The 72,089-nt window shown below is 41.2% G+C and overlaps 1 long non-coding RNA gene and 1 pseudogene across 1 annotated transcript; one reads left to right on the plus strand and one right to left on the minus strand.

Moving 5' to 3' along the window:
• Positions 1 to 25,592: 25,592 nt before the first annotated feature.
• On the minus strand, positions 25,593 to 30,774 carry LOC131277209 (uncharacterized). The gene is made up of 4 exons (XR_011647923.1): positions 30,703 to 30,774; positions 30,220 to 30,292; positions 29,751 to 29,875; positions 25,593 to 26,381 (listed from the first exon to the last, which is right to left on the minus strand). It is a non-coding gene; the product is annotated as an uncharacterized lncRNA (long non-coding RNA).
• Positions 30,775 to 43,447: 12,673 nt separating this feature from the next.
• LOC139438155 (uncharacterized) lies at positions 43,448 to 46,927 on the plus strand (annotated as a pseudogene).
• Positions 46,928 to 72,089: the final 25,162 nt, after the last annotated feature.

Consider the following 72,089-nt stretch of genomic DNA (forward strand, 5'->3'; position numbering starts at 1 on the left):
CAAGATTCAGACATATTCCATCCCCACAGAGATCTCCCTCAGGCTGCCCTTCAGAGTTCACTGCCTCCCTCCACTCCACCTTACTTGACTTGGACACCACTAATCCATTCTGTCTCTGTAATTTTGACACTTCCAAAATGTTATGTAAGGGGACTTATGCAGGAGGTAAACATTTGATTTATTTTCATGCAGCATTATGACTTTGAGGTTCACCCAAATTGTGACATGCAGTAAGAGTTCTCCCACCGCCCACACACACACTGAGTAGTACAGATGCACCACAGTCTATTGAAACATTCACTTGTCCTTCAACATTTTTGGTTGTTTCCACAGTCTGGCTGTTACGAATAAAGCTACCCTGAAGAACAGTGCCCACGTTGTGTACGCTTGTCCAGGGACATGCGCAGGTAGGGGATTGCTAGGTCATAGGGTAGTATGATCACGTGGTTTGATAGGAAACATTGAATTATTTTCCAGAATGGCTGCACATTATCCATTCCTACTAGCAATCTATGAGCAATCCAGTTTTCCTATATCCGTGACAGATTCAGTAGTGTCACTATGTTTTATTTTCACCATTCTCATATGTGTGCACTAAGATGTCTTTTTGTGCTTTGGGTTTCATTTCCCAGTGGCTCATTGTGCTGACCATCCTTTCTTGTACTACTAGAATATCCTCTTTGCAGAAATCTCTCTTCATGTCTTTTGCCAATTTGGTTCATTTCTTCCTAGCTGAATCTTTTTATTTTTTTATTTCTCACCCCCTTCCCCCCCCACTCCACCCCAGTTGTCTGCTTTCTGTGTCCATTCCCTGTGTATGTTCTTCTGTGTCTGCCTGGATTCTTATCAGTGGCACTGGGAATCTGTGTCTCTTTTTGTTGCGTCATCTTGCTGCATCAGCTCTCTGTGTATGCAGTGCCACCCACTTCTTTTCACATGGGGCAGCTCTCCTTGAGGGGCACACTCCTTGTGCGTGGGGCTTCCCTATGTGGGGGACACCCCTGTGTGGCACTGCACTCCTTGTGCACATCAGCACTGCACATGGGCCAGCTCACCACGTGGTTCAGGAAGCCCTGGACTGAACCCTAGACCTCCCTTGTGGCAGGCAGATGCTCTATCAGTTGAGCCATATTCACTTCCCCCAGTTGAATCTTGAGAGTTTTATAAAAGTCCTTTCTCCTGGAGAAGTACAGCCCCACCTAGCATGATCACCAGTGCACCCGTCATCAATGACTGGCAACCACCCAAAGGTTTATCAATAGGGGAATGCGTTCATAAATTTTATCGTATTTATAAATGATATCTTAGAACAGCTGTAGTGAGCCAGGTCTGTATAACGTGGCTAAATCTCGAAACCATAGTGTTAATGAATAAAGGACATGCAGTTATGATGATATTTACATGTAATATTTAAACACACTGCAAGATACTCTTGTTTAGGATATATACTTTTGTAGTTAAAGTATGAGATCAAAGATAGGAAAAATAAACACCAACCTCAGAGCAGAGGTTGCCTCTATGACAGGATAGAACTGAATTGGATAAGACCTTCAACTCTACTAGTAAATGCTTATTTCTTAAAGCAAATCTGAAGTCAAGATGGCAAAATGAACATGTATCAAATTGGGGTAGCGATCAAATTGGGGTGACATTTTTCTCAGTATATTTTGTATATGTGAAATCTTTTATAATTCAAAGACAGTTAAAACACCCTAAATGAACAATTTAAATTGGCTAAGCAAGTTGGAATGTATAAGTCGACACAATGTTTAAAAATCTTGTTAGCAAACGACATTTAGAGATATGAGGAAAATGCTCAGAAATGTTTGGCATGAGAGGAGAGATTAGAAAACACTTGTATGGGGGACATTTTGTTTAAAAATGTGTAGCTTCTTTCCATCACACATCTCTGAAACTGAAGATAAACACCAACTGCCTAATCTTGGCTCTGAACAGTGTTTTCTTCTACCTACCAATTATTACAATGGCTATGTAGTCATTTTCACTAGAAAGATAATCTAATGAAAAATATGCTTACGCAGGTAACGTGGCAAAAGAAACTGAGCAATTAACAGCAATGTTCTTTTTGAGACAAAATACTCTTTTTGCAACTATTTGTGCTCATGCTGCCACCTCGTGGAAGAAGAGAAGAATGCTACGTGAGCGGAGACCAGGAGTTGACACAATGCGGATGTGCACTTTAACGGATCGACAAAGGGAAGATTTATCAGGTTTATGATTAAACATCAATGAGTACTCATTACAGAAAATTTAGGGAATCCATAAAAGGCCCCATAGGCAATTCTGAAGTGCCCCACGCTGAACTAAGATTGAGGAAAACTGGGCTGATACTTCACTGTTAAAGTTACATTTGTGTTAGTTTGAGAGTTTGTCCTTCCTTTCCTAGGTCACAAAGCTTTACTAACATAGGAGGCACATCCTAACTTGTGCAGTTCAGTGGTGTTTAGTTTATTCACAGAGTTTGTGCAACCAGCACCACAGTCATTTCAGTGTATTCTCATCATGCCCCAAAGAAGCCCGGGATCCTGCCCCCAGCCCCTGGCCCCCTCTGACCTGCTTTCTGTCTTTGTTTTTGTTTTTTTGTTTTTTAATTTTATTACTTTTTTAGCATATTTTTTATTGTCTTTTAAAAAAAGATGCATAGACCACCAAAATGTTACCTTAAAAAGCCTAAGAGGTTCCCATATGTCCCACTCCCCCCATCCCCCACCCCCCACTCCTCCATCAACACCCTCTTTCTTCATCGTGGCACATTCACTGCATTTGGTGAGTACATTTTGGAGCACAGATGCAGCACATGAATTATAGTTTACATTGTAGAGTGTAAACAACAATGCTTTCTGTCATTCTATATATGCCTCCTCTGGACACTTCTTAGGAATGGATTCATACAGTACACCACCTTCGAGGACTGGCTTCTGTCATGCAGCAGAATGTTTCCGAGGTTCATCCAGGTCACAGCATGTGTCAGGATTTCAGACCTTGTTATGGCAGAACAACACTCCATGGTGTGGACAGACCACCCTCTGTCCATCCCATCAACCATCCATGGACATTTGGGTTGTTTCTACTTTTTGCCTCTTACAAACTGAGGTGCTCAGAAACTTCAAGTGCACGATTTTATATGGATCCGAGGTTTTCATTCCTCTTGAGTGGGGAGATACCTGGGAGTGGATTTGCTGGGCCACGTGGTGGCACGCTCCCCACCCCTACCCCAACTAGGCTGTCCTCACCCTCAGTCCTGCTGGGTCAGGAGCAGGGGGTCACAAGGTGTAAGGATTAAGAAACTACTGCCTACCACAAGATCTTGAAGATGGTTTCTTACATTTTCTTCTAGGAGTTTTATGGTTGTAGTTTTTATATTTAGGTTCTTGATCCATTTTGAGTTAATTTTTGTATAAGGTGTGAGATAGGGGTCTTCTTTCTTTCTTTTGGATATGGCTATCCACTTATCCCAGCACTATTTGGTGAAGAGACTGTTCTGGCCCAGCTGGGCGGACTTTACAGCCTTGTCAAAATCACTGGAATGTAGACAAGAGGGTCAATTTTTGAGTTCTCGATTCAGTTCCATTGATGAACCTGTCTGTCCTTATGCCAGTACCATGATGTTTTTAGCACTGTAGCTAAGTAATATGCTTTCAAGTCAGGAACTGAGAATCCTCCAACTTCGTTCTTCTTTTTGAAGATATTTTTGCCTATTGGGGGTCCCTTACACTTCCAAATAAATTTGATTATTGGCTTTTTGATTTCTGAAATAAGGCTATTGAGATTTTTATTGGGATTACATTGATTCTCTGAATCAGTTTGGGTAGAATTGACATCTTAACGATATTTAGTCTTCCGATCCATGAGCACAGAATGTCATTCCATTTATTTAAGTTCTTTTGTTTCCTTTAGCAATGTTTGTACTTTTCTGAATAAAAGTCCTTTATGTCCTTGGCTAAGTTTACTCCTAAATATTTGATTGTTTTAGTCGCTATTATAAATGGAATTAATTTTTCTGATTTCCTTCTCAGATTGCATATCTATAATGGACAGTATCACTGGTGATTTCTGCGTATTAACCTTGTATCCTGCCCCTATGCTGAATTCGTCCATTCTGGTAGTTTTGTTGTGGATTTTTCAGGGTTTTCTAAATATAGGATCCTGACATCAGTGAATAGGGACAGTTTTACTTCTTCCTTTCCAATTTGGGTGATTTTATTTCTTTATCTAGCATAATTGCTCTAGCCAGAAGTCCTAGCACAACATGGACTAATAATGGTGACAGTAGGCATCCTTGTCTTGTTCCTGATCCCAGCGGGAAAGCTTTCAGTCTCTCACCATTGTGTACAGTGCGAGCTGTAGATTTTTCATGTATGCGCTTTACCATATTGATAACACTTCCTTGTATTTCTATTTTTTTGTCAAGAAAGGGTGCTGTATTTTGTCAAATGCCTTTTCTGCATCAATTGAGAGGATCATGTGATTTTTCTTCTTCGATTTATCAATGTGTTTTATTACAATAATTGATTTTCTTGTGTTAAACCACCCTAGCATAATTGAGATAAAACCCACTTGATCGTGGTGCTTTTGGATTTGCTTTGCAAGTATTTTGTTGAGGACTTTTGCATCTATGTTCATTAGATATATTGGTCTGTAATTTTCTTTTTTCTTAGTATCTTTATCTGGTTTTTGTATTAGGGTGATGTTGGCTTCACAGAATGAGTTTGGTAGCATTCTTTCCTGTTCAATTTTTTGGATGAGCTTGAGCAAGAGCAGTATTAGTTCATCTGGTAGAATGGTAGAATTCACCTGTGAAGCATCTGGTCCTGGGCTTTTCATCTTGGGGAGGTTTTGAGGACTGTTTCAGTCTCTTCACTTGTGATTAGTTTGCTGAGGTCATCTATTCCTTCTAAAGTCAGTGAAGGTGGTTCATGTGTTTCTAGGAGTTTGCCCATCTTGTCCATGTTTTCTAGACTTTTGGCATACGGTTGTTTATTGTATCCTCTTATGATGTCTCTTATTTCTACTGCGTGTGTGCCATGTCTTCCCTCTCTTCTGATTTTATTTATACGTGTTTCCTCTCTTTTTTCTTTCTCAGTGTAGCTAAGGGTTCATCGATACTGTTGCTCTTCTCAAAGAACCAACTTTTGGTTTTGTTGCTTCTCTCTATTGTTTTTTGTCTATTTCATTTATTTCTCTTCTGACCTTTACTATTTCTTTCCTTCAGCTTGATTTGGGATTAGTTTTCTGCTCTTTTCTAGTTCTTCCAGGTGTGCAGTTAGTTCATCAATTTTAGCTCTTTCTTCTTTTTTAATGTAAGTATTGAGGGCTATACATTTCCCTATCAGCACTGTCTTTGCGGTGTCCCATAGGTTTGGATATGTCGTGTTCTTATTTTCATTTTTCTTAGATATTTGCTGAATTCTCTTGCAATTTCTTTTTGACCCACTGATTGTTTAAGAGTGTGTTGTTTAATCTCCATACGTTCATGGATTTTCCCTTTTTCCATCCATTATTGATATCCAGCTTTATTCCATTACAACAGAGAAAGTGTTTTGTATTATTTCAATCTTTTAAAATTTATTGAGACTAGTCTTGTGACCCAACATATGGTCTATCCTGGAGAAGGATCCATGAGCACTTGAAAAGAATGTATATCCTGCTGTTTTGGGGAGCAATGCTCTATAGATGTTGGGTAGGACTAGTTCATTTATCATATTATTCAAGCTCTCTTTTTCTTTATTTAACCTTTGTCCAGATGTACTATCCAATATTGAGAATGGTGTGGGGATTAGTTCCATCACCTGGGCAAGGGCATGGTTAAATGATTTATTAAAGCTCACCTGTTCTTGCTTCAGAGCATAAATAGCTCTGTCCTTGCTTATCTCTGCAGAAGTGAGCTCTTTTTGCTTGAAGTTTGAAAATGGCTACGGCTTCCACTTACCCTTTCTGCTGCTAGATAGGATATGAGCTAAGGGCAAGATTTTTTGTTCCAAGACTAAACATCCTTGAGAAATTTAACTTTAACAATCACCCTTGGCCGAATCCAAAATTACATGATATGTAAGCAAGAGAAAAAGCGGATGGAGCCCTCCCAGCATTTGAGTTTTGGTATGTGAATCTTTCATTCCCGCGGCAATTGGCACCCCACCTGGGGCAGCTGATTTTCCCCCTAGCTGAGGAGGGCCCCAGGAACGTGTCTGTGTATTGAGATTGGTCCAGACCACGCATCCTGCACAGACAGGACACAAGGTGCTCTGAGAGAGGGCAGCTGACTGCAGACGCTAGTATAACATGGGAAATATATTATGAGAGAAATAGGAGATCTATCTCCTCACTTCACAACAACTATTGAAAGAAGCTAAATGTAAAGAGAAAGAGGAAAGTATAGCATTGCTTCAAACAGTACAGATATTTTGTCAGTATGTCCCCAATGAGGGAACCTTGGATTTTGAATTATGGGATCTCAAGACCTAGAATTATGAGACAAATTGTAAAATTTATGTTTCCGATGGTGTGTTATAATTGTTTTTGTGTTTCTCTGTCTCTTCAATCTCAGTGTGTATTTTAATACCTCCAGATGGGAACATGAATTAATAAATAAAAATTCCTAAAAGATCTTGTGATGATTCAGCTATTCTGTCAACTGGGCCAGGTAATAGTGCCCAGTTGTTTAGTCAAGCAAGCACTGGGCTAACTGTAATACAAGGGCATTTTTTGGACTTTAGTCACCATTGACTTTACTGCAGTGGTAAATCATAAATAGCTGGTTATAATTATATCAGTCAGGGAGATTGCCATAAGCAATGAGCAATGCTTAACCCAATCAAATGAATGCCTTAAAAAGGGAAGTGATTCCAGCATTGAGAATTTCCCAGCTGGTCTTGGACAGCCAACATCTTCCAGAACTTATCAAGAACCTTCACTGGACTTTCATTGCAACTCTTGGTTTCAGGGTGCCAGCAGAAACTGGACTTGTGCATCCCATGGTTGCAGGAGAGACTCTTACAGAATCGTATACTATTGACAGGTATCTCTTCTTGATTCTGTTTCTCTAGAGAACCCTGAGTAATACAGCTCGGTACCGGGAGTGGTACTTGAGGAACAGAGTCTTAAACATGGGATGTCTGAGGTGGTTCTGGGCATTATGCTATTGTCTTTCTACTCTAATTGGACTCAAGAGTACTGATGACTCCCTTTCCAATAAGGAAGAGGCTGCTAAAAGTCCATGGCGTGAGTTGGCAATCGAGATACACAAAATAGCATCACTGGATTCCCCAACTTCCACCCTTATCAGAAGCAAGGATCTGGGTGAGAGTGTTTTCGAAACCTTAACAGAGTTTTGAGGAGGCAAATGGTATAATGATGATGGCTGCCTCCTCCTAGATACTCTGGATACTTTTACAAAAGACAGAGAGGACTTAAAGGCTTCAAATTTGAAACTTAAACACCGAATGGATGAATCAAAATTTTCTATGCGTGCTCTGAAAGAAAAATCTTGTCTCTTGTAGCTACAGGCTCAAAATATCTAAGAAACAAACCCAGACTCTCATTGTCTGAGTAGCAGATTTGCAAAGAAAACGAAAATCTCAATCCCGCAGGGTTTCTGCAGTTAAATTGAAGGCGTTGTTTGGAAAAGAGTGGAAATCAGAGAATTGGGATGAAGACATATGGGATGGTGATGATATTGATGGAGACATTGGAACCCTGAATTCTGCTGAGACTTTACCACATAAGCCTGCCATGGCCTGCCCTGTCCAGGCCACAGCTTGTCAACCTTGTATCATCCAGCCTCCAGCCTGCCCCAGGGAGTCTGAAACAGCCTCCAGGCCTGAGATGGGTACCAGCCAAACTGAAGCTTGCCTTGCTGAGCCTCTGTTGTACCCCAGGGAGTCTGGACCTCCTCCCAGCCCTGAGGCACATACCAGCCACACACCCACATACACTGCTGAGCCTCCAGTCTGCTCTGAGGAAACTGCCTTCCAAACCCTGTCTGAAGAGATTAATTCTGTCTCACCAGAAGAAAATGCAAGGGAATGCCCTGAGGTCAGCAGCTTGCAAGGCTTTTCTAATCCTTCTCCTTACACACCCCCACCAACTCTCTTGTTTTCAAGACCTATTACTAGACTGAAATCACAACAAGCCCCAAAAGGTGAAATACAAAGTGTGACCCAGAAGGAAGTAAGGTATACTCAGAAAGAGCTGCATGAGTTTCCAACTTATATAGACAGAAATCATGGGAATATGTGTGGGAATGGACACTAAGGGGATGGGATAATGGTGGAAGGAACATAAAGTTGGATCAGTCTGAGTTTATTGGTATGGGCCCACTAAGCAGAAATTCTGGATTCAACCCTGCAGCTCAAGGGTTCGAAAGGGCTCTGTTTGTGTGGGTGGCTGATTGAAATATGGGCCAAAGGATGGCCTAGCATGTCTGAGGTTAGGATGCCTGATTTGCCCAGGTACACAGTAGAGGAGGGAATTCAAAGGTTTAGGGAGATTGCAATGCTAGAATGTATTTACCCTTTGAGAGCTGCCGGCCCACCCCAGGAATGACCAGAGGACACACCTTTAACCAGTACTATAAGGAATAAATTTGTAAGACTAACTCCATCTTCCCTGAAGAGCTTTGTGGTTGCTCTTCTCTGTAGTCCAGTTACTACTGTAGGGAGGGCTGTGATGGAATTAGAATCCTTAAACATTATGGGAATGATTGGATGTTGGTGTGGAAAAGTCAAGTATCTGCAGTTAATCGCCAAACTCAAGGTGGGCTTGGCTACCGCAATGAAAGGCAGATCAAAAAAGCACTCAAAATACTCATGGTGATGACTAATATATCATGGGTACCTAGCAGTGAAATAGGCAGGTAGTCTACTAAATTTCTCTGGGTCTGTATAAACAGAAGAGTTCTAGGTCAAGTGAATGAAACCCTAACTCAAATTACAGTTGCAGAGAGCCACAGCCCCTTAATCAATTCCCAGGCTTGAGACAGTTTACAGACCCAGAGCCCCTTGAAAGAGGAGGAGGCCAGGCCTCCTTGGGGAAGGATCCTGTTAAACTGCCCAAAATGTATACTGTTACTCTTCCTCCCACCTTCCCCCAAGGAGATCTTCAGACTTTTACCAGAGTAACTGTGCATTTGGGAAAAGGAAATAATCAGACATTTGGGGGATTATTAGACACTGTCTCAGAAGTGACATTAATTCCAGGAGACCCAAAATGTCACTGCAGTCCAACAGTCAGAATAGGGGCTTATAGAGGTCAGGTGATTAATGGAGTTTTAGCTCAGGTCTGTCTCAAGGTTTGTCCAGTGGGACCCCGGAACCATTCTGTGGTTATTCCCCAGTTCCAGAATGCATAATTGGAATAGACATACTGAGTAACTGGCAGAACCGCCACATTGGATCCCATCCCTGACTTGTGGAGTGAGGGTTATTACGGTTGGAAAGGCCAAGTGGAAGCCACAAGAACTGACCCTACCTAGTAAAATAGTAAACCAAAAGCAATACCGGATTCCTGGAGGGATTGCAGAAATTAGTGCCACCATCAAGGATTTGAAGGATGCAGGGGTGGTGATTCCCACCACATCCCCATTCAGCTCTCCTACTTGGCCTGTACAATAAACAGGTGGATCTTGGAGGATGACAGTAGTTTATCGTAAACTTAACCAGGTGGTGACTCCAATTGCAGCTGCTGTCCCAGATGTGGTGTCATTGCTTGAGCACATCAACATGTCCCCTGGTACCTGGTATGCAGGTGTTGATTGGGCCAATGTTTTTTCTCAATTGCTATTAGTAAGGACCACCAGAAACAGTTAGCTTTCAGCTGGCAAGGCCAGCAGTATACCTTTACACTCCTGCTTCAGGGCTACATCAACTCTCCAGCCTTATGTCATAATATTGTCCACAGAGATCGCGATCATTTCTGCCTCCCAGAAGACATCACACTGGTCCATTACACTGATAACATGTTGATAGGACCTAGTGAGCAAGAAGTAGTAAAGACTCTAGACTTATTAGTAAGGCATTTTCGTGAGAGAGGATGGGAGCTAAATCTACTCAAAGTACAAGGCCCTTCCACCTCAGTAAATATAGGTGTCCCGTGGTGTGTGTCATGTCGAGATATCCCTTCTAAATGAAGGATAAGCTATTGTATCTGACCCCTCCTATGACCAAAAAAGAGGCACAACACTTAGTTGGTCTCTTTGGATTTTGGAGACAACACATTCCTCATTTGGGTGTGCTACTCTGGCCCATTTACCAGGTGGCCAGTAAAGCTGCTAGTTTTCATTGGGGACCAGAACAAGAAGAGGCTCTGCGTCAGGCCCAGGCTGCTGTGCAAGCTACACTACCACTAGGACCATATGATCCGGCGGATCCAATGGTGCCAAAAGTTTCAGTGGCAAATAGAGATGCTGGCTGAAGCCTTTGGCAAGCCCCTATAGGAGAGTAACAATGCAGACCCTAAGGAGTTTGGAGCAAAGCCCTGCCATCCTCTGCAGATAACCACTCCCCTTTTGAGAAACAACTTTTGGCTACTACTGGGCCTTTGTAGAGATTAAACACTTAACCATGAGCCATCAAGTTACCATGAGACCTGAGTTGCCTATCATGAGTTGGGTATCGTCTGACCCACCAAACCATAAAGGTGGGCGTGCACAGCAGCACTCCATTAGAAAGTGGAAGTCGTATATATGAGACAGGGCTCAAATGGGTCCTGAAGGCACAAGTAAGTTACATGAGGAAGTAGCCCAAATGCCCATTGTCACCACCCCTGCCATGTTACCTTCTCTTTCCCGGCCCACAGCTTTGGCCTCTTGGGGAGTCCCTTACAATCAGTTGACTGAGGAAGAGAAAACTCGGGCCAGGTTTACAGATGTTACTGCATGATATGCAGGTACCACCCAAAAGTGGACAGCTGCAGCACTGCAGCCCCTTTCTGGGACATCCCTGAAGGACAGTGGTGAGGGCAAATCCTCCCAGTGGGCAGAATTTCGAGCAGTGCACCTGGTTGTTCATTTTGCTTGGAAGAAGAAACGGCCAGAGGTGCATTTTTTCACTGTTTCATGGGCTGTTGCCAATGATTTGTTTGGATGGTCGGGGACTTGGAAGGAACATGTGTGGAAAATTGGTGACAGAGAGGTCTGGGGAAGAGGTATGTGGATTGACCTTTTCCAGTGGGCAAAAAACATGAAAATTTTTGTGTCGCATGTGAAAGCTCACCAGAGGGTAACTTCAGCAGAGGAAGATTTTAATAAATGGGTAAGATGACCCGCTCTGTGGCTAATGCTCAGCCTCTTTCCCCAGCCGCTTCTGTCATTGCCCAGTGGGCTCATGAACAAAGTGGCCCTGGAGTTGGGAGGAGGTTATGCATGGGCTCAGCAACACGCACTTCTCCTTACCAAGGCTGACGTGGCTACAGCACTGCTGAGTGCCCAATCTGCCAGCAGCAGAGACCCACACTCAGCCCCCAATACGACACCATTCGTCGAAGTGACCAGCCTGCTCCCTGGTGGCAGGTTGACTACATTGGGCCACTTCCACCATGGAAAGGGCAACGATTTGTTTTAACTGGAATAGACACATACTCTGGATATGGGTTTGCATTTCCTGCATGCAGTGCTTCTTCCAAAACTACTATCAGTGGACTTACCGAATGTCTTATCTTCTACCATGGCATTCCAAACAGCATTGCTTCCAATCAAGGAACCCATTTCACAGCAAATGATGTGCAGGAATGGGCACATGCCCATGGAATTCACTGGTCTTACTATGTCCCCATCACCCTGAAGCAGCTGGATTGATAGAATGGTGGAATGGCCTTTTGAAGACTCCATTATGGTGCCAACTAGGTGGCCATACCTTGCAGGACTGGGGCAATGTTCTCCAGGAGGCTGTGTATGCTTTAAATTGGCATCCACTATAGGGTGCTGTTTTTCCCACAACCAGGATCTTGGGGTCCAGGAATCAAGGGGTGGAAATGGCAGTGACACCACTCACTATTTCCCCTAGTGACCCACCAGGAATATTTTTGCTTCCTCTCCCTGCAACCTCAAGCTCTGCTGGTCTACAGGTTTTGGTCCCAAAAGGAAGAATGCTTTCACCAGGGAATGCAACAAGGATTCCATTCAACTGGAAGTTAAAACTGCCACCTGGCCACTTTGGGCTCCTCTTACCTCTGAATCAACAGCCAAAGAAGGAAATTACTGTACTGGCTGGGGTGACTGACCCTGACTATCATGGGGAAATAGGACTGCATCTACAGAATGGGGGTAAAGAAGAGCTTGCCTGAAATACAGCCCATGTCCTATGATTAAAGTCAATAGAAAATTGCAACAACTCAATCCAAGCAGGCCTAACGGTGGCCCAGAATCTTCAGGAATGAAAGTTTGGGTCACCTCACCAGGCAAAGACCCATGGCCTGCTGAAGTGCTTGCTGAAGGTAATGGAAACATGGAATGGGTAGTGGAAGAAGGTAGTGATAAATATGAACTTTGACCACGTGACCAGTTACAGAAACAAGGACGATAATCATCACGAAACTTTCTTGTTTCATTATGATGGTGATCGTATATGTACACAAAACGGATTTCTTTGTCTTCTTCCCCAAACTTTCCCCTATCATATAATAAGTTGTGTACATTTCATGTTATAATATTTGAGGATGTCAAGTTTGAGAGTGAATATTACCCAAGAACTTGCTCCCTATTCTCTATGGAATTAATGTGTTTCCTGTTGTACGCAGGAAAGTTGAACATTGTTTTGCGGAAACATATATATATACATGTTGGTTATTGTTTTTACTTAGAAACTAGGTATGGTTTAAGGTAAGGTGTATGGTTGCTGAGTTGACTAGGGGTGGACTGTGATGGTTACACTATTGTGTCACCTCGGCTGGGTAATTGTGCCCAGTTGTTTGGTCAACAAGCCCTGGGCTAAATGTAATACAAGGGTATTTATGGACTTTACTGCAGTGGTAAATCATAGACAGCTGGTTACAATTACATCATTGAGGGAGATTGCTATCAACAAAGAGGGACACTTAACCCAATCAGCTGAATGCCTTAAAAGGGGAAGTGATTCCAGCATTGAGAGAGAATTTTTCAGCTTGTCCTTGGACAGCCATCATCTCCCAGAACTCATCAAGAACCTTCACTGGACTTTCATTGCAGCCCCTGGTTGTAGTGTGCCTGCAGAACCTGGACTTGTGTATCCCATGGCTGTGTGAGAGACTCTTACAGAATTGCATACTATTGACAGATTACCTCTTGTTGATTCTGTCTCTCTAGAGAACCCTGACTAATACAGAGCTCTATTCAAATGGTCAAAAATAAATAAGTGCTTATATTAATAAATAAATACAAATGCTTGTGAAATCACAATGACAGAAAATTATAAGTCTTGAATACTGAAATTACTACAAGTTTCTTCAATAAAAATAGTTCTTGCCTAAATTGAAATGAGTAGTTTATTTTTCATCGCAGGATAAAATGAAGGATATAAAACTTAAATGAATATTAAAAAAGGTAAAAAGTTAGTCAGAATGCTAATTAAAACTTAATGTTTGTTCAAAAAAGTTGTTTTGTCCTAAAACAAAATGTCTATATTTCAGACAATCAAAATAGAAATATACAGGACAAAATGTGAATGCATATGACAAGTTGTAAAATAGATTATGGTAGCATTCAGTGAAAGGAATGTGTTCTGTAAAGGTAAAATTTGCCTTGAGATAAAGTAATTGTACCTCTATGTGGTTATGAATAATTATAAGAAGTCTATAAAAGCATTGTTTGAATTGAAGTGTTTCAATAGCTAATTTCAAGAACTCATTATTAAACAGAAACTAAATTAATAATACTAACAAGTAACTTCATAACAGGAAAACTTATTAGCAGCCAGTCTCCCCCTGCCAACTTGCCTCTGAAAACCTGTTTCTAGTGTTCCATGCTACTAGGTATTTGATATAAAGAAAAGTTATATTTGCATATAACCAAATTAAATAATTATTTTGACAAGTTTGTTTACTGTCGATGGTAACTGTATTTTGGAAAAAGTTTGTTTGGTAAGAGTTTCCAAAATCATTTCAGTAACTTATGTATTTAGGGTGTATATAATGTTTTTATTATTAAAGAAAAAGAAAATAATTTTGTCCTAAGATAAAATAACTAGTTATTTTAAAAGTAAAATGTAGGACAAAACCTGAATGAATACAAAAAGTACAGAAGTTGTACAGAAAAGACATTTATATAGTTAAAGTTAAATAAGATTTGATGGGTCTATGCATTAAGTTTTAAAAGCTTTAGTATCTAATAGTATCCTAATGCAAAGCTAAATTTTGTTCTTTCTCAAACTTTCTTAAGTCATTAATCTGTTTTAGTAAAAGTTTAGAAAGGGTTTTTTCCCTCAGGAATAATTGGAATATAAAGAAAGTCTGTTTTATCAAAATAGCTTCTTGTTCTTTAACCATATCATGTCCTTGGCTGTTGAAGAGAAGCAAGTCTTATCACTTTTAAAGAAACAGAATGTTCACACCTGCTTCCTTAAAGTCAAATCCTGAAAAATATCTTTTATTTCAGGCTTTTACAAAGGGTTTCTTGTTTTACCTTATAAAAAGCTAAAGTAATAAAATAGTTAAGTTCATGTAATATGTTATAAGTCAAATGAACAATATTTAAAAGTATTATAAAATTAAAAGAAATTCCTTAACCCTGTTAAAGTTGTATATGTAAAAAGTTCATATAATACTTAAAAAGTATATAAAATTCCTAAAAAATTTAATAATGTTCCAAAATAATATTAAATGAAAATATAATGTTCTTAATCAGAACTTTAATTATTATTAAAAATAGTATGTATCATTAAAACAACCTCTCTACCTAAAAATCAAGAAGCAAATGCTTTAACTCATGCTTGTCTGGTTTACACTGAAAGCTGCCACAAGACAAATGCTTTAACTCATACTTACCAATTCACATTAAATGTTGCCATGAGGTGATATATAAAAATAAGCTACCATAAATTAAAGTCACACCACTGCTCTGTGCAGCAATCCTAAATATTGTTTCTTAAAAAAATTAATATCCAATTCTGTCATTATCACTTTATTTTAAAACTTGCTAAAGCTTTCTCTAATATCTCCTTAAGCAAGTCAAGCCAGCCTGCATTCAAACGTGAACAAGCCAATAATAAATACTGCAGTGCTTTCCCAAAGCTGGGTGCAAACCCAGTCATCTATCCTAGCCTAATAACAAAAATCTAACTGTATAAAAAACTGGTAGTTTAACCCTATTTCATTATATTAATAATATTATATTAAAAAATAATTTTTTTTACAAAATAACCTCACTCCACCTTAAAACTATGCTTACAAAACAAAAAAGGGGGAATAGGGTGTTAGGTCTCACTAGTTCAAAGGAAATCATACAAAAAGCTTTACATAATGTAAATCTTTAAATAGCAATGAAGATGGTTATACAGCAGCAGAATGACATTTTCAAATACCAGTTGTAAACATTTATCCTGAAGTGTTACACAAACCCCTGGATAGATAAGAAGCTAATGGTAATTGGCCTGGTCCAGTAAATTTACTAACATGGGGAGAGGGTGTGCATGTGTTCTCTCCCCAGGAGGACCTCTTTGGCTTCCAGCAAAGCACGTAAAACCATACCATGGCCTGGTGGAATCTGCAGCACAACCCGATACGGAGCCTGGAAGCAGTCAACCTGCAATCCACCAACATGCCCCTGAGGACCACCCAAGGAGCTGAACCGCTTACGTGGGGGAGTCAAAAACGTGGGCAACCAAGCACAAGCTCTTAGGGCACACGTTGGGTGCCCTGAGATGCCTAAAAATACTTTTTTAGCTTATTTGGCTGTACTCATTACCTGCTTCTGCTCAAGTGGGAACATGGAAAATGTACATATTGCTCATCCTTGTGTCTTTTAACCCCTGCACTGCTAATCACACCTATTGGGCCCACATAACAGATCCACCCCTATTTGCTCTCACCTCTGGTGGGATCCTGAGCCCCCATTATCCTCAAAAGATTCAATATGGATGGGAGGATACTGGGTTCCTCGTGCAGGGCCACTAATGAAGGAAATTGACTGACTAGTATTTCTGTCACTCCTTTAAAATGGAATGACACCCAACATAATTGGAACCAAATTAAAAAAATAAAAATCACCTTCAAAGTGCCTTCTGCACTCATATATTGGATGAAGTGTGTTGCTGCCTCCCTTCACCCCTCCTCCTAGCCTTTGTTATCTCCCTTTTCCAGCCGTTGCTATCCTTCCCGCCAGTCCCGTCCACTTAGCCAACTCATAATCTGCCCCCTTTCTTAATCACCGCCTACTTCATAGCTGCCTGCACAGTTCCGCCTATCCACTACCGCCCCGTAGTTTACCCGCCCCAATTCCTACCCCTCCCTTGACCTGACCTTGTATAATCAAGTGTATTTCCGCAATAAATTAGACTAGCTCATTCTCACAGGCTGTCTCCGTGGTTTTTACCGCGCGTCCCCCACGCCTGGAGAACCTAGGCCTACGCGTTGGCCTAGGGGCTCACCGCCGAGCCGTGGAAGCCCGCCCGGTCCTCGTAGGTTGCTATCTTAGAATAGCAGCCCACAGCAGGGGTTGCTAACTTAGAATAGCAGCCCACAGCAGGGGTTGCTAACTTGGAATAGCAGCTCACAGAAGTGGAGGCTCTCCATCTTTAATTAGAGCGGCATTTACAAACTTAAAAAATCAAACTCAATAAACCACACTAAATATCTTAGACAAACAGTTACAATGGCTGAACCCTCAACATGGTTTTCCAATCTAAATTTTAAATGACGGGCACCAATAGGAGGATTAATTTGTCTCTGTCTTGTTATATTGATAGGATGCTGATGCTTCTTCCAACTATAGCAACATACCACACAACGCTATGAATACCTGGCCACCGTATATACAGCTACGCACATAGAACCACGTGCTTTTAAAAGAAAGGGGAGATGTGGGGATTAGTTCCACCACCTGGGCAAGGGCATGGTTAAATGATTTATTAAAGCTCATTGGTTCTTACTTCAGAGCAAAAATAGCTCTGTCCTTGTTTATCTCTGCACAAGTGAGCTCTTTTCACTTGAAGTTTGAAAACAGCTTCCTCTTGCCCTTTCTGCCACTAGAAAGGATGTGAGCCGAAGGACAAGGTTTTTTTTGTTCCAAGATTAACGTTCTTGAGAAATTTAACTTTAACCATCACCCTTGACCAAATTAAAAAAAAACATGATATATAAGCTAGAGAAATAAAACAGATGAGCCCTGCCTGCATATGAGTTTTGGTGTGTGGGTCTTTCATTCCTGTGACAAGTGGTGTATTGAAGTCTCCTATTATAATTGTAGAGATATCTATTTCTCCCTTCAGCTTTGCCATTGTGTGCCTTGTGTATCTTGGGGCACTGAGGCTAGGTGCATAAATTTTTAGGATGGTTATTTCTTCTTGTCGAATTGCCCCTTTTGGTAATATATAATGACTTTCTTTATCCCTTATAACTGTTTTGAATTTAAAATCTATTTTATCTGATATTAGTATCGCTACTCCAGCCTCTTTTTAGCTACTGTTTGCTTAGAATATCTTTTTCCATCCTTTCACTTTTAACCTGGTTGTGTCCTTATGTCTGAGATGAGTCTCCTGTAGACAATACAAATCGTTTATATTTTTTTTATCCATTCTATCAGTCTGTATCTTCTGATTGAGGAGTTCAAGCCATGAACATTCAATGCTGGAAGCGGATCTGGCTTAAGTGATAAGGTTTCCGCCTGCCATATGGGAGGACCCGAGTTCGATCCCTGGGACCTCCTGGTGAAAGAGAAAACAGAAAGCATGCCTGCATGGCGAGCCAGTGCTTGCATGGTGAGCCAAGTGCCTGCGTGGTGAGCTGAGTGCCCACGTGGTGAGCTGAGTGCCCACATGGCGAGCATAGTGCTCGTGTTGTGAGCCAAGTGCCCATATGAGTGCCTGTGTGGTGATCTGAGTGCCTGTGTGGTGAGTCAAGTGCCCACATGAGTTCCCACATGGCGAGCCAGTGCCCACGCTAGTGAGGCATGCAGCAAGATGATGATGCAACAAAGAGAGAGATGAAGGGGAGAGTCAAGGTGAAGCACAGCAGAAACCAGGAACTGAGGTGGTGCAGCTGACAGGGAATCTCTCTCCACATCAGAGGTCTCTAGGATAGAATCCTGGTGAATCCTAGAGGAGAAGAAATGAGAAGAGAAACAAAAAGAGAAATAGACACAGAAGATCACACAGAGAATGGGCAGAGATAGTAAAAAGAGCAGGATGGGGGAGGGGGAGGAAAAGGCGGAAATAAATAAGTAAATAAATCTTTTTAAAAATACAGTATTATAACGGTAAAGGCATTACTCTACTGCATCCATTTTGACACACCTAGCAAGATCACCAGTGCACCCATCCTCAATGACTGGAAACCACCTGAAGGTTTATCAATAGGGGAATGTGTTCTTAAATTTTATTGTATTCATAAATGATATCTTAGAACAGCTACAGTGAGCCAGGTCTGTATAACATGCCTAAATCTCGAAACCATAATGTTAATGAATAAAGGACATGCAGTTGTGATGATATTTGCATGTAGGATTTGAACACACTGCACCATACTCTTATTTATGACACATACCTTTTTTTAAAAAAGATTTATTTTTTATTTATTTCTCTCCTCTTCTTCCCCCCCCCCCCCACATTGCTTGTTCTCTGTGTCCATCGGCTGTGTGTTCTTCTGTGTCTGCTTGCATTCTTGTCAGTGGCACCAGGAATCTGCATCTCTTTCTGTGGCATCATCTTGCTGTGTCAGCTCTCCACGTGTTTGTTGCCACTCCTGGGCAGGCTGTGCTTTCCTCGCGTGGGGCAGCTCTCCTTGCAGGGTGCACTTCTTGCACATGGGGTTCCCCTATGTGGGGGACACCCCTGAGTGGCACGGCACTCCTTGCACGCATCAGCACTGGGCATGTGTGTCAGCTCACCACACGGGTCAGGAGGTCCTGGATTTGAACTCCGGACCTCCTATGTGGTAGACGGATGCTCTATCAGTTGAGCCATATCCGCTTCCTAAGACTCATACTTTTTTGGTTAAAGTATGAGATCAATGATAGGAAAACTAAACGCTAACCTCAGAGCAGAGGTTGCCTCTATGACAGGACAGAGTTGAATTGGACAGAGAGACCTTCAACTCTACTAGTAAATGCTTATTTCTTAAAGCAAATCTGAAGTCAAGATGGCAAAATGAACATGTATCAAATTGGGGTAGCGATCAAATTGGGGTGACATTTTTCTCAGTATATTTTGTATATGTGAAATCTTTTATAATTTAAAGACAGTTCAAACACCCTAAATGAATAATTTAAATGGTTAAGCAAGTTACAATGTATAAGCCCACACAATCTTTAAAAATCTTGTTAGCAAAGGGCATCTAGAGATATGAGGAAAATGCTCAGAAACATTTGATGTGAAGGGATAGATCAGAAAACGCTTGTATGGGGACACATTTTGTTTAAAAATGTGTAGCGTCTTTCCATCACATGTCTCTGAAATTGACGAGAAACACCAACCTGCTAATCTTGGCTCTGAACAGTGTTTTCTTGATTTACCAATTATTACAATGGCTATGCAGTCATTTTCACCAGAATGATAATCTAATGAATAATTTGCTTATGCAGGTAATGTGTCAAAATACGCTGAGCAATTAACAGCAATGTTCTTTTGTTGTTGTTGTCTTTATTTTTTTAATGTTACATTCAAAAAATATGAGGTCCCCATATACCTTCCACCCCCCTCACCCCACTCCTCCCCCCATAACAACAACCTCCTTCATCATCATGAGACATTCATTGCACTTGGTGATGTTCTTTTTGAGACAGAATATTCAGAAACTCTTTTTGCAACTATCTGTGCGCATGCTGCCACCTCGTGGAAGAAGAGAAGAATGCTACGCGAGCGGAGACCAGGAGTTGACAAATGCGGATGTGCTCTTAATGGATCCGCAAAGGGAAGATTTATCACTTTCATGATTAACCATCAGTGCGTACTCATTACATAAAATTTAGGGAATCCATAAAAGGCCCCACAGGCAATTCTGAAGTGCCCCACGCTGAACTAAGATTGAGGAAAACTGGGCTGATATTTCACCGTTAAAGGTACGTTTGTGTTAGTTTGAGAGTTTGTCCTTTCTTTCCTAGGTCACAAAGCTTTACTGACATAGGAGGCACATCCTAACGTGTGCAGTTCAGTGGTTTCCAGTATGTTCACAGAGTTGTGCAACCATCACCACGTTCAAGTTCAGTACATTCTCATCATGCCCCAAAGAAACCTGGTATCCTGCCCCCAGCCCCTGGCCCCACTGATCTGCTTTCTGTCTTCCTTTTTTGTTGTTGTTTTTCTTTATTTTTTATTTTATTTTTTTAGCTAATTTTTTATTGTCTTTTTTAAAAGATACATAGATCACACAAAATGTTACCAAAAAAAATCTAAGAGGTTCCTATATGCCCCACTCCCCCCACTCCTCCCCCCACTCCTCCCCCCACTCCTCCCCCCACTCCTCCCACATCAACAACCTCTTTATCATTGTGGCACATACCTTGCATTTGGTGAATAAATCTTGGAGCACTGCTGCACCACATGGATTATAGTTTACATTGTACTTTACACTCTCCTCCAGTCCATTCAGTGGGTTATGGCAGGATATATAATATCCAGCATCTGTCCCTGCAGTATCACCTAGGACAGCTCCAAGTCCCAAAAATGCCCCCATATCACATCTCTTCTTCCATTTCCTTATCCTCAGCAACTACCGTGGCCACTTTCTCCACATCATTGCTACAATTTCTCCCATTACTAGTCACAATAGTTCCATAGTAGAATATCAGTAAGTCCTCTCTAATTCATATTTTGTTACTCCATCCTGTGGTCCCTAGGATGGTGACGTCCACTCCACCTCTGTATCCAGAGGGGGTTAGATTCCACATGGTTGATGGATGCAATTTTCCTACTTGCAGTTGTAGGCACTCTTGGTTCCCTGGTGTGGTGGTTGACCATCTTCATCTTCCCATTAGCTGACCTGGGTAAGTCCAATGAACCAGAGAGAAGGAGCTGCAAGTCTGCTGAGGCTCAGGGCCCAGCTGACACATGAACAGGCCAGAGATTCAAGTCTCCTGAGTATACACCAACCCTAGTGCCAACCACAGGTTCTGTAAAAGTGACAGAAGAGGCATGTGTAGAAAGGTCACATCTGAGTCCAACTCCATCACACTCAGGAACACAAATTCCAAAGTACGGCCCACTGATACAGCACTGAATTCCAGAGCCATTTGCCATGACCATACAACCTGTGGGTCTCTGTAGCCCTCAGGAGCACCAGAACCTGGGGATGTATGTACTTTGGCCATCTCTGAGGTCCTGCTGAGGTGTGCATAAGCGTGATCCCTCTGCTGACCTCCTGGGTCTTTTCTAAAGACTCTTAGCCATATAAACTCATTTGTCTTTGCCATTTCCTGCTTTTATTCAAGGTCAAAAGACAGCTTTTAACACATGATCCTACATGTAGGCTGAGATATTCTGCTGGTCTGAGTTGACCCTTTTATTCAAGGTCTCTTTCTAGTTACATCACCAGCTGGTGCTTGATAGCAATCCCTCAGCATCAGGGAGGCTCATCCCCAGGAGTCATGTCCCACTCTGGGGGGAAGGTAATGCATTTACATGCTGAGTTTGGCTTAGAGAGTGGCCACATTTAGCAACATGGAGGCTCTCAGGAGCTAACTCTTAGGTACCCTGCAGCTCTAGGGCTAGTTCATATTTCAGGCACACAAGCTCATAAGCAGAGTCATCATTATCAAGGGCTCATTGTTAGACCATCCTTCCTGGTTGGTCTTTGCCATTGCACTTGGGCGATTGTTGCTGTTCCATTGGGGAATGTGATAGAGCTGCCCTGAGTAGGAACTCAGCACACCCTCAGTTGTCGTTTGTAACTATAACTACTATGAAAATACCCAACATATATCCAAACATTTTTATATACCCTGTACACATGCCCTGGAGAACTCCCTCCCAACCATGTGCCCCCCCCAATCAATAACACCGCACACCATTGTTCCTCCCCTGCCATAGCTGAACCTCTCTGCGGTCCAAAACTTCTTCAAAAATGAAGCATAATATATTGCCATATTCAATAAATAGGAAAATGAAATATAGGGATGGGTTTAAAGATTAGAAATTGAATACACACTAATTTAGAAAAACAAATAAAATAAATTGGGGTATTAAAAAATGAAAAATATTATAAACCTTTGTTTTTGACATTTTGTGTTTCATCACTGCAATAGGTGTTGCCCTGTATGTACAGTGGCAAGGTAATTTCTTTCATTTCGTCCTCAGTGTCTACATCCTTACTTTTTCTTTTTATCTAATTTTTAATTTTGTCTTCACGAAAGTTACAGATCACAGTAATTCACATATACAATATAGGGAACTCCCATATATCCAACATCAAACCCTTTTCCCCCTTCCCCAGCAGTGATCTTTTTACATGTTCATGTTATATTTGCTGCAGCTGATGTACAGATATTGAAACATAGCTTTCAAATATGTTCCTTTTTGGTTTACATTATGGTTTATATTTTAGACTGTACAGTTTTCTAAGTTTTTAGTTACCTTATGTTTTACATTATGATTTACATTTTAGTCTATAGACTTTTATACATTTTTAATGTAATTTAACATGTATCTGTCATGGCATGATCTTGCGGAACACTTCCATTGCCCCACAGTTACACTGATTCCATCTCTTCTATTCCTCTCTCCCCCTTCCCTCAGGGCCCACAGTGACAATCAATCATCACTACTTGAAGGGCCAGATTCACAGATAATTGCAACAACGCTGAGGGCTTGACATACTCGACTGCCCTAACCCATTGGAAGCCACCAATTCTCTCAAGAGACACAATTCCTTCCGTTTGAGAACATCAGTGGTCCCCAGGATGTGGGTACACCTTCCCACCCATTGTATGGGTCTCCATCCAATGATACAACACACGGTGACAGGACGGGCACTCACACACTCCCTGGAAGACTGCCCCTGTGTCAGATGCCCCCATTAAGCACCTTAAACAGGTCATCCTTCCTTATTATATTTTCTGAAGAGTTTTCTCAACATTATAGTTTCAACCACATACTTGACAATTTCCATGTTCAAATGTTCCCACCAAGCCTCCCCCCAGCTCCTTTCTGTCGATGCTTTCTGTCTTTCTGTGGATTTGCCTCCTCTGGACACCTCGTAGGAATGGATTCACACAATACGCCGCCTTCGAGGACTGGCTTCTTCCACGCAGCAGAATGTTTTCGGGGTTCATCCAGGTTACAGCATGTGTCAGGATTTCAGTCCTTGTTATGGCAGAACAACACACCACGGTTGTCCTGTCAACCGTCCATGGACATTTGGGATGTTCTATTTTTTGGCCATTATGAACCGAGCTGCACGAAACCTTCGCATGCATGATTTTGTGGAGACTCGAGGTTTTCTTTCCTCTTTCGTAGGGAGATACCTGGGAGTGGATTTGCTGGGCCACGTGGTGGCACGCTCCCCACCCCTACCCCAACTAGGCTGTCCTCACCCTCAGTCCTGCTGGGTCGGGAGCAGGGGGTCGCCACCTTGGCTCGCAGTCCACCTAGGACTTTCCTGGGCTGACAGGGACGCTTGGTCATCACACACCTTGGAGAATCCTGACACTGGATTCTGATGGAACAGGTCAGGGGCGGGGCACGGGTGGAAGAGCGCTGGTCCGGAGCCGGAGGGTGAGGGTGCTGCTCTGGCCACGGGTGTCCCTCAGCTGTGCAGGCTGTGCACCCCCGGGAGCGCTGAGCCCCCTTTCCTTCTGAGTGTGCTTCTCAGCACTTTCCAAACTGGAGCTTCTTGGGCAGCACATGCAGATTTTGCTCTTTGCGGTTCCATCTTGTGTGGTTTCCATGAATCTGATGGTAGTCGATGCGTCCTTAGCCTTCCACGCTGGGAGCCGGGCCCCTGGGCCAGCCGGCAGCGGAGGGCACCCCTGCTGCGCAGACCCACCAGGAGTTCTGGTGCAAGCAGGCCAAGTTAAGCAGAAGCGGATGAATGAAAGAAGGTGTGTCAGAGCTGCAAGGATTGGAGAGTGAGCATTGGAGGTGCTCCAATGTCTGTTCCAAATTGTCCCAGAGGAGTTTCATGAGGACATCACCACGGGCGTTGTCCCCAAGAGCTGCCGCCCGGGCCATGTCCACCAGCTCCTCGTACCACCAAAGAATCCAGTTCAAAAAGGTGAATGGTGCTGAGGTTGAGAAACCCCGCTCTAACCCCTAAAATGCTTAAAAGTCTCTAAGCTCTAAGCATGATTGTTTGGTTTTTAAAGATTTTTTTTCAGTTTATTTCTCTCCCCTTTCCCCCTTGTCTGCTCTGTGTCCATTTGCTGTGTGTTCTTCTTTGTCCACTTGCATTATACATCAGCAGTGGGAAACTGTGTCTCTTTTTATTGCATCATCTTGCTGTGTCAGCTCTCTGTGTGTGTGGTGCCATTCCTGGGTGGGCTGCGCTTTTTTTACATGCAGGGAGGCTCTCCTTGCAGGGTACACTCCTTGAGCATGGGGCACCCCTACGTGGCATGGCAACCCCTTGAGAACGGCAGCACTGTGCTTGAGCAAGCTTACCACACAGGTCAGGAGGCCCTGGGGATCAAAACTTGGACCTTCCATATGGTAGACGGACACTATCAGTTGAGCCACATCTGCTTCCCACATGATTCTTTTTCTATGCACATCTGTGAGATTATTTATAACCTCTCATTCAGCTTGGAGTTGGTTGTATCATTGCTGTTATTCCTGCATACTTGCATTACACACACACACACACATACACACAAAAGAGTTCCCGGCAAATGGGATGAAGCTGTTAAAGGCTGAAAGAGAAGATGAGCACATACCTTTTGTAGTGAATAGAACACTTAGACTTTGTACCTTGAGATAAGATTTTTTAAAATTCCTTAGACTATAGGTAATGCTGATAGTTAATACGTGTTGCTGCTTGATGGCACATAGGCTGCTATGTGTTTATCTTATTGGCACGTAGGCGACATATGCCTGCTGCTTGTCACGTACACTGGGGTATATAGAGAGCCCCTTGTAAGCAATAAAGTTGTCTGAGGAGTTATTACTCGCAGACCCCCTGATCCCAGCTCTCTCGTTCTTTTTCTCTCGCTCTTTCTTTCTCTTTGTTTCCTTCTCCCTTTTCTCTTTCTTTCATTCCCGATACCCTTCGGGTCCAAATCTCCAACACTAGAGGTGGAATTGCTTTCTTATATGGTAACCCCGTGTTCATTCATTTGAGGAACTGCCAAACTGTTATCTAAAGAGGCTGCACCATTTTATATTCCCACTGCCTTTGGTTTTGTACTTCAGTGTATGCTCAGAAGTTTGCCTGCAGATTTCAGGATGTGAAAGGCTCCAAAAAAAGGAAGAGATATACAGTCTGGAGCTGAAGAAGAGACTATAAATTTCAGAAACACTCTGAGATAACAAATAAATATGTTTATTTTAAATGAGTATATAATTATGACAATGTTATGTATACATAGACAATTTCTTAAAACCATTGGCAGTCATTCCAAAAAGTAAAATCCGTCAGTTCAGATGTTTTGTTTTAAAAATTTGGTCAAATTCATTGGCTTCACTTGATTCTGCCGTTTTATTAAATATTTCTCACAGAGGAACATGGCAGAACTTATTAGTGATACGATGACAGTTGTGATTCCCAGTGGGAACACATAGGAGAGGTGTTTCCTTGTTAGTATTTCTTTGTCAACAGGAAAGTTTTCTGGAAAGTTAAGGGTGGTTTGGCCCAAAAAATCCACAGCAAAATTCCAGCTCACTGTAGTCAGGGTACAAGTACCGGCGAGGAAAAGAAAGATGGCGGCATTGTTGTAACACGTTTGGAGGAAATCTGGGTACGGTCCATTGATCCAGCTGACCCAAAGGGCCTCTGAGCCAAAAACCAGGACTATCGTTTTCATAAAATTGGCCAACAGCATCAGGTCCTGCCCGTACGCAATTTCATCAGATATGACCCAGCTCATGTTGAGCTGAGTGTGTACCGGCAACTCAACCAGAGAATCAGAGATGTTAAACTTTTGAAAATAAAAAACTTCCCAGAGTCCAATGAACATAATGGGAATAATGTTGCTGTCAAATTCCCACACCCGCCAGGACTTGCTGTTTGCTAGGACCAGACCGGAAGCCCAGGTCAAATAGGCAAGAAAGAGGCCAAAACATTTCCGGAGCAAGTGCAACTTCATTTTGAGTTGACTATAGTGGAGGTGGAGGAGTTACGAAGTCAGGCCAGGAACACCAAGGAGAAAAAGTAAAAAAACATATCAGATGAGCCACGGTTTTGAAAGAGCTAAATATATATGTCTTGCTTTCTTGTCTAAAAGTTACATTGAAGCGTTCTGTATACACATCACCCTTCAAGTAGATGTTCTAAATATTTTAGATAAGACTAAAAGAAGGCTAGAAATCCTTGGTCATGGTGAAAGTATCAACTTGCAAACCTTTGGAGTGCAATTTGGCTGTATTGATCAAAAATTGGTATGTTCATACCTCTTGCCCAGCACTGCAAATTCCAGGAATTCATGCTAAGATAGTCTCAAGTTTGTAAAAACATATGAACAGGGATCTTAGCTTCAGCAATGTTTCACAAGAGAGAAAAATTAGAAATAACCTAAATGTTTATTAGTAGTGGAATGCTTAAATAAATTATGGCACATCTAGGATGCCCGTGGAACCTCACGTGATAGTTCTGTAGAGTGAGTTCGTCTATACCAACTATCTGAAGAAACTTCTGTACTATAGCCCAAAAGCAAAATGTACAGCAATGCCTATAGTATGACCATTTTTGTCATAAGGAAAGCAAATAGTTTTCATTAGATATACAAACCTACGCATACATGTTTTTAAAAATGCTTAGAAGGAAGCGCACGTGAAAAGTAATTCTATAGGGAGATCAATTGCGTGAAGTAGAGATTTTCATTTCTTATTGACATACTTTTCTATGTTTCATGTTTTCTATCAGAAGCATATATACTTTTGTAAATAAAACACATCAAACATGACCTTGAAGAGTTACAATATGTTAAATGCAATAAATAATGACTTCCAGTCTTCTCGCCACTTGCTCAAAATTTAGAGGTGTTGGCTTCTTAAATAAACTGATGTCTCTTACATGAAGCAAATATGTTCTTGAAGCAAAACTTAGATTGTGAACCCAATTAATTGGATCTCTTGTCAATTTTTTACTTTGGAGTAAACAACTGGAATCATCAAGAAACTATACTCCTAGGGTTTCCCTTCTGTTGTTTTGACCTGAAGGGCATGAGGTAGGGTCTTGCAGAATCCAGCTGTGTGAATGAGGCTGACAGCCATCCAGGTAGGGGATGGCCAGGGCTCCCAGCTGCACCCCCTTGCTGGGAAGCCTGTCCGCCAACACTGCATTCACTGGTCCCCTGACTCGTGGGGAATGTACTTTCCAATTGTGTGAAGGCAGCAGTTGGACTACGAGGGAAGAAACTGATGCAACTAGAAAGAGACCTTGAATAAAAGGGTCAACTCAGACAAGCAGAATATCTCAGCCTACATGTAGGTACATGTGTTAAAAACTGCTTTTTGACCTTGAATAAAAGGGGAAACGGCAAAGACAAATGAGTTTGTATGGCTAAGAGTCTTCAAAAAAGAGTCAGGAAGTCATCAGAGGGGTCGTGCTTACGCACACCTCAGCATGACCTCAGAGACAGCCAGAGTAGATACAACCCCAGGTACTGGTGCTCCTGAGGGCTACAGAGACCCACAGATTCTGTGGTCATGGCAGATGGGTCTGGAGTTCAATGCCAGGTCAGTGGACCCCACTTTGGAATTTGTGTTCCTGAGTGTGGTGGAGTTGGACTCAGATGTGACCTGTCTACACATGCCTCTTCTGTCACTTTTACTGAACCTGTGGTTGGTGCTGGGGTTGTTGTATGCTCAGGAGACTTGAATCTCGGGCTTATCCATGTGCCAGCTGGACCCTGAGCCTCAGCAGACTTGCACCTCCTTCTCTCTGGTTCGTTGGACTTACCCAGGCCAGCTAACGGGGAGATGAAGATGGTCAACCACCACACCAGGGAACCAAAAGTGCCTACAACTGCAAGCAGGAGATTTTTATCTGTCATCCATGTGGGATATGGGCCCCCTCTTGATATAGAGGTGGAGTGGACATCACCATCCCAGGGACCACAGGATGGAGGAATAAAATATGGATTAGAGTGGATTTACTGATATTCTACTATAGAACTATTGTGATTAGTAATGGAAGAAATTGTAGCATTGATGTGGAGAAAGTGGCCATGGTAGTTGCTAAGGGCAGGGAGAGGGAAGAAGAGATGTGATGTGGGGGCATTTTCAGGACTTGGAGTTGTCCTCGATGATGTTGCAGGGACAAATGCTGGGCATTATGTATCCTGCCATGGCCCACTGGGTGTGTAGCAGTTCGATATGGTTATGAATTCCAAAAATAGATATTGGATTATGCTTGTCATCTGATCTGTACCTGGGCATGATTGAATTATGATTAGGGCATTGAGTCCCCACCCAGTCCCCATTCCTTGGTGGGTGGGGACTCACAGATAAAAGGCATGGCAAAGGACAGAGTTGAGGGTTTCTGAAGTTGGAGTTTGGATGTTGGAGTTTGATGCTGAAGACTTAAGCGGGAGCCCTGGCAAGTCAGCATGCAGAGGAAAGAGAAGCCAGCTCCAGGATGGAAGGAACCTTGAACCCAGAGAAAAGCAAGCCCCAGGAACATAAGAACCCAGGAAGCCTGAACCCTTGTAGACGTCGGCAGCCATCTTGCTCCAAAAACTTTGCACGAGGGAAGTAACTTATGCTTTATGTCCTGGTATCTGTAAGCTCCTACCCCAAATAAATACCCTTTATAATGCCCAGCAGATTTCTGGTATTTTGCATCAGCACCCCTTTGACTAATACAGGGTGTACTGGGGGAGAGTATAAATTACAATGTAAACTGTTACCCATGTGGTGCAGCAGTGCTCCAAAATGTATTCACCAAATGCAATGAGTGTGCCACGATGATGAGCGAGGTTGTTGATATGGGAGGAGTGGGGTGGGGGTGGGGGGATGTGGGAACCGCTTGTATTTTTTAATGTAAAATTTTTTATGATCTATGTATCTTCAAAAAAATACAATTAAAAGAAATGATGGGGTGAGGTGGGGTGGTGGGGAGTGGGGTATATGGGAACCTCTTAGGATTTTATTGTAACGTTTCATGTCATCTATTAACTCTTAAAAAAGATAATTAAAAATAAAATTTAAAAATATATATATAAAATAAGAAAATTTAAAAATTTTTAAAGAAATATTGGCAAGCTTGGTTTGGGGTTGGCTGCCAGTCTGATGAACTGTCTCCGTGAACACCTCCGTGCCATGGAGGTCAGAGGCAACGGACCACAGGCGCCGTGGGTTTTGATGGAGAGGGGATCGGGCAGGAGCATGTTGCGGTTGCCAGGGAAACGTGCCAGCCTGGGGAAGCTTTGGTGTAGTCCATGTCTGGAACCACGCTGGGCGGGGACCTGAGTTTTCTGAAGACCAAATTTGAAAGACTCCATGTATTTAACTTTTTACTTTTACCTCTGGGCCTTGCGGTAGGACTCAGAAGTTGAGGTGGTTGGAAGATAGCAATTACTCTTCTGAGCAGAGAGCTGTTGAGCAAAGAAGGGAAGCTTCCCAGCCAGCCACAATGAGAGATGAGCTACCTGCACTAAAAGAGATATTGTTAGTGGCCCTTAGGGCTGAACAAAGCCCCAAAAAATCCCTGGATCCCACAAATTATTCATTACACACTTACCTTGTGTTCTCTATGGGTCAGAACCTATTCTAAGCACATTACAATAGCAACACATCCAGTCTTTGTGACAGCCCAATGATGGTGGTACAATTAAAGCCCCCATTTTACAGATGAGGGAATTGAGCAAAGAGAGGTTAAGTAACTTACTCACGGTCACACAGATAAAAATGGCAAAATTGGGCCCCAGAGTCCTTAATGTTAAATACAGTGCTTCCTGGCTCTCCTAATATTGGATGGATGCCATTTACTCACATTGAAAAGAGAATAAATAAGCAGACAAATCCTGTTGATGAAGATGGTGACCATCTGTGGCCTTCTCTATGTCCTATAAAAATGAAAATGAATCTTGAGTGAGAGCAACATACAGAAAAATATAAAATATACTTGCCTCCTTTCCCTCTTCTCAGGCTGTCTAAAGAACTTTTAAAGGTGACTACTTTATGAGGAGCAAAGACACATTTGATTTATTCAAGGAATTATACCCTGTGGTTTGGCCATGCCAATGTGTCTAAGTCTCAAGTTCGCCATTGACTTTTGCATCCTGACACTAAATCATGTCATGAAGAGAGACATGATAGAGGAGATGACATTACTGATGCTGTGAGTTGTAATATGCACTCAAAACGATACACTCAGATGACCTCACCATAAAACGGCAAGAACACAGCAGCCAGTAGACCATGCCAAAAATGCAATGATGCTCTTTATGTCCAAATAAGGGTGGCCTGGGCTTACCTTCTCTGTGGGACCCTCCAGTGACATTTAATCTTTTCACAGAGAAGATGAAGTGATTCAACTAAAGTGACCCTCCCACCTGCCTCCCACCCCCACCCCCAGGAAGTCTCAATAATCTTCTGAAACAGGGAAAAAAAAAACTAAACCACAGCATATAAAAAAAAAGGGTGGAAGGAGAATTTCTCAGAAGGACGAAGAGTAGTAACTGCCCAGTTGTTAAGGGAACATCAGAACATTCTTAGGTTTCCATGACGACCAGGCCTGGTCATGAATTTTGAGTGAGTGGTGACCACAAGACAAAGATGAAATAAAACCCCAGAATAGTTGACTCCTTCTAGAAGAGTTAGCCAGTCTTTCTGGAAGAGAACTTTCTTTTTTGAAGTCCCAGTCCAAAAAGTCATTATAGTTCATGAGAGTCTTATTTAGCAGGGAATCTTTCTTGAGGATAGTTCCAAGTGGATTGAAAGAAAGTTCTTTCAGGAAAGGAGTTGGTTTTCAACAGAGGCCAGAGGCCTCTAGAACACGCCTTCCTGAAGTTTTCTGCTTCAGGGATCCACGGTTAAACACTGACAGTCTGAGATTCATAAGGTTCTCATGTAAGGTTTTGTTTTGGATGCAGAGGTAAATTCCATTCTTTACCCCCTGACTCTGCTTAACATTGTGAGTTGATATGTTTTTATCACTGTGGCCCAAGTTCTAGAAACTCGTACGCACTAAGCATGTAAAGTGAACCTGGAATAAAAGTGGTCAGAAAGGAGAGGAAAGGGCAGAAAGGGGATGCCAAGGAGGGAGAAAGTGGGGAAAACTTGTTCGGGTGGGGTTTTTTTCCTTCTAGGTTTTTATGTGAGGTAAATTTTACAAAGAGTAAAATGTACAAATCTTAAGTGTACAGCTAGGTGGATTTTTACATAGATAGACACCCATGAAACCCCCATTAAGATCAAGGTACAGGTTATTCCTTTTTACCAAAAGTTCCTGCATGCCTCCATCAAAAGTCACCACTTTGGAAGTGAATGTGGCTCAACCAGTTGGGCACCCGCTTACCACGTGGAGGTCCCAGTGCCTCCTAAAGAAGATGAGCAGACACTGCACTGCCTCAACGAGCAGATGCTGCAAACCAGCAGACACTGCAGCTGTGGGGAACAGATGTGGCTCAGGCTGTGGGGCACTTGCCTCCCATGTGGGAGGTCCTGGGTTCAGTTCCCGGTGCCTCCTGGAGAAGATAAGCAAACAATGAGCTGACAGAAGAGAGAACCATCTGGGGCTTGGGGGATAAAAATAAATAAATAAATAAATAAATAAATAAATAAAACAGGAAATCAATCTTTTTTGAAAAAAGCCACCACTTTCTGCCCCTTGCCTGGATGTCACCACTATTCCAATTTCTAGCAACACACATTAGTTTTGTGGTTGTTGAATGACTTATAAATGGAATCATACAGTCACTTCTTTGCAGGAGAGATTATGAGGCACACTCACTCAGACGCCATCTTGCCCCGCCTCTCAATATTCCTTATTAAACTTCTGTTTTTCATACTCCTGAGTCCCTCTGCAGTTCACTCACGGTAATTTTTTCTATAACCTATTTTTCTGGTTCACACATTTTCACTTTGGTCCCTTAAGCCATTCATTGGGTTCATTTCCATGATGTATCACTTCTCCCCTAGAAGGTCGGTCTCATCCTTGTTAACATTTTCCATATTGTCTGGTTATGGTTCTGTTATTTGATTACAGTTCCCATTCCTTCTTTTTTTCATTTGTATTCAATTTAAACAGCTGATCTCATAGTCTTCTTCAGACAGTATTATTTTGAGAACTCAGCCTATTCGTCCTCATGGGTGTGGTACCTGTTGACTCAGCAGTAGAGCATTTCTCAGTTTGTGGGAGTCCTGCATGGTCTGGGTCATAGAAGATTCCCCACGGAGGACACCAGCTTCTACCTGGTGGACCAGGGGCTGGCCTGGGCTCAGTCTTCCAGAATTACTCACCTCGGCATTTCCATGCCAAAAAGATAGTGTGCATTCAGACTCCATGACTTCATTGCTTAGACTTGAGCTATTGTTTTCTCAGGGATTTATTTCCCACTCCCTGCCCTGAGGTGCCAGCAAGAAACAACCTTGCTCTTTCCTGGCTACTTCACTGGGAGTTCAGGAAGTTATCCTAGGCCTCCCTTGCATGAAGGAGGTAGGAAGTCCATGACCCATCTCTAAGCAGGATTCCCAGGCCAGCTCCCCAACTCAGTGGGTCAAAGTCATGTCTTTTATCCCCATACTGGTGTTGAAACCTCAACCCCAAACCGGGAGAACCTATGCCCCTTATAAAGCCTTCAAGCAACATTTATTTCTAGCTAGGCTATTTTATATTTGTATTATGTTTTATACAACATGCTTGTTCATTTCTGGAAATAAGGGGGTGTTTCATCACATCATTCTGTTCAGTAGCAAGAAATGGAAGTTAGGGTCTGTTTCCAATGTTTTGATATTATAAATAACACTATGATGAATGTCCTTGTCCTTAATCGTTAGGCATATCTCTGGCTATTTTCTTTGGAAAATGTCCTAGAAATGGTCAAAGAGTATGAATAGTATGAAAGCATTTGATATAAATGCTGTATCACCAACCCCAATGAATGTCACACTTTCTATTCCCTGGGATTTCCTGTTTACCCATGCCCTCGTGAACTTTTGGAAACTTAAAAATGATCGGCCATTTACTTAGATTAAAAATATAATGAGAAAATTATGAGAACATGGTGTTGGATCGGGAAGATAATGATCACCTATCTTTCATAAAATGTTGGAGAAAGAGCTAAAAACTGACCGAGGGGCCTTCCTTGGGGGTCAGCAGACCAGGATAGTGCTTTACACCTCCCAGGAGTGTGAGGGACAGAGAGACGAAGAAGCCAAAACAACAAACTATGAGTTACTAAATCTCCCAGCTGCCGGGTAGGACCCCATTCCCCACCCCTGAACTATTCAGCAGGGCTAAAACTCCTGGCTCAATTCAGCTGAATGAAAGGGGAGCAGACATCTTTCTCCCTGTCAGCTGTTTCAAGGAAAAAGGGAGGGGAAATCGGGGCTTTTCCTCAGTGAATTCAGCCAGTAGTGCCCACTTTGACTCTTTGCTCTGGTCAGACAAAAACAGAGGAAAGCCTAGAGAGAAAAACTTCTGTGGAAACGTGCATCAATGAGTGCCATCTGCTGCCCCGTCTGGAAATTACATGGACAAACACTGCTTTCAGAGCTCTCTTTACATCATTCCTGGGAAAAAGTCTGCACCCCATTAGTGAGTCCCTGGCAAGATTTGATAACTTAGGCCAGGAAATTTTAAAGACTTAGGATAAGTTGAGCCAAATATCAAAGAAGAGCTTTGAAAAAATAATAACAATAGGCAATAGAGAGAAATTTGCCATCAGAGTAAATTCACCAACATATCAGATACTTAAACATCAGTGAAAAAGAATAAACCATACTGGGAAACAGGAAGAGATGGCTCAGCCAAAGGAAGAAACCAAATTGCATGAAGAAATTCAGGATTTAAGACAATTAATGATAATCACAGAACTGTCCTAAATGAATGTAAAGAATTGAAAGAATGTGTGACAAAAGTGATAAATAATTTAAAAAAAACAAACAAACAAACAAAAAAGAGATAAAGGGTATCAAGAAGACACTGTTGAGTATGAAGAAAAATTTGAAAGTCTGCAAAGAAAAGTAGCAGACCTTATGGGAATAAAAGACATAATCGATGAGATTAAATTTAAAAATATATTAGAGGTACATAAGATCAGATTTGAATTGTTCCAATGAAGAATTACTGGTTTTGAATACTGAACATCTGAACTGGAAAAGACAGGAGAAAGAAACAGAAAAGAATGGAAAAAAATGGAGCATGTCTCAAGGAATTGAATGACAACGTGAAATTTCAAAACCTACGCATTACAGGTGTCCGAGAGGAAGAAGAAAATGGAAAAGGGGCAGAAAGAATATTTGAGGAAATAATGACTGAAAACTTCCCTATCCTTATGAAAGCCTTAAATATCAATATCAAAGAAGGACAACACACCCCAAACAGAATAAATCCAAGTAGACCTACCCCAGAATACCTACTATTCAGAATGACAGATATCAGAGATAAAGAGAAGATTTTGAAAGCAGCAAGAGAAAAGCAAAGCATCACATACAAGGGAATCATGATAAAATTAAGTTCTGACCTCTCTTCAGAAACGATGGAGGAGAGGAGAAAGTGGTATGATGTACTTAAGGTATTGAAAGAGAAAAACTGCTAGCCAAAAATTCTGTATCCAGCAAAGCTGTCCTTCAAAAATGAAAGGAAGTTCAAAGCCTTCACAGACAAAAACAAAAACAAAAAAAAAAAAACACTCTGATATTATATGTTACCAAAAGACCAGAATTACAAGGAATCCTAAAGGGAGTGCTGCAGCCTGAAAGGAAAAAACAAGGGCAAGAGCTTTGGAGAAGAGTGTAGCAATGAAGATTATTAGAATGGGTAAACAAGATAGAAAATACAGCAATAGCTATATGACAATAGAAAACCAAAGGTCAAAATGAAGTAAGTAATGCCTTTACAGTCATAACATGCAATGTTTTAAAAGATTTATTAATTTATTTGTTTATTTATTTATTTATTCATTCATTCATTTATTTGCCCCCTTCCCTTCCCCTCCCTCACCCTGTTGTTTTTGCTGTCTGTGTCCATTCTCTGTGTGATCTTCTGTATCTATTTCTCTTTTTGTTTCTCTTCTCATTTCTTCTCCTCTAAGATTCACCAGGATTTGATACTTGAGACCTCTGATGTGGACAGAGATGCCCTGTCTGCTGTGCCACCTTGGTTCCTGGTTTCTGCTGTGCTTCATCTTGACTCTCCCTTTCATCTCTCTTTTCGTTGCATTGTCATCTTGCTGCACAACTCACTTCTGCAGGCACTGGCTCCCCATGTAGGCGCTTTTGTGAGCATTTAGGTCACCCCGCAGGCACTCGTGCAGGCACTTGGCTCATCATGTGGGCACTCAGCTTGCCACACAGGCACTCAGCTCACCATGCAGTCACTCATATGGGCACTCAGCTCGCCATGTGGGCACTCAGCTCGCCATGCGGGCACTCGGCTCACCACAGAGACACTGGCTAGCAGTGCAGGAGTGCTTTCTCTTCTTCTTTTTCTCCAGGAGGCCCCAGGGATTGAACCTGGGTCCTCCCATATGGTAGGCAGAAGCCCTATCACTTGAGCCACATCTGCTTCCAGCATTGAATGTTAATAGCTTGAACTCCCCAATCAAAAGACACAGACTGATAGAATGCATAAAAACTTAGAAACCATTTATTTTGTCTACAAGAGACTCACCTCAGACATAAGGACACAGCCAGGTTAAAAGTGAAAGAATGTAAAAAGATATTCCATCAAATAGTAACCAAAAAGAACTGTAGTAGTGATACTAATATCAGACAAAATTGATTTTAAATTCAAAACAGTCATAACAGATAAAGAAAGTCATTATATATTATTGAAAGGGGCAATTCAACAAGAAGAAATCACTATCCTAAATATTTATGCACCTAGCCTCAGTGCCCCAAGATACATGAGGCACACAGTGGCAAAGCTGAAGCAAGAAATACACATCTCTACAATTAGAGTGGGAGACTTTAATATACCACTTGCCATGGGAATGAAAGACTCACACACCAAAATTCATATGCAGGGAGGTATCCATGTGCTTTATTTCCTTGCTTATATATCATGTATTTTTGGATTTGGTCAAGGGTGATGGTTAAAGTTAAATTTCTCAAGAACGCTAATCTTGGAACAAAAAAAACTTGTCCCTCGGCTCACATCCTATCTAGTGGCAGAAAGGGCAAGAGGAAGCCATTTTCAAACTTCAAGCGAAAAGAGCTCACTTGTGCAGAGATAAGCAAGGACAGAGCTATTTTTGCTCTGAAGCAAGAACCAATGAGCTTTAATAAATCATTTAACCATGCCCTTGCCCAGGTGGTGGAACTAATCCCCACATCTCCCTTTCTTTTAAGAGCACGTGGTTCTATGTGCGTAGCTGTATATACGGTGGCCAGGTATTCATAGCGTTGTGTGGTATGTTGCTATAGTTCGAAGAAGCATCGGCATCCTATCAATATAACAAGACAGAGACAAATTAATCCTCCTATTTTTGCCCACCATTTAAAATTTAGATTAGAAAACCATGTTGAAGGGTTCAGGCATTGTAACTGTTCAGCTAAGGTTTTTAGTGTGGTTTGTTGAGTTTGATTTTTTAAGTTCCGTAATTACTGCTCTAATTGGAGATGGAGAGCCTCCACTTCATCCGATATATGAGTGAGAAGGCACTTTGAAGGTGTTTTTTTTTAAAGTTACTTCCATTTATGTTGGGTGTCATTCCATTTTCACGGAGTGTCACAAATACTAGTCAGTCAATTTCCTTCATTAGTGGCCCTGCAGGAGGAACCCAGTATCCACCCGACCGTGTTGAATCTTTTGAGGATAATGGGGGCTCAGGATGTCACCAGGAGGTGAGAGCAAAAAGGGATGGATCTCTTATATGTGCCCAAGAGGTGTGATTAGCAGTGCAGGGGTTAAAAGACATAAAGATGAGCAATATGTTTATTTTCCATATTCCCACTTGAGCAGAAGCCACAGTGACTACTGCCAAATAAGCTAAAATGTATTTTTAGGCATCTGAGGGCACCCAACTTGTGCTCTAAGAGCTTGCGATTGGTTGCCCAAGATCTTGACCCGCCATGTAAGCGGTTCAGCTCCTTGGTTTGTCTTCCGGGGGATGTTGGTTGATTGCAGGCTGAGTGCTTCCAGCCTCAGTATTGGGTTGTGCTGCAGATTCCAACTGCCCATGGTATGGTTTTAAATCCTTTGCTGGAATCCGAAGATGTCCTCCTGGGGAGAAAACACATGCATACCCTCCTCCCCATGTTAGTAAATTTACTGGACCAGGCCAATTTCCATTACTTCTTGTCCATCCAGGGGATCGTATAACACTTTAGGATAAATGTTTACAATTGGTATCCGAAAATGTCGTTCTACTGCTGTATAACCATCCTCGTTGCGATTTTAAAAATGTGAAGTATATAGGGCTATTTGTATGACATCCTTTGGACTAGTTAGGCCTAACATCCTATTCCCTCTTTTTTGTTTTGTAAACATAGTTTTAAGATGGAGTGACATTATTTTGTAAAAAAAAATTATTTGTTAACATAATATTAATATAATGAAATAGGGTTAAAACTACAGGTTTTTTGTATAGTTAAGTTTTTGTTATTAGGCTACGATAGATGATTGGGTTATGCACACAGCTTTGGAAAAGCACTGCAAAATTTACTGTTGACTTGTTCACATATGAATGTAGGCTGGCTTGACTTGCCTAAGGAGATATTAGAGAATGCTTTAGCAAGTTTTAAAATAAAGTGATAATGATATAATTGGATATAAATTTTTGTAGTAAACAATATTTAGGGTTGCTGCACACATCAGTGGTGTGACTAATTTACAGTAGCTTATTTTTATATATAACCTGATGGCAGCTTTTAAAGTGTATTATGAGTTAAAGCATTTGCCTTGTGGCAGCTATCAGTGTAAATCAGACAAGTATGAGTTAAAGCATTTGCTTTTTGACTTTTAGGTAGATTGGTTGTTTTAATGATATATACTATCTTTAATAATTTAAATTATGATTAACATCATTATTTTTTAATTTAATATTATGTTGAAACATTATTAAAATTTTAAGAATTTTATATACATTTTTTAGGGAAAACCTGTGTTTATTTTTATTTATATATTTTATTTTATCTTTTTTTAAAGTTAATAGATCACACAAAATGTTACATTAAAAAACATAAGATGGGAAGCGGACTTGGCCCAGTGGTTAGGGCATCTGCCTACCACATGGGAGGTCCGCGGTTCAAACCCAGGTCCTCCTTGACCCGTGTGGAGCTGGCCCATGCACAGTGCTGATGAGCACAAGGAGTGTCCTGCCTTGCAGGGGTGTCCCCCAGGTAGGGGAGCCCCATGCGCAAGGAGTGCACCCTGTAAGGAGAGCCGCCTTGCACGAAAGAAAGTGCAACCTGCCCAGGAATGATGCCACACACACTGCAACAAAAAGAAACACAGATTCCCATGCCGCTGACAACAATGGAAACGGACAAAAAGAAGAACACACAGCAAATGGACACAGAGGACAGACAACTGGGGTGGGGAAGGAGAGAGAAAGAAATAAAATAAAATCTTAAAAAAAACAAAAACAAAAACATAAGAGGTTCCCATATACCCCACTCCCCACCCCCACCCCATCAATTTTTTTATTGTATTTTTTTATATACTTTTTAAGTATTTGTATGAACTTTTTACTTATACAACTTTAACAGAGGGTTAAACATATTCTTTAATTTTTTTAATACTTTTAAATATTGTTCATTTAACCTATAACATATTAAATGAACTTAACTATTTATTACTTTATCTTTTTTTTAAGGTAAAAGAACAAACCCTTTGTAAAAGCCTGAAATAAAAGATATTTTTTTAGGATTTGACTTTGAGAAAACAGGTTTGAACATTATATTCCTTTAAAAGTGGTAAGACTTGCTTCTCTTAAACAGCCAAGGACATGCTATGGCATACAGTTTTTCATAGTATGCCCTTATGATGTCTCTTATTTCTATGGTGTGTGTGCCGTATCCTCCCTCTCTTCTGAGTTTTTTTACAAGTGTTTTCTCTCTCTTTTTTTTTTAGTGTAGCTAAGGGTTTGTCAATTTTATTGATCTTCTCAAAGAACCAACTGGTTTTGTTGTTCTCTCTATTGTTTTTTGTCTATTTCATTTATTTCTGTTTGATCTTTATTATTTCTTTCCTTCAGCTGGATTTGGGATTAGTTTTCCCTTCTTTTTCTAGTTCTCCCAGGTGTGCAATTAGTTCATCAATTTTAACTCTTTCTTCTTTGTTAATGTAAGTATTGAGGGATATACATTCCCCTGTTTTTCAGCACTGCCTTTGCACTGTCCCATAGGTTTGGCTATGTCGTGTTCTTATTTTCATTTGTCTCAAGACATTTGCTGAATTCTTTCACAATTTCTTCTTTGACCCACTGATTGTTTAAGAATGTGTTGTTTAATCTCCATACATTCATGAATTTTCCCTTTTTTCATCCATTATTGATTTCCAGCTTTATTCTGTTATGATCAGAGAGTGTATTTTGTATTATTTCAATCTTTTAAAATTTCTTAAGACTAGTCTTGTGACCCAACATATGGTCTATCCTGGAGAAGGATCCATGAGCACTTGGAAAGAATGTATATCCTGCTGTTTCAGGGAGCAATCTCTATAGATGTCTGGTACATCTAGTTCATTTATCATAGTATTCAAGCTTTCTTTTTCTTTATTTAACCTCTGTCCAGATGTTCTATCCAATAGTGAGAGTGGTGTGGAGATTAGCTCCATCAATCAGCAGGGGCATGGATAAATGATTTATTAAAGCTCATCTGTTCTTGCTTCAGAACATAATAGCTTGTCCTTGCTTATCTCTGCAGAAGTGAGATCTTTTTGCTTGAAGTTTGAAAATGGCTTCCTCTTGCCCTTTCTGCTGCTAGATAGGATGTGAGCCAAGGGCAAGGTTTTTTTGTTCCAAGACTAAACATCCTAGAGAAATTTAACTTTAACCATCACCCTTGGCCAAATCCAAAATTATGTGATATATAAGCAGAAGAAATAAAGCAGATGGAGCCCTCCCTCCATATGAGTTTTGGTGTGATTCTTTCATTCCCGTGGCAATTGGCACCCCACCTGGGGCTGCTGATTTTCCCCCTAGCTGAGGGGAATTTTTCAGAAGGGCCCCGGGAACGTGTCTGTGTATTGAGATTGTTCCAGATCACGCATCCTGCACAGACAGGACACAAGGTGCTCTGAGAGAGGTAATCTGACCACAGACACTAGTATAACATGGGAAATATATTATGAGAGCAACAGATCTACCTCCTCACTTCACAGCAACTATTGAAAGGAGCTAAATGTGAAGGGAAGGAACAAAGTATAACAGTGCTTCAAACAGTACAGACATTTTGTCAGTTTTTCCCCAATGACGGAACCTTGAGTTTTGAATTATGGGAACTCTAGTCCTAGACTTATGAGCCAAATTGTAAAATTTATGTTTCCGTTGGTGTGTTTTGTTTTTGTGTTTGTCTGTCTGTTCAATCTCAGTGTATATTTTAAAACCTCCAGATGGGAACATGAATTAATAAATAAAAATTCCTAAAAGATCTTGTGATGGTTCGGCTATTGTATCAACTGGGCCATCTATTTGAGCCCAGTTGTTTGGTCAAGCAAGCACTGGGCTAATGTAATACAAGGGCATTTATGCACGTTAGTCACCATTGACTTACTACAGTGGAAAATCATACACAGTTATAATTACATCAGCCAAGAGTTTGCCAAAAGCAATGAGGGACACTTAACCCAGTCGGTTGAATGCCTTAAAAGGGGAAGTGATTCCAGCATTGAGAGAGAATTTTTGAGCTCATCTTTGAATAGCCAACATCTCCCAGAACTCGTCAAGAACCTTCATTGGACTTTCGTTGCAACTCCTGGTTTCAGGCTGCCTGTGGAAACTGGACTTGTGCGTCCCCACGGCTGCAGGAAAGACTCTTAAAGAATCTCATACTATTGACAGTTATCTCTTCTTGATTCTGTTTCTCCAGAGAACCTTGACTAATACAGGTTGGTACCAGGAGTGGTACTTGAGGAACAGAGTCTTAAACATGGGATGTCTGAGGTGGTTCTGGGCGTTTTGCAATTGTCTTTCTACTCTAATTGGACTCAAGGGTACTGATGACTCCCTTTCCAATAATGAAGAGGCTGCTAAAAGTCCATGGTGTGAGTTGGCAATCGAGATGCACGAAATAGCGTCACTGGATTCCCCAACTTCCATGCTTCTAAGAAGTAAGGATCTGGGTGAGAGTGTTTTCAACACTTTAGCAGAGTTTTCTGGAGTCAAATGGTAAAACGATGTTGGCTGGCTCCTCCTAGATACTCTGGATAATTTTACAAGAGACAGAGATGAGTTAAAGGCTTCAAATTTGAAACTTAAACACCAAAAGGATGATTCGAAAGTTTCTATGTGTGCTCTGAAAGAAAAATCTTGTCTCTTGCAGCCACAGGCTCAAAATATCTGAGAACCAAACTCAGACTCTCATTGTCCAAGTAGCAGAGTTGCAAAGAAAACTAAAATCTCAATCCTGTAGGGTTTCTGCAGTTAAAGTGAAGGCATTGTTTGGAAAAGAGTGGAAATCAGAAAATTGGGATGAAGACAAATGAGATGATGATGATATTGATGGAGACATTGGAACCCTGAATTCTGCTGAGACTTTACCACATAAGCCTGCCATGGCCTGCCCTGTCCAGGCCACAGCTTGTCAACCTTGTGTCACCCAGCCTCCAGCCTGCCCCAGGGAGTCTGAGACAACTTCCAGGTCTGAGGTGGGTACCAACCAAACTGAAGCTTTCCCTGCCCAGGCTCTGGTGTACCCCAGGGAGTCTGGACCTCCTCCCAGCCCTGAGGCACCTACCAGCCAAACACTGGAATGCACTGCTGAGCCTCCAGTGTGCCCTGGGGAAACTGCCTTCCAAACCCTGTCTGAAGAGATTAATCCTGTCTCACCAGAAGAAAATGCAAGGGAATGCCCTGAGGTCAGTAGTTTACAAGGATTTTCTAATCCTTCTGCTTACCCACTCCCACCAACTCTCTTGTCTTTGAGAACTATTACTAGACTAAAATCACAACAAGCTCCAAAAGGTGAAATACAGTCAAATACAAAGAGTGACCCATGAGGAAGTAAGGTATACTCAGAAAGAGCTGCATGAGTTTTCCAACTTACATAGACTGAAATCAGGGGAATATGTGTGGGAATGGATACTAAGGGGATGGGATAATGGTGGAAGCAATATAAAGTTGGATCAGGCTGAATTTATTGATATGGGCCCACTAAGCAGAAATTCTGGATTCAACACTGTAACTCGAGTTTGCTTGGGTGGCTGATTGAAACATGGACTAGAAGATGTCCTAGCATGTCTGAGGTTGAGATGCCTGATTTGCCCAGGTACACAGTAGAGGAGGGAATTCGAAGGCTTGGGGAGATAGCAATGCTAGAAAGGATTCACCCTTTGAGAGATGCCCGTCCACCCCAGGAACGTCCAGAGGACACATCTTTAACCAGGACTGTGAGGAATAAATTTGTAAGACTAACTCCACCTTCCCTGAAGAGCTTAATCGTTGCTCTTCTCTGTAGTCCAGATATTACTGTAGGGAGGGCTGTGATGGAATTAGAATCCTTAAACATTATGGGGATGATTGGCTGTTGGTCTGGAAAAGTCAAGTATCAGCAGTTAATCACCAAACTCAAGGTGGGCTTGGCTACCGCAATGAAAGGCAGATCAAAAATGCACTCAAAATACTCTGAGTCGTGTAGGGTTATGGTGTTGGCTATTATATCATGGGGCACCTAGCAGTGAAATTGACAGGCAGAACACTAAATTTCTTCTGGGTCTGTATAAACAGAAGAGTTCTAGGTTGAGTGAATGAAACCCTAACTCAAATTACAGTTGCAGAGAGCCACGGTCCCTTAATCAATTCCCAGCCTTGAGACAGTTTACAGACCCAGAGCCCCTTGAAAGAGGAGGAGGCCAGGCCTCCTTGGGGAAGGATCCTGTTAAATTGCAGAAAATGTACACTGTTAATCTTCCTGCCACCTTTCCCCTAGGAGATCTACAGCCTTTTACCAGAGTAACTGGGCATTTGGGAAAGGAAATGATCAGACAATTCGCAGATTATTAGACACTGTCTCAGAAGTGACATTAATTCCAGGAGACCCAAAACATCACTGCTGTCCACCAGTCAGAGTAGGGACTTATGGAAGTCAAGTGAAATGGAGCTTTAGCTCAGGACTGTCCCAAACTTGGTCCAGTGGGTGTCTGGACCAATTCTGTGGTTATTTCCCCAGTTCCAGAATGCATAATTGGAATAGACATACTCAGTAACTGGCAGAATCCCCACATTGGATTCCCGACTTGTGGAATGAGGGCTATTATGGTTGGAAAGGCCGAGTGGAAGCCACAAGAACTGGCTCTACCTAGCAAAATAGTAAACCAAAAGCAATACCAGATTCCTGGAGGGATTGCAGAAATTAGTGCCACCATCAAGGTTTTGAAGGAGGCAGGGGTGGTGATTCCCACCACATCCCCATTCAGCTCTCCTACTTGGCCTGTACAAAAAACAGATGGGTCTTGGAGAATGACAGTAGTTTATCGTAAACTTAACCAAGTGGTGACTCCAATTGCAGCTGCTGTCCCAGATGTGGTGTCATTGCTTGAGCACATCAACATGTCCCCTGATACCTGGTATGCAGCTGTTGATTGGGCAAATGTTTCTTCTCAATTGCTATTAGTAAGAACCACCAGAAACAGCTTTCAGCTGGCAAGGCCAGCAGTATACCTTTATACTCCTGCCTCAGGGCTACGTCAGCTTTCCAGCCTTATGTCATAATGTTGTCCACAGAGATCTCAATCATCTCTGCCTCCCACAAGACATCACACTGGTCCATTACATTGATATCATGTTGATAGGACCTAGTGAGCAAGAAGTAGCAAAGACTCTAGACTTATTAGTAAGGCGTTTGTGTGAGAGAGGATGGGAGATATACCTACCCAAAGGAAAAGGTCCTTCCACCTCGGTAAATATAGGTGTCCAGTGGTGTGTGTCATGTCAAGATATCCCTTCTAAATGAAGGATAAGCTATTGCGTCCGACCACTCCTCTGACCAAAAAAGAGGCACAACACATAGTTTGTCCCTTTGGATTTTGGAGACAACACATTCCTCTTTGGGTGTGCTATTCTGGCCCATTTACCAGGTGGCCAGTAAAGCTGCTAGTTTTGATTGGGGACCGGAACAAGAAGAGGCTCTGCGTCAGGTCCAGGCTGCTGTGCAAGCTACACTACCACTTGGGCCATATGATCCAGCAGATCTGATGGTGCCAAAAGTTTCAGTGGCAAATAGAGATGCTGGCTGAAGTCTTTGGCAGGCCCCTATAGGAGAGTCACAATGCAGACCCTTAGGAGTTTGGAGCAAAACCCTGCCATCCTCTGCAGATAACTACTCCCCTTTTGAGAAACAGATTTTGGCTACTACTGGGCCTTAGTAGAGATTAAACACTTAACCATGAGCCATCAAGTTACCATGAGACCTGAGTTGCCTATCATGAGTTGGGTATCATCTGACTCACCAAACTATAAAGTTGGGCATGCACAGCAGCACTCCATTATAAAGTGGAAGTGGTATATACGAGATAGGGTTCAAGCGGGTCCTGAAGGCATGAGTAAGTTACATGAGGAAGTAGCTCAAATACCCATGGTCACCACCCCTGCCGTGTTACCTTCTCTTTCCTGGCCCACAGCTTTGGCCTCTTGGGGAGTCCCTTACAACCAATTGACTGAGGAAGAGAAAACTCAGGCCTGGTTTACAGATGGTTCTGTGTGATATGCAGGTACCACCCTAAAGTGGACAGCTGTAGCACTGCAGCCCCTTTCTGGGACATCCCTGAAGGACAGTGGTGAGGGCAAATCCTCCCAGTGGGCAGAACTTCGAGCAGTGCACCTGGTAGTTCGTTTTGCTTGGAAGAAGAAATGACCAGAGATGCATTTCTACACTGATTCATGGGCTGTTGCCAATGGTTTGGTTGGATGGTCAGGAACTTGGAAAGAATATGTTTGGAAAATTGGTGACAAAGAGGTCTGGGGAAGAGATATGTGGATTGACCTTTGTAAGTGGGCAAAAATCATGAAAACTTTTGTGTCCCACGTGAATGCTCACCAGAAGGTAACTTCAGCAGAGGAAGATTTTAATAATCAAATGGATAAGATGACCCGCTCTGCGGCTAATGCTCAGCCACTTACCCCAGCCACTCCTCTCATTACCCAGTGGGCTCATGAACAAAGTGGCCATGGAGTTGGGATGGAGGTTATGCATGGGCTCAGCAACACGCACTTCTCCTTACCAAGACTGACGTGGCTACAGCCCTGCTGAGTGCCCAATCTGCCAGCGGCAGAGACCCACGTCAGCCCCTGATATGGCACCATTCGTTGAGGTGACCAGGCTGCTCCCTGGTGGCAGGTTGACTACATTGGACCACTTCCACCATGGAAGGGGCAGTGATTTGTTTTAAATGGAAGAGACACACACTCTGGATATCAGTTTGCATTTCCTGCATGCAGTGCTTCTTCCAAAACTACCATCAGTGGACTTACTGGATGTCTTATCTACTGCCATGGCATTCCACACAGCATTGCTTCCAATCAAGGAATCCATTTCACAGCAAATGATGTGCAGGAATGGGCACATGCCCACGGAATTCACTGGTCTTACCATGTTCCCCATCAGCCTGAAACAACTGGATTGATAGAATGGTTGAATGGCCTTTTGAAGACTCCATTACGGCACCAACTAGGTGGCAATACCTTGCTGGGGCAATGTTCTCCAGGAGGCTGTGTATGCTCTAAATTGGCATCCACTCTATGGTGCTGTTTTTCCCAAAACCAGGCTCCATGGGTCCAGGAATTTAGGCATGGAAATGGCAGTGACAGCACTCACTATTACCCATAGTGACCCACTAAGAAAATTTTTGCTTCCTGTCCATGCAACCTCAAAGTCTGCTGGTCTACAGGTTTTAGTCCCAAAAGGAGGAGTGCTTTCACCAGGGAACTCAACAAGGATTCCATTCAACTGGAAGTTAAAACTGCCACCTGGCCACTTTGGGCTTCTCTTACTTCTGAATCAACAGTCAAAGAAAGAAATTACTCTACTGGCTGGTGTGATTGACCCTGACTATCAAGGGGAAATAGGACTGCATCTACAAAATTGGGTGTAAAGAAGAGCTTGCCTGGAATACAGGAGATCCTCTAGGGCATCTCCTAGTACTGCCATGTCCTATGATTCAAGTCAATGATAAACTGCAACAACTCAATCCAAGCAGGACTAACGATGGCCCAGAATCTTCAGGAATGAAAGTTTGGGTCACCTCACCAGGCAAAGACCCACGGCCAGTTGAAGTGCTTGCTGAGGGTAATGAAAACATGGAATGGGTAGTGGAAGAAGGCAGTGATAAGTATGAACTTTGACCACGTGACCAGTTACAGAAAGGAGGACTATAATCATCATGAAACTTTCTTCCTGGTTCCATATGATGATGATCATATATTTACACAAAACAAATTTCTTTGTCTTCTTCCCCAACCTTTCCCCTATCATAGACCATGTTGTGTACGTTTGATGTCATAATATTTGAGGATGTCAAGTTTGAGCGTGAATATTATCCAAGAACTTGAACCCTACTCTCTACGGTTGTACACAGGAAAGTTGAGCGTTGTTAGGCGGAAATATATATATGTGCATGTTAGTTATTATTTTTACTTAAAGACTAAGTATGGTTTAAGGTAAGGTGTATAGTTGCTGAGTTGACAAGGGGTGGACTGTGATGGTTAGGCTATTGTGTCAACTCAGCCGGGTAATTGTGCCCAGTTGTTTGGTTAACAAGCCCTGGGCTAAATGTAATACAAGGGCATTTATGGACTTTACTGCAGTGGTAAATCATAGACAGCTGGTTATAATTACATCACTGAGGGAGATTGCCATCAGCAATGAGGGATGCTTAACCCAATCAGCTGAATGCCTTAAAAGGGGAAGTGATTCCAGCATTGAGAGAGAATTTTTCAGCTTGTCTTTGGACAGCCATCATCTCCCAGAACTCATCAAGAACCTTCATTGGACTTTCATTGCAGCCCCTGGTTGTAGCATGCCTGCAGAATCTGGACTTGTGTATCCCATGGGTGCGTGAGAGACTCTTACAGAATTGCATGCTATTGACAGATTACCTCTTGCTGATTCTGTTTCTCTAGAGAACCCAGACTAATACAGAGCACTATTCAAATGGCCAAAAAATAAATAAGTGCTTATATTAATAAATAAGTATAAATGCTAATGAGATCTCAACAATGATAAAAAATTATTTCTTGATTACTGAAATTATTACAAGTTTCTTCATAAAAAATAGTTCTTGCCTAAATTGAAATGAATAGTTTATTTTTCTTCACAGGATAAAATGAAGGATGTAAAACTTAAATGAATATTAAAAGAGGTAAAAAGTTTCTGAGAATACTAACTAAAATTTGATGTTTGTTCAAAAAAGTTGTTTTGTCCTAAAATAAAATGGCTATATTTCATAAAATTAAAATAGAAATGTGCAGGACAAAACGTGAATGCATATAACAATTTGAAAAAAATATTGTGGTAGCATTCAGTGAAAGGAATGTGTTCTGTGAAATGAAAATTTGCCTTAAGAGAAAGTAATTATATTCTATGTGGTTATGAATAAGTATATGAAGTTTATAAAAGCATTGTTTGAATTGAAGTGTTTAAATAGCTAACTCCAAGAACTCATTATTAAACAGAAACTAAATAATAACAGAAAGTAACTTCATGGGAAACGGACTTGGCCCAGTGGTTAGGGCATCCGTCTACCACATGGGAGGTCCGTGGTTCAAACCCCGGGCCTCCTTGACCCGTGTGGAGCTGGCCCATGCGCAGTGCTGATGCGCGCAAGGAGTGCCGTGCCATGCAAGAGTGTCCCCCGCGTAAGGGGAGCCCCACGTGCAAGGAGTGCACCCGTAAGGAGAGCCGCCCAGTGCGAAAGAAAGTGCAGCCTGCCCAGGAATGGCGCCGTCCACACTTTCCGTGCCACTGATGACAACAGAAGCAGACAAAGAAACAAGACGCAGCAAATAGACACAGAGAACAGACAACCGGGGGAGGGGGGGAAATTAAATAAATAAATAAATGTTTAAGAAAAAGTAACTTCATAACAGGAAAACTTATTAGCAGCCAGCCTTCCCTTGCCAACTTGCCTCTAAAGTACTGTTTCTAGTATTTCATGCTACTAGATATTTGAAATGAAGCAAAGTTATATTTGCAGATAACCAAATTAAATCATTATTTTGATAAGTTTGTTTAGTGTTGATGGTAATGGTATGTTGGAAAAAGTTTGCCAGGAAACAGTTTCCAAAATCATTTTGGTAACTTATGTATTTAGGGTATATAGAATGTGTTTTTATTATTAAGCAAACAGAAAATAATTTTGTCCTAAGATAAAATAATTATTTAAAAAAGACAGAAATTTAGGACAAAACCTGAATGAATACAAAAAGGGCAGAAAGTGTGCAGAAAAGAAGTTCTTATGGTTAAGGTTAAATGAGATTTGATGGATCTATGCATTAAGTTTTAAAAGCTTTAGTATCAAATAGCATAGTAATGCGAAGTTAAATTTTGTTCCTTCTCCCAGTTTCTTAAGTCATTAATCTGTTTGAGTAAAAGTTTATAAAGGGTTTTTTTCCTATGAATAATTGGAATACCAAGAAAGCCTGTTTTATCAAAATAGCTTCTTGTACTTTAAGCACATACTGTCCATGGCTGTTTAAGAGAAGCAAGTCTTATAACTTTTATTTTTATTTTTTTAAAGATTTATGTATTTATTTTATTTCTCTCCCCTTCCCCCCACCCTTCCGCCCATTGTCTGTTCTCTGTGTCTGTTTGCTGCATGTTCTTCTTTGTCTACTTCTGTTGTCGTCAGCAGCATGGGAATTTGTGTTTCTTGTTGCATCATCTTGTTGTGTCAGCTCTCTGTGTGTGTGGCACCATTCCTGGACAGGCTGCACTTTCTTTCACTCTGGGCAGCTCTCCTTATGGGGCGCACTCCTTGCACGTGGGGCTCCCCTACGCAGGGACACCCCTGTGTGGCATGGCACTCCTTGCGCGCATCAGCACTGTGCATGGGCCAGCTCCACACAGGTCAAGGAGGCCCGGGGTTTGAACCGCAGACCTCCCATATGGTTGACGGACGCCCTAAACACTGGGCCAAGTCCACTTCCCATCTTATAACTTTTAAAGAAACATAATGTTCAAACATGCTTTCTCAAAGTCACATCTTAAAAATAATCTTTCATTTCAGGCTTTTAAAAAGTAAAGTAATAAAATAGTTAAGTTCATGTAATATGTTATAGGTTAAATGAACAATGTTTAAATGTATTATAAAATTAAAAGAAATTCCTTAACCCTCTGTTAAAGTTGTATATGTAAAAAGTTCATATAAACACTTAAAAAGTATATAAAATTCCTGAAAAATTTAATAATGTTCCAACATAATATTAAGTGAAAATATAATGTTCTTAATCATAACTTTAATTATTATTAAAAATAGTATGTTTCATTAAAACAACCTCTCTACCTAAAAATCAAAAAGCAAATGCTTTAACTCATACTTGTCCGATTTACACTGAAAGCTGCTACAAGGCAAATGCTTTAACTCATACTTCTCCAATTCATATTAAAAGCTGCCATGAGGTGATATATAACAATAAGCTACAATAAATTAAAGTCACACCACTGCTATGTGCAGCAACCCTAAATATTGTTTCTCACAAAAATTAATATCCAATTATATCATTATCACTTTATTTTAAAACTTGCTAAAGCTTTCTCTAATATCTCCTTAAGCAAGTCAAGCCAGCCTGCATTCAAACATGAACAAGCCAATAATAAATACTGCAGTGCTTTCCCAAAGCTGGGTGCATAACCCAGTCATCCATCCTAGCCTAATAACAAGAATCTAACTGTATTAAAAAAACCGTAGTTTTAACCCTATTTCATTATATTAATAATATTATACTAACAAATAATTCTTTTTACAAAATAACCTCACTCCACCTTAAAACTATGCTTACAAAACAAAAAAGAGGGAATAGGGTATTAGGTCTCACCAGTTCAAAGGAAATCATACAAATAGCCTTACATAATTTAAATCTTTAAATAACAATGAAGATGGTTATACAGCAGCAGAATGACATTTTCAAATACCTATTATAAAAAGTTATCCTAAAGTGTTTTACAATCCACTGGACATACAAAAAGCTAATGGTAAGTGGCCTGGTCCAGTAAATTTACTAACATGGGGGAGAGGGTGTGCATGTGTTCTCTCCCCAAGAGGACCTGTTTGGCTTCCAAGAAAGCACGCAAAACAATACCATGGCCTGGTGGAACCTACAGCACAACCCAACACTGAGCCTGGAAACACTCAATCTGCAATCGACCAACATCCCCCCGAGGACCACCCAAGGAGCTGAACCAGTTACAAGGGGGAGTCAAAAACTTGGGCAACCAAGCACAAGCTCTTAGGGTACAATTCAGGTGCCCTGAGATGCCTAAAAATACTTTTTTAGCTTATTTGGCAGTAGTCAGTCCTGCTTCTACTCAAGTGGGAACATGGAAAATGTACATCTTGCCCATTCGTGTGTCTTTTAACCCCTGCACTGCTAATCACACCTATTGGGCCCATAAAACAGATCCACCCCTACTTGCTCTCACCTCCTGATGAGATCCTGAGCCCTCATTATCCTCAAATGACTCAACATGAACAGGAGGGTACTGGGTTCCTCCTGCAGGGCCACTAATGAGTGAAATTGACTGGCTAGCATTTGTGTCACTCCTTTCAAATGGAATGACACCCAACATAATTGGAACCAAATTAAAAAAATAAAAAACACCTTCAAAGTGCCTTCTCCACTCATATATTGGATGAAGTGGAGGCTCTCCATCTCCAATTAGAGCAGCAATTGTAGAACTTAAAAAGTCAAACTCAACAAACCACACTAAATATCTTAGCCAAACAGTTACAATGGCTGAACACTTCAACATGGTTTTCCAGTCTAAATTTTAAATGGTAGGCACCAATAGGAGGGTTAATTTGTCTCTGTCTTGTTATATTGATAGGATTCCGATGCTTCTTCCAATTATGGCCACATACCACACAACACTATTAAAAACTGGCCACCGTATATACAGCTACACAAATAGAACCACGTGCTCTTAAAAGAAAGGGGGGAGGTGTGGGGATTAGTTCCACCACCTCTGCAAGGCCATGGTTATATGATTTATTAAAGCTCGTCTGTTCTTGCTTCAGAGCAAAAAAGCTTTGTCCTTGCTTATCTCTGCACAAGCGAGCTCCTTTTGCTTGAAGTTTGAAAACGGCTTCCTCTTGCCCTTTCTGCCACTAGATAGGATGTGATCCTAGGGACATGGAATTTTTGTTCCAAGACTAAACATCCTTGAGAAATTTAACTTTAACCATCACCCTTGGCCAAATCCAAAATTACATGATGTATAAGCAAGAGAAATAAAGTAGATGGATACCTCCCTGCATATAGTTTTGGTGTGTGAGTCTTTCATTCCTGTGGCAGGTGTGCTTTGAAATCTCCCACTATAATTGTAGAGACATCTATTTCTCCCTTCAGCTTTGCCACTGTGTGCCTTGTGTGTCTTGGGGCACTGAGGTCAGGTGCATAAATTTTTAGGATAGTTATTTCTTCTTGTCGAATTGCCCCTTTTAATAATATATAATGACCTTCTTTATACCTTGTAACTGTTTTGAATTTAAAATCAATTTTGTCTGATATTAGTATCACTACTCCAGCTCCTTTTTAGTTACTGCTTGTGTGGAATATCTTTTTCCATCCTTTCACTTTTAACCTGGTTGTGTCCTTATGTCTGAGATGAGTCTCTTGTAGACAACATAAATGGTTCTAAGTTTTTATGCATTCTATCAGTCTGTGTCTTCTGATTGAGGAGTTCAAGCCATTAACATTCAATGCTGGAAGTGGATGTGGCTCAAGTGATAGAGCTTCCACCTACCATATGAGAGGACTCTGGTTCGATCCCTGGGTCCTCCTGGTGAAAGAGTAAAGACGAGCCAGTGCCTGCATGGTGAGCCAAATGCCCGGGTGGTGAGCTGAGGCCCCACAGGGTGAGCTGAGTGCCCACATAGCAAGCATATTGCTTGCTTTGTGAGCTGAGTGCCCATGTGAGCTCCCACATTGTGAGCCAGTGCCCACGCTAGTGAGACATGCAGCAAGATGATGATGCAACAAAGAGAGAGATGAAGGGGATAGTGAAGGTGAAGCACAGCAGAAACCAGGAACTGAGGTGGTGCAGCTGACAGGGAATCTCTCTCCATGTCAGAGGTCTCTAGGATAGAATCCTGGTGAATCCTAGAGGAGAAGAAATGAGAAGAGAAACAAAAAGAGAAATAGACACAGAAGATCACACAGAGAATGGACAGAGACAGCAAAAAGAGCAGGATGGGGGAGGGGGAGGGAAAGGGGGAAATAAATAAATAAATGAATAATTAAATCTTTTTAAAAATTCAATGTTATAGCTGTAAAGGCATTACTTACTGCATCCGTTTTGACACACCTAGCACGATCACAGCGCACCCATCCTCAATGACTGGAAAACACCTGAAGGTTTGTCAATAGGGGAATGCGTTCTTAAGTTTTATCGTATTTATAAATGATATCTTAGAACAGCTACAGTGAACCAGGTCTATAACAACATGGCTAAATCTCAAAACCTTACTGATAATGAATAAAGGACATGCTGTTGTGATGGTATTTACATGTAGGATTTAAATACATGGCATGATACTTTTATTTATGGCACATACTTTTTTTTTTAAAGGTTTATTTTTTATTTCTCTCCCCTTACCTCCCTCCCGCATTGTTTGTTCTCTGTGTCCATTCGCTGTGTGTTCTGTGTCTGCTTGCATTGTTGTCAGTGGCACCAGGAATCTGCATCTCTTTCTGTTGCGTCATCTTGCTGCATCAGCTCTATACCTGTGTGTCGCCACTCCTGGGCAGGCTGTGCTTTCCTCACGTGGGGCAGCTCTACTTGCAGGGCACACTCCTTGCACGTGGGGCTCCCCTACGTGGAGGACACTCCTGAGTGGCACAGCAATCCTTGCATGCATCAGCACTGCCTATGTGCCAGCTCACCACACAGATCAGGAGGCCCTTGGTTTGAACCCTGGACCTCCTTTATGGTAGGCGGATGCTCTATCAGTTGAGCCAAATCTGCTTCCTAAGACACATACATTTTTGGTTAAAGTATGAGATCAATGATAGGAAAAATAACACCAACCTCAGAGCAGAGGTTGCCTCTATGACAGGACAGAGTTGAATTGGACAGAGAGACCTTCAACTCTACTAGTAAATGCTTATTTCTTAAAGCAAATCTCAAGTCAAGATGGCAAAATGAACATGTATCAAATTGGGGTAGCAATCAAATTGGGGTAACATCTTTCTCAGTATATTTTGTATATGTGAAATCTTTTATAATTCAAAGATAGTTAAAACACCCTAAATGAACAATTTAAATTGGTTAAGCAAGTTCCAATGTATAAGCCCACATGATCTTTAAAAATGTTGTTAGCAAAGGACATCTAGAGATATGAGGAAAATGCTCAGGTACATTTGATGTGATAGGATAGCTTAGAAAAGGCTTGTATGGGACACATTTTGTTTTAAAATGTGTAGCTTCTTTCCATCACATATCTCTGAAATTGACGAGACACACCAACCTGCTAGTCTTGGCTCTGAACAGTGTTTTCTTCGACTTACCAATTATTACAATGGCTATGCAGTCATTTCAACCAGAAAGATAATCTAATGAATAATTTTCTTATGCAGGTAACGTGTCAAACTGAGCAATAACAGCAATGTTCTTTTTGAGACAAAATCCTCAGAAACTCTTTTTGCAACTATTTGTGCTCATGCTGCCACCTCGTGGAAGAAGAAAAGAATGCTACGTGAGCAGAGACCAGGAGTTGACAGAATGCGGATGTGCTCTTTACGGATCGGCAAAGGGAAGATTTATCAGGTTTATGATTAAACATCAGTGAGTACTCAGTACAGAAAATTTAGGGAATCCATAAAAGGCCCCATAGGCAATTCTGAAGTGCCCCACATTGAACCAAGATTGAGGAAAACTGGGCTGATACTTCACTGTTAAAGTTACATTTGTGTTAGTTTGAGTTTGTCCTTCCTTTCCTAGGTTACAAAGCTTTACTGAGATAGGAGTCACATCCTAAACTGTACAATTCCGTGGTTTTTAGCATGTTCACAGAGTTTGTGCAACCATCACCACAGTCATTTCAGTACATTCTCATCATGCCCCAAAGAAACCTAGTATCCTGCCCCCAGCCCCTGGCCCCCACTGATCTGCTTTCTGTCTTCTTTTTTTTTTGTTGTTTATTTTTTGTTTTTAATTTTATTTACTTCTTTACCATATTTTTGTTATCTTTTTTATAAAGATCCATAGATCACAAAAATGTAACCTTAAAAAATCTAAGATGTTCCCATATGCCCCACTCCCCAGGCTCCCCACCCCCCACTCCCCACCCTCCCACATCAATGCCCTCCCTCATCAGTGTGGCACATTCACTGCATTTGGTGAATACATTTTGGAGCACTGCTGCAGCGCATGGATTATAGTTTACATTGTAGAGTGTAAACGACAATGCTTTCTGTATTTCTGTGGATTTGCCTCCTCTGGACACTTCATAGGAATGGATTCATACAATACACCGCCTTCGAGGACTGGCTTCTTTCATGCAGCAGAATGTTTTCAGGGTTCCTCCAGGTCACAGTATGTGTCAGGATTTCAGTCCTTGTTATGGCAGAACAACATGCCATGGCGTGGACCAACCACCCTCTGTCCATCCCGTCAACCATCCATGGACATTTGGGTTGTTTCTACTTTTTGCCTATAACACACCGAGCTGCTCAGAACCTTCGAGGGCACGACTTTGTGTGGACCCGAGGTTTTCATTCCTCTTGAGTGGGGAGATACCTGGGAGTGGATTTGCTGGGCCACGTGGTGGCACGCTCCCCACCCCTACGCCAACTAGGCTGCCCTCACCCTCAGTCCTGCTGGGTCGGGAGCAGGGGGTCACAAGGTGTAAGGATTAAGGTCCTTGATTCATTTTGAATTAATTTTTGTATAAGGTATGAGATTTGGGACTTCTTTTTTTTTTTTTTTAAAGATTTATTTATTTATTTAATTTCCCCCCCTCCCCTGGTTGTCTGTTCTTGTTGTCTATTTGCTGTGTCTTGTTTCTTTGTCCGCTTCTGTTGTCGTCAGCGGCACGGGAAGTGTGGGCGGCACCATGCCTAGGCAGGCTGCTCTTTCTTTTCACGCTGGGCGGCTTTCCTCACGGGCGCACTCCTTGCACGTGGGGCTCTCACGCAGGGGACACCCTTGCGTGGCACGGCACTCCTTGCGCGCATCAGCGCTGCGCATGGCCAGCTCCACACGGGTCAAGGAGGCCCGGGGTTTGAACCGCGGACCTCCCATGTGGTAGACGGACGCCCTAACCACGGGGCCAAAGTCCGTTTCCCTGGGACTTCTTTCTTTCTTTTGCATATGGCTATCCAGTTATCCCAGCACCATTTGTTGAAGAGAGTGTCCTGGCCCAGCTGGGTGGACTTCACAGCCTTGTCAAAGATCACTTAACTGTAGTGCGAGGGTCAATTTCTGAGTTCTCGATTCAGCTCCATTGGTCAACCTGCCTGTCCTGATGCCAGTACCATGCTGTTTTTAGCACTGTAGCTAAGTAATATGCTTTCAAGTCAGGAACTGAGAATCCTCCAACTTCATTCTTCTTTTGAAGACATTTTTGGCTACTAGGGGCCCCTTACCCTTGGAAATAAATTTGATTGTTGGCTTTTCGATTTCTGAAATAAGTCTGTTGGGGCTTTTATTGGGATTACAATGACTCTCCAAAAGAGTTTGGGAAGAATTGACATCCTAACGATATTTAGTCTTCCAATCCATGAGCACAGAATGTCCTTCCATTTATTTAAGTCTTCTCTGTTTTCTTTTGGCAATGTTTTGTACCTTTCTGAATAAAAGTCCTTTATGTCCTTCGCTAAGTTTAATCCTAAATACTTGATTGTTTTAGTTGCTATTATAAATGGAAATTTTAAAAAAATTTCCTCCTCAGATTACACATCAGTAGTGTATAGAAACAATATTGATTTTTGTATATGAACCTTGTATCCTGCCACTTTGCTGAATTCATCTAATCCTGTAGCTTTGTTCTGGATTTTTCAGGATTTTCTAAAATATAGGATCATGACATCAGTGAATAGGGAAAGTTTTACTTCTTCCTTTCCAATTTGGGTGCCTTTTATTCTTTATCCAGCCTAATTGCTCTACCTAGAACCTGTGACAATGGGCATCCTTGTCTTGTTTCTGATCCTAGCGGGAAAGCTTTCAGTCTTTCACCACTGAGTACTAAGCTAGCTGTAGGTTTTTCATTTATGCACTTTACCATATTGAGAAAGCTTCCTACTATTCCTATTTTTTGGAGTATTTTTTTTTTAATCAAGAAAGGGTGCTGTATTTTGTCAAATGCCTTTTCTGCATCAATTGAGAGGATCATGTGATTTTTCTTCTTCGATTTATCAATGTGTTTTATTACAATAATTGATTTTCTTGTGTTAAACTACCCTAGTATAATTGAGATAAAACCCACTTGATCGTGGTGTATGATTCTTCTAATGTGCTTTTGGATTCTATTTGCAAGTATTTTGCTGAGGATTTTTACATCTATGTTCATTAGAGATATGGGTCTGTAATTTTCTTTTTTCTTAGTATCTTTATCTGGTTTTTGTATTAGGGTGATGTTGGCTTCACAGAATGAGTTTGGTAGCATTCTTTCCTGTTCAATTTTTTGGATGAGCTTGAGCAAGAGCAGTATTAGCTCATCTGGTAGAATGGTAGAATTCACCTATGAAGCATCTGGTCCTGGGCTTTTCATCTTGGGGATGTTTTAAGGACTGTTTAGTCTCTTCACTTGTGATTAGTTTGCTGAGATCATCTATTCCTTCTAAAGTCAGTGAAGGTGGTTCATATGTTTCTAGAAATTTGTCAATCTTGTCCATGTTTTCTAGATGTTTGGCATACAGTTGTTCATTGTATCCTCTTATGATGTCTCTTATTTCTACAGCATGTGTGCCATGTCCTCCCTCTCTTCTGATTTTATTTATATGTGTTTCCTCTCTTTTTTCTTTCTCAGTGTAGCTAAGGGTTCATCAATACTGTTGCTCTTCTCAAAGAACCAACTTTTGGTTTTGTTGCTTCTCCCTATTGTTTTTCGTCTATTTCATTTCTTTCCTTCAGATTGATTTGGGATTAGTTTTCTCTTTTCTAGTTCTTCCAGGTGTGCAGTTAGTTCATCAATTTTTTTATATTGTAGACATATTTTATTGAATTATTAATAGATATTGTTTGTGAATTAAGGATCGAAAGTTTACCTACACTGTTTCAATTCACATCTCACTCTGGTTTCAATTTGTTTTATTTATTTATTTTTTTATATGGTTTCGCTTTTATTTTTTTTTCAATGCATTTTTAAAATATTATATTAAAAAATATGGAGTCGCCATGTATCCCCCACCCCCCTCACCCCACTACTCCCCCCATAGCAACATTCTCCTCCATCACCATGGCACATTCATTGCATTTGGTGAATACATCTCTGAGCATCGCTGTACCTCATGGTCAATGGTCCACATCATAGCCCACACTCTCCCATGTTCCATCCAGTGGGCCATGGGAGGATCTACAATGTCCAGTAGTTGTCCCTGCAGCACCACCCAGGACAACTCCAAGTTCCGAAATGGTCTCCACATCTCAACTCTTCCTCCCATTCCCCACACCCAGCAGCCACCATGGCTACATTTTCCACACCAATGCCATATTTTCTTCGATTACTAACCACAATAGTTCATGAATAGAATATCAGTAAGTCCACTCTAATCCATATTCTATTCCTCCATCCTGTGGACCTTGGATTGGTTGTGTTCATTCAACATCTATGTCAAGAGGGGGCTTAGATTCCACATGGATGCTGGATGCAATCCTCCTGCTATCAGTTGTAGGCACTCTTGTCTCCATGGTGTGGTGTTTGACCTTCTTCAGCTCCGTGTTAGCTGAGTGGGGTAAGTCCAATAAACCAGAGTGTAGGAGCTGAAGTCTGTTGAGGCTCAGGGCCTGGCTATCATATGGTCAGTCCAGAGATTCAGATCCCCTAGATATATCTTAAACCCCAGCAGCAAGTACAATTCTGGTAAAGTAACAGGAAAGGCTTGTGAAAAGAGATCACATCTGAGTCCAGCTCCATTACACAGAAACACCAACTTCAAAGAAAGGCCAACTGACATGGCAGTGAACTCCATCTGCTATGACCGTAAAACCTGTGGGTCTCTGTAGCCCTCAGAAGAACCAATACCTGGGGTTGTATCTACTTTATCTGTCTCTGGGACTCTGCTCGGGTGTGCATAAGAGCAACCCCTCTGATAACCTCTCAGCTCTTTTTTAGAGACTCATAGCCATATAAACTCATTTGTCCTTTCCATTTCCCCCTTGATTTAGGTCAAACAGCATTTTTAACTCCTGTTATTATATGTAGACAGGGATATTCTGCTGGTCCAAATTGAACCTTTTATTCAAGGTCATTTTCTAGTTACGTCATCAGCTGGTACTTGGTAGTGATCCCTTGGTGCCAGGGAGGCTCATCCCCGGGAGTTATGTCCCATGCTGGGGGGAAGGCAATGCATTTACATGCTGAGTTTGGCTTTGAGACTGGCCACATTTGAGCAACATGGAGGCTCTCAGCAGGTAACTCTTAGCCACACTGTTGCTCTAGGCCTTGTTCTTATTTCAGGTGCACAGGCTCACAAGCATAGTCATTAGTATCAAGGGCTCATTGTTGGACCTTCCTTCTTTTTTGGTCTTTGCCGTTGCACTTGGGGGATTGTTGCTGTTCCTTTAGGGACTGTGATAGAGCTCCCCTGGCTAGGAACTCAGCCCTCCCTCAGTTGGTGTTTTTAATTGTTTCCACTATGAAAATATCCAAACATTTTTATGTACCCTGGATATATGCCCTGTAGAACATGCAGTCAACCATACATCCTCTGTTGATAACATCCCACACTGTGGGAGTGCGAGCCACCGTTGCTAAGCCGGCACGGCAGCAGGCGTGTGCACAGCCTGAAGCCGCAGTTCAGGGTGGCTGGAACGGGCGACCACGCCCTCAGCCTGGTACGGGCAAAACACCCTCAGCCTACCCGGGCAAGATACATCTATAACGGGCGCCTCCTGCTATCTCCCGCCTAGCCTAACATCTGGTCAGCTCTCACTTCCCCTTTCCCCTCCCAAACTCCACCTTCCAATCAGCCTAGAACCGCCCAGCTAATAATCCTTGCCCTTACAAGGCGGAGTCATCAATCCTAGCCTATCACCCTTCGCCCCGCCCCCCAGCACTGCTCTCAGCCCTGCCTCCCTCAATACAGTATATATGCCTTGTACTTCCCCAATAAAATCAGACTTGTGCCATCAGCCTGTCTCCGCGGTTTCTTCGTGAATCTCGCGCGCCCTCCACACCTCGGAGCCACCGAGAGGAGTCGCAGAGGCCTCCAGCGGCTCCTCTCCACCCACCTGCACCACACCAATATTCCTCCGCTGTCATCAATATTCCTCCACTGCCATTGTTGAACCTCTCTGTGATCAAAAACTTCCTGAAAAGTGAAGCCCAATATATTGCCAGGTTCCCTTAATAGTAAAATGGAATATAGCGATGAGTTTAAAGGCTAGATATAGAATACATATTAATTTGGAAAAATTCTACATCCTATCTTTTTCTTTTCCTTTTTCTAATTATTAAGCTTATGTTCACAGGAGTTTTAGATCACAGTAATTCATATATACAATATACAGTACTCCCACATATCCAACATAAAACCTTTTCCCTTCCACAGCAATAATCTTTTAACATATTCATTCCATATTTACTGAAACTGATGTACAGATATTGAGACAATAGCTTTCAAACAAGGTACCATTTGTGTTTACATTGTGGTTTATACTTTAGGCTATATAATTTTCTAAATTTTTAGTTATCCTATGTTTACATTATGATTTACATTTTAGCCTATCAGCCCCTAAATATTTTTGGTGTAATTTTACATGTCTTACATCCATCCTTGCATACTCTTGTGAAACACTTCTATTGCCCTCACAGTTACATTGGTTCCATCTATTCAATACTTATTTCCCCCTCCCCTTAGGGCCCACAGTGACAGTCAATCTTCATTGCTTGAAGAGCCATGTTCAGAGATACTTGCAATAGTGTTGAGGGCTTGACATGCTCAACTGCCCTAATGCCCTGGGAGCCACCCTTTCTCTTGAGAGATACAGTTCCCTCTATTTGATGGCATCACTCCTCCCCAGGATGTGAGTATACCTTCACTCTCATTATATGGGTCTCTACCCAATGATATAACCCACTCTGGCAAAATGAGCATTCCCATATTCCCTAGGAGTTTGTCCTGCATCAGATTATCTCCTTTAAGTATCTTAAACAGGTAACTTATTATATTTTTGAAAAGGTTTTCTCAGCATTATACTCTCAACCAACCCCTGACAATCTCCTATGTTCATATGTTGCCCCACCCTCCCCCCAATTTCTTGGGCAATATTACCCATCCTCCCATCCCTAGTCCCCCTCAAGCCTGCAAAGCCCCACCCAAAGGTAACCCTATGCCCCCATTTTATCCCTTCCTTGTGCACATACTTACCTCCAGCTTATCATCGATTTCACCCACGTAGATATCAGCTTACATCCTTCCTCTACCCCCCGATTTCCTGTAAGCCTATCATCCTGTCTCTAGCTCTCTGAGGCAGCTTGGTTTACTTATTTCATATCATTAAGGTCATGTAGTATTTGTCCTTCAATGCCTGGGTTGCTTCACTCAACATAAGGTTCTCAAGATTCATCCATGTTATCACGTGTGTTTGTAGTGTATTTGTTCTTAAAGCTGAGTAGTATTCCATTGTGTGTATAAGCCACATTTTATTTATCCATTCATCTGTTTATGGACATTTCGATTGATTCCAACTTTTGGCAATAGTGAACAATGCTGCTATGAACATTGGTGTGCATATATTGGTTTGTGTCCTTGTTTTCAGTTCGGCTGGGTGTATACCCAGCAGTGGAATTGCTGGGTCATATGACAAATCTATGGTTAGTTTTTTGAGAAACAGCCAAACTGTCCTCCAGAATGGCTGGATCCTTCTGCATTCCCACCAGCAGTGGATGAGTGTTCCCATTCCTCCACATCCTCTCTAGCATTTGTATTCTGTTTTTTTTCACAGCTCCCAATCTTATGAGAGTAAGATGGTATCTCATTGTAGTTTTGATTTGCATTTCCCTGATAGCTAAAGATTTGGAGCATTTTTTCATGTGCTTTTTAGCCATCTGTATTTCTTCTTTGGAGAAGTGTCTGTTTAAATCTTGTTCCCATTTTTTAAACGGGTTGTTTATCTTTTTATTTTCAAGATATAGGAGTTCTTTATATATGCAACTTATAAGTCTCCTATCCCATATATGGTTACCAAATATTTTCTCCCAATGTGTAGGCTCCCTTTTTACTTTCCTGACAAACTCCTTTGAGGTGCAGAAGGCTTTAATTTTGAGGAAGTCCCATTTATCTATTTGTTCTTTTGCTGCTAGTGCTTTTGGTGTGAAGTTCATGAAGTCATTTCCTATTACAAGATCTTGTATATGCTTTCCTACACTGCTTTCCAAAGTCTTTATGGTCTTGGCTCTTATATTTAGGTCTTTGATCCATCTTGAGTTGATCTTTGTATAAGGTGTGAGATGGTAATTCTCTTTCATTCTTTTACATATGGATATCCAGTTCTCCAGGCACCATTTGTTGAATAGGCCATTCTCTTCCAGTTGAGAGGGTTTGGTGGCTTTATCGAATATTATATGGCTATATATATGAGGATCTATATCAGAACTTTCAATTCGGTTCCATTGGTCTATATGTCTCTCCTTATGCCAATACCATGCTGTTTTCACTACTGTAGCTTATAGTATGTTTTGAAGTCAGGTAGTGTGAATCTTCCAATTTCATTTTTCTTTTTGAATACATCTTTGGCTGTTCGCGGCCTATTTCCTTTCCAAATAAATTTCATAGTTAGTTTTTCTAGTTCCTTAAAGAATTTTGTGTTGATATTTATTGGGATTGTATTGAATATGTAGATCAGTTTTGGTAGATCTTAATAATATTTAGTCTTCCTATCCATGAACAGAGAATATTCTCTCATTTATTTAGGTCTTCTTTGATTTCCTTGAACAGTCTTATATAGTTCTCTGTATATAAGTTCTTTACCTCTTTAGTTAAATTTATTCCTAGGTATTTCATTTTTTAATTTACTATTGTAAGTGGTATTTGTTTCTTGATTTCCTCCTGATCTTGCTCATTATTGGTGTACAGAAATGCTACTGAGTTATGCACATTGATCTTATAACCTGCAACTTTACTGAACTCATTTATGAGTTCTAGAAGCTTTGTTGTAGACCTCTCAGGGTTTTCTATGTATAGGATCATGTCATCTGCAAATAAGGAAATTTTGACTTCTTCCTTTCCAATTTGAATGCCTTTTATATCTGGTTCTTGCCTCAGTGCTCGAGCAAGTACTTCTAAGACAATGTTAAATAGAAGGGGAGAGAGTAGGCATCCTTGTCTTGTTCCTGATCTTAGAGGGAAGGATTTTAGGATTTCACCATTGTATGCGATGCTGGCTATGGGTTTTCCATATATACTGTTTATCATGTTCAAAAAATTTCCTTGTATTTCAATCTTTTGGAGTATTTTTATCAAGAAAGGGTGCTGTATTTTGTCAAATGCTTTTTCTGCATCTATATATATAATCATGTGATTTTTTTCCTTCAATCTGTTTATATGGGGTATTACATTGATTGATTTTCTTATGTTGAACCATCCTTGCATACCCAGAATGAATCCCACTTGGTCATGGTGTATAATTCATTTAATGTGTTGTTGAATACGGTTAGCAAGTATTTTGTTGAGGATTTTTGTGTCTAGGTTCATTAGAGAAATTGGTCTGTAATTTTCCTTTCTTGTGGTGTCTTTGTTTGACTTTCGTACTAGGATAATGTTGGCATCATAGAATGAGTTCAGTAATGTTCCTTCTGTATCGATTGTTTGGAAGAGTTTCAGCAGGACTGGTGTTAGTTCTTTCCGGAATGTTTTATAGAATTCACCTGTGAAGCCATCTGGCCCTGGGCTCTTCTTAGTTGGGAAGTTTTTAATGAGTGATTCTATCTCTTTGTGTGTGATTGATTTGTTGAGATCATCAATTTCTTCTTTTGTCAATACAGGCTGCTTATGTGTTTCTAGGAATTTGTCCATTTCCTCTGAATTGTCATTTTTTTTGGAATATAGTTTTTCAAAGTATCCTCTTATGATAGTCTTTATTTCTGTGGTATCAGAGGTGATATCTCCTTTCTCATTTCTTATTTTGTGTATTTGCATCTTCTCTCTTTTTTCTTTGTTAGTCTCACTAAGGGTTTGTCAATTTTATTGATCTTCTAAAGAACCAGCTCTTGGTCTTGTTTATCTTTTCAAGTGCTTTCTTATTTTCTATTTCATTTAGTTCTGCTCTTATCTTTGTTCTTTCTTCTTCCTGTGGGATTATTTTATTGTTGTTTTACTAATTCCTCCAAATGTGCAGTAAGTTCTTTAATTTTTGCTCTTTCTTCTTTTTTGATGTATGAATTTATGGCTATAAGTTTCCCTCTCAGTACTGCTTTTGCTGCATCCCATAAGTTTTGGTATGTTCTGTTATCATTATCATTTGTTTCAAGGTAGTTATTGATTTCTTTTGAGATTTCCTCTTTGACCCACTGTTTTTCTAAGAGTGTGCTGTTTAATTTCCATATCTTGGTGTGAAATCTGGGCCTGTGGCCCTTGCAGATTTCCAGTTTCACTCCACTGTGGTCACAGATATTATTTTGTATGATTTCGATCTTTCTGAATTCATTAAGCCTTTCTTTGTGGCCTAGCATATGGTCTATCTTGGAGAATGATCCATGTGCACTTGAGAAAAATGTATATGCTGCTGTATTCGGGTGTAATGATCTGTACATGTCTATTAGATCCACCTCCTGTAATACACTGTTCAAATATTTTGTTTCTTTAGTGATTCTCTTTTGAGAAGTTCTGTCCAGAGTTGATAGTGGTGTATTAAAATCTCCCACTATAATTGTAGATGCATCTGTTCTTCACTTAGTTTTTCCAGTGTTTGCCTCACGTATTTAGAGGCACCCTTGTTAGGAGCATAAATATTTATGATTGTTCGTTCTTTTTTTTTTTTTTTTTTTTTTTAAAGATTTATTTTTTATTTGTTTAATTCCCCTCCCCTCCCCCGGTTGTCTGTTTTCTGTGTCTTTTTGCTGCGTCTTGTTTCTTTGTCCACTTCTGTTGTCGTCAGCGGCACGGGAAGTGTGGGCGGCGCCATTCCTCAGCAGGCTGCTCCCTCCTTCGCGCTGGGCGGCTCTCCTTACGGGGCACACTCCTTGCGCGTGGGGCTCCCCTACGCGGGGGACACCCTTGCGTGGCACGGCACTCCTTGCGCGCATCAGCCCTGCGCATGGGCCAGCTCCACACGGGTCAAGGAGGCCCGGGGCTTGAACCGCGGGCCTCCCATGTGGTAGACAGACGCCCTAACCACTGGGCCAAAGTCCGTTTCCCTGTTCGTTCTTCTTGAGAGATTGTCCCTTTCACTAATATGTAGTATCCTTCTTTGTCTCTCACAATTGTTTCGCATTTAGAGTCCATTTTGTCTGATATCAATATAGCTACTCCTGCCTTTTTTTGGTTATTGTTTGTTTGTAAGATTGTTTTCCAACCATTCACTTTCAGCCTCCATGAATCCCTGGGTCTAAGATGTGTTTCTTGTAGACAGCATATAGATGGGTCATATTTCCTTATCCAATGTCCCAGTCTGAATCTGTTGATAGGTGAGTTTAATCCATTGACATTCAGTGTTATTACTTTCAAGGAATTATTTATGTTAGCCATATTTTGATTGGACTTGTGTTTGTCATATTTTGTTTGTTTGTTTCCTTCTCTTTTTGTCTTTTTGTTGCTCTTACACTCTCCTCCAACTCTGCCTGTCCTGTTTTTTCCTTTCTTCCTGCAGAACTCCCTTTAGTATTTCTGGAAGGGGAGGTTTCTTGTTGGCATACTCTTTCAGTTTCTGTTTATCTGTGAATATTTTGAATCATCATTTTTGAATGCTAGTTTAGCTGGATAGAGTATTCTTGGTTGGAAATTTTTTTTCATTTAGTACCTTGACTATATCATACTACTGCCTTCTTGCCTCCGTGGTTTCAGATGAGAAATCAGCACTTAATCTTATGGAGCCTGCCTTGTATGTGATGGTTTTCTTTTCTCTTGCTGCTTTTAGAATTTTCTCTTTGTCTTGAGCATTGGATAATTTGACAAGTATATGTTTTGGGGTGGGCCTGTTGGGGTTTATGATATTTGGAGTGCATTATGCTTCCTGGATATGTACATCCATCTCTCTCAGTAGATTTGGGAAGTTTTCAGCCATTATTTCCTGCAACACCCCTTCTGTCCCCTTTCCCTTCTCTTCTCATTCTGGGATGCCTATAATATGTATTTTTGTGCATTTTGCATTGTCTTTCAGGTCCCTAAATCATAGGTGGATTTTTTCTATCTTTTTATCAATCAATTCTACTATCTGTTTGATTTCCAATGTACTGTCTTCCACATCGCTAATTCTCTCCTCTGCCTCTTCTAATCTGCTGCTATTTGCTGCGGGTGTATTTTTGATTTCTTGAACTGTGGTGTTCATTCCCATCATACCTGTTACCTTTTGGCATATGTCTGCAATTTCCTCTCCAAGTATTTTCTTCATATTGTTAAACTCTTCCTTTACTTCATTAAGTTGGTCTCTAATATATGTTCTGAGATCTTCAATTACCTGTCCAATGATCTGCTCCCCTTCCTGGTTTTTAGTTGGATTCAGCCATGTTTTCCTAATTATTGGTTTGGTTTGTAGTTTTTTGTTGCTGTCTGGTCATCATTTTATCTTGATGGGTTTAATCAGTTCCTTAGCTTCTTTGTCTAGTCTTGGGGATTAATTATTTGTTGTTCTTGCGTAACTGTTATGTCTTCTCTTTGTCACTTTGTTGTTCTTATTCTAATTTCTTGTTGCTGGCTGAGTTCACTTTGAAGGAAAATATTAGGGCCAGGGAAAGAAAATTGTGTAAGAAAAGAAAATGTGTAAAGTAGTATTGGTAATAAATGTTATCAGAGCAACAATATGAGATCTGGGAGAATGGATATTAGATTCATGTAAGTTGTGTCGATTTATAGCAGTAAGTAGAGTACCTATAATGAGATAGTCAACTGAATATGGGGAGGAATATAGTATGAATTAAAAAGCCAGTGTTTTCATGAGAGAGGGAAAGAGAAAAGAAAGACAATAGTATCAAGAGTGGATAAAAGACAGAAAACAGAACAAAGGTATTAGAAATTAAAAGTTAGACAACTTGGGGACCAAAGAAAAGGAGGTGGAATGTAAGAGAGAGTAGATGATGGAGGATAGCAAAATGTGGGGGAAAGGGGATAGTGTAGGTGGCCAAAATCAATTCACATAGAAACGAGGAAATGGAGGATGAGGAAACACAGCAAATATGAGGCACTCCCTGAAGCACCTATTGTATAATAAAATAAAATAGAATAAGAAGAAAAGAGAGAAAAGAAAAAAAGAGAGTGAAGAGAAGGGGGGTGGGCAGAGACAGGGAGGGAAACAAGCAAGAAAAAGAAAAGAAGAAAAAAAACCCCTAATAAATGGAAAAGGACCTTGGGGGATACAATGGGAGAAAAGACCAGGAGATAATGCAATATTAGCAACCAAGACAATAAAAAAAAAAAAAAAGAGAAAAGAGAAAAAGTAAAAAAGAAAACACAAACACCGAGGGCTAGGACAATCAAGGACCTCAGATGGCCCTCAGGGCAAGGTGGATTCAGGGATGGGAAGTCTGTGATATTGCAGACTCAAGAGGTGTGAGTCTCTGGGGTGTGGGCCATTAGGGTTTAGGGGACACAAACCTGAGCGTCACAAATCCAGTTAACAGGGAGCCAGGGAGCACCGCAGTGCAACACAGCCTTCAGGGATCCCCGCAGCTGGGTGCCAGCCCTATGGGGAGGGGTCACACCCGCAAACTCTGACCTCTGTGTCAGAAACCCAAAATTCCCCTTCTCACAATTCCCCTTCTGTCACTGTATCACCAAGTCAACTTTAGTACACCTCCCACCCTGAAAGCCCCCAAAACAGCCTGCTGGGGGCGCCGCTGTACTACAGACAATTCAGGGACCGCTGCAGATGGGCTGCCAGCCCTATGGCATGGGGCTCTAGCTGGAAGCTCTGATCTCTGTGTCAGAAACCCAAAATTCCATGTCTCGCAACAATCTCCTCCGTCTCTGTCTCACCAAATCGACTTCCAGACACCTCCCACCCTACAAGCCCCCAAAACAGCCTGCTGGGGGCGCCTCTGTACTACGAACAATTCAAGGACTGCCGCAGATTGGCTACCAGCTCTAGGGGGAAGGAGCTCTAGCCAGAAGCTCTGATCTCCGTGTCAGAAACCCAAGATTCCACATCTCACAAGAATGCCTCTGTCTCTGTCTCACCAAATCAGGTTCCAGACACCTCCCACCCTGCAAGCCCCTGAAACAGCCTGCTGGGGGCACCGCTGTACTACAAGCAGTTCAGGGACGGTGCAGATGAGCCGTCTGCCCTAGGGGGAGGGGCTCTAGCTGGAAGCTCTGATCTCCGTGTCAGAAACGCAAAATTCTACATCTCGCAAGAATGCCTCCGTCTCTGTCTCACCAAATCGACTTCCAGACACCTCCCACCCTGCAAGCCCCCGAATATCCCGCTGAGGGCTTGGGAATTCCCCAGCGCAGCAAAGCCTCCAGAAATCGCCACCACCGTGCCTCCCGCGCCAGGGGGAAGCATCCCACGCGCAGCCCCGATCTCTGTGAAAGAGACCCAAAATTCTACCTTTTACACGAATCTTCTCTCTCACTGTCCCACTAAATCGATGTTCAGACACCTCCTGCCCTGCAAACACCTGAAACAGCTTGGTCCAGCAAAATTCCAACCCAACTCAGCTGCTTCTTTGCAGGAGAGTTATAAGGTGCACTCACTCAGACGCCATCTTGCCCTGCTTCCTCAGTTTATCAATTTTAGCTCTTTCTTCTTTTTTACCCCAGCAGTTTAGTTTAGTTTAGTTTAGTTTATTTATTTTGCCTTTTTTGTTGAAATATATCACTGATAAATCAACATACATAAACAATAAATGTATAATAGTTGTGAACTTAAAAAACAAACTTATAACCTCATACAAACATATATAACATCTCACCCTACCACCAATAACTTGCATTGTTTTTAATCCTTTTAAACTAAGGATTAAAGAACATTGTCAAAATATTAATACTCAACAAAATATTTTCCCCTAACCAATCCAATTATTATTATCTTTGTATCATTTATATATGAACATACATAAACAATTAAGTGTATAGTGAAAGTTGTGAACTTACAAAGGAAACATATATAACGTCATACAGAGGTCCCATACATCAACCCTCCGCCAACACCTTGTATTGTCATGAGACGTTTGTTGCAAACTATGAAAGAACACTGTCAAAATCTTACTACTAATCATAGTTCTTATCCTACATTTGGTGTGTTTTTCCCCCAACCCACCCTATTATTATTTTTTAAATGTATTTTTTGACGGAAGTTGTAAACTTACAAAACAATTATGCACATGTGCAGAATTCCCAAACAACACCCCTCCATCAACACACCACAATGTGGTGTGTCATTTGCTACAGATAAAATAATATCATCTGATTATTGCCATGTCCATAGTGTACATTTGGCTCACTTTTTCCATACTGCTTCAGTATCAACATCGTACATCTTTTGCATAGATGCAAGAATATTATATTATTACCACTCCAACTGTATTTTCCCCATGCTTCTCCACATTTCCAACACCCTGCAGTAGTGATATACATTTGTTGTAGCTCACAGAGGACACTCTTGCATCTGTACCATCAACCACAATTCTCATCCACCTTTTGGTTTACTGTGCTATCCAGTTCCTAGATTATTCTCTAGCATTCCTTCAATTGGCATTTATATAACTAGACTACCATTTTCAGTCATCCCCATTTATAAACTAGCTGTTACTCACTGTTTGTTACCACCCACTCTATACATTTCCACAATTTTACAGTAAAGCTAATTAAAACTTCTACATACATTAAACATCAGTAGTCCACTCAGTCCTTTTCTTATCTCCTTTAAAAATCCACCACTTACCACCCAGTCTTGAAGATATTTTTCAATAATTTCTTCTAGAAGTTTTATGGTTCTTGCTTTTATTTTTAGTATTTTGATCCATTTTGAGTTAATTTTTGGATAAGGTGTGAGATAGGGGTCCTCTTTCCTTCTTTCAGCTATGAATGTCCAATTCTTTCAGCACCATGTTGTTGAATGGATTGTTGTTCTGCCCGAGCTGTGAGACATACCTGTGAGGGTCTGTTTCTGAACCATAAATTTGGTTCCATTGGTCTATGGTGTCTGTCTTTAGGCCAGTACCATGCTGTTTTTACCCCTATACCTAGGTAATATGATTTAAAGTCTGGAGATGATGTTTCTGGCTATACTCCTTACCCTTCCAAATAAATTTAATGATCGTGTTTTCAATTTTTTCTTTAATGCTGGTGGAATTTTTATTGGGATTGCATTAAATCTGTATATCAGTTTGAGTAGAATTGACATCTTAATGATATTTAGTCTTCCAATCCATAAGCATGGAATGTCCTTCCGGTTATTTAGGGCTTTCTTCATTTGTTTTAACATCGAGTTGCAGTTTTCTGAATACAAGTGCTTTACATCATCAGTTAAGTTTATTCCTATTTGAGTTTTATCTGTCATATTTTATTTTCACCACTCTTTTGACACTTTTAGTTACTTTCATTGATATAATCCTCATTTTCTAGACTCTCTTCCAGGCCTCTCTCTCCTGTCTTTTCTTTTCAGGCTCTAGCATACCCTTTAGTATTTCCTGAAATTCTGGTCTCTTGCTTAGAATTCTCTCAGTTTCTGTTTATCTGTGAATATTCTAATCTCACCCTCATTTTTGAAAGACAGTTTTGCTGGATATAAGCATCTTGGCTGAAAGTTTTTCTCTTGTAGTATCTTAAATATATCAGACCACTGTCTTCTTGCCTCCATGGTTTCTGGTGAGAAATCAGCACTTAATCTTCTTGGATATCCCTTATACATTATGCATTGCTTTTCTCTTGCTACTCTCACGATTCTCTCTTTGTCTTTGGCCTTTGACATTCTGATGAGTATGTGTCTTGGAGTTGGTATATTTGTATTTTTTCAGATGTGAGTATGTTGTGCTTCTTGGACATGGATATCAATGTCCTTCTGTAGAGTTGGGAAATTTCCCACCACTATTTCTTTAAATATTCCTTATGCCCCTTTTCCCTACTCTTCTCCTTCTGGGACACCCATGACACATATGTTTGCATGCCTTTTGCTGTCATTTAGTTCCTTGAGACCTTGTTCAATTTTTTCCATTCTTTTCTTCATCTCTTCTTTTGTATATTCACTTTCAGAGGTCATTTCTTCAAGCCCACCAATCCTTTCTTCTGCCTCCTCAAATCTGCTATTATATGATTCCAATGTTTTTTTAATTTCATTGGTTGCACATTTCTTCCCATAAGATCTGCTATTTTTCTATATGTGCTTTCAAATTCTTCTTTCTGCTCATCCAATGTCTTCATAATATCCTTAATCTCTTTAGCCATCTCATTGAATTTATTAAGATTTGTTTGAACATCTATAATTACTTGTCTCAACTCCTTTATGTCATATGGAGGCTTATCTTGTTCCTTTAACTGGGCCATAGCTTCCTGTTTCTTGGTGTGGATTGTAATTTTTTGTTGGTCTCTTTGCATCTGGCTTACTAGAGTATTTATTCTGAGTGCAGTTTATCTCTTTAGTTCAGGGCTTCCTATCGTTTCTCCCTTGCTGGTTGTGCAGTAGGAGCCAGGCAAAATCTAGGTGATAAAATTTAAAATACTACTAGAAAACCCAAAAGACTTGAATAAATAGAAAGGCACATTCTGTCCTCGAATAGGAAATCCCCAAATTAATCTGCAGTTTTTACAATATCTCAAGTATAATACCAATATATTTTTAGAACTAGATAAGTCATCTTAAGATTAATATGGAAAAATAAAGAAGCAAAAGAGCCAGAAATTTTGTTTCAAAGAAGAGCAGAGGGGCAGAGGAAGGGAACTGTAAGTCTACTAGATATGAAAATATATTAGAGCATTATCATCATTTTAGAAGTTGTATTAATCAAGGTTCTCTAGGGAAACAGAACTAAGAGAAGATACTGTCAATATTATGAGATTTTATAAAGTG

This window comes from Dasypus novemcinctus, chromosome X, assembly GCF_030445035.2.
Source record: "Dasypus novemcinctus isolate mDasNov1 chromosome X, mDasNov1.1.hap2, whole genome shotgun sequence".
In the NCBI taxonomy this organism is placed as follows: Eukaryota; Metazoa; Chordata; class Mammalia; order Cingulata; family Dasypodidae; genus Dasypus; species Dasypus novemcinctus.